This window comes from Haemaphysalis longicornis, unplaced genomic scaffold, assembly GCF_048455015.1.
Source record: "Haemaphysalis longicornis isolate Haplotype H1 unplaced genomic scaffold, Haemaphysalis longicornis Haplotype H1 scaffold_10, whole genome shotgun sequence".
Taxonomy (NCBI): Eukaryota; Metazoa; Arthropoda; class Arachnida; order Ixodida; family Ixodidae; genus Haemaphysalis; species Haemaphysalis longicornis.
This window is the reverse complement of record NW_027526204.1, coordinates 141,041,703-141,113,791: the sequence shown is the minus strand read 5'-3', so window position 1 is coordinate 141,113,791 and position 72,089 is coordinate 141,041,703. Positions and strand designations below refer to the sequence as shown.

The 72,089-nt window shown below is 48.1% G+C and overlaps 1 protein-coding gene across 1 annotated transcript; it reads right to left on the bottom strand.

Moving 5' to 3' along the window:
* Window positions 1–35,588: 35,588 nt before the first annotated feature.
* Window positions 35,589–71,279, bottom strand: LOC144160132 (chitin deacetylase 8-like). The gene is made up of 11 exons (XM_077691735.1): window positions 71,075–71,279; window positions 69,449–69,821; window positions 67,267–67,479; window positions 61,153–61,395; window positions 59,958–60,196; window positions 44,344–44,444; window positions 44,100–44,261; window positions 41,156–41,245; window positions 38,683–38,763; window positions 37,087–37,264; window positions 35,589–35,638 (listed from the first exon to the last, which is right to left on the bottom strand). The coding sequence occupies exons 2-11, from the start codon at window positions 69,814–69,816 to the stop codon at window positions 35,589–35,591; spliced, it is 1,725 nt and encodes a 574-aa protein (XP_077547861.1). The 5' UTR covers window positions 69,817–69,821; window positions 71,075–71,279.
* Between the last annotated feature and the right edge of the window lie 810 nt (window positions 71,280–72,089).

The window sequence follows — 72,089 nt, the reverse complement described above, 5'->3', positions numbered from 1 at the left end:
TGTGGTCAGCCTCGCATGTCCAGGAGGCCATGAGCCTGCGCAGAATCCAGGGCTCATTGCTCTAGAGCGTCTTGAAACACTAGTGGTAGTGGACTGGTCAGTACAGGCTACCATGGCTCAAGGGATGGGTTGTTAATAGGGATGAGTTTATGTGGGAAGTATGGGTAGTGTAGTGAGAATAGGGAAATGGTGTGATTGTGTGATTGTAAAATGCTTCCGTTTGCATTGTTCGGAGTATGTGTGCTCGGCAATTTGCTGGTCAGTTGTATGGAGCAGGACATATTCTGCTAACGGGTGTTGTGTGAGTGTATTGAGTTGTAAGTGGGGTCTAAAGGTGCTGAATTGCTGGCTGAAGGTTCCATGCCACACGTAGTGTCCTGTGCACAGAATAAATTCAACCAAAGGAAGCCTAAGCTGCCGCAGGCCCACAGCCTCACAAGGATTGCCGTCAGGATGGCGATATACTTTCGGAAGAGTGGCAACAATGCTTTTCGCGAAAGAGCACTTAAGGAGGTTCCACTTAACTGAGAGAAAACATGTCTCATTTCGTGCAATCGTAAATTTCCTGGCGCTGTCACGTGATCACCGAGGCTAGCTCGGATAAACAGACCGCCTTAACGCGAAGGAAACGACGCTGAAGGCCAACGGCTGCAATGGTGTTTAACTGACTTCGCTGAGCGCTCGACTCAAGACAGTTCGAATGAAAGGCCTTATGCATCCCGCTGGACCCTCACCGCGGTAGCACCACGCTGCGGGTTTACCCACCTTCGAGAAACACGTTGGCCAAAAGCTGGAAGGCGTTGTTTATGAATCTGGGCAGGAACTTCAGGCGGGCCCCCGGGGCAAGCGACAGGATTAGCGCCAGCGAAACGAAGCTTGTCAGCAGGACCACCCACACCTGAAGAGGTGAGCAGCGAAAAAAAGCGCGTCTAGCACAATCAAAAATCAAGCTTTTGAAGAGTGACAGTATTTCTTAGGATGCCCAAAGTATTGTTCACTAAAATAAAATAAGGGCAACTGCAGGTTAAGGTGCATGTGGAACTATACGCACTTCATACAGTGCGAAAGGACTTCACCCAAATGTTACTTTTTAAATCGTCCTGTGTGGCAATGATGAAGACATCACATAAATCTTCCTACCAAGAGCCACAGTGTGTCCTGCATGATTAAAATTTTATGTTTACTTTTATGATTCAAATTAAAATTTAATGGGCTAATATGCAGAACTAACAACTATAATTTGGAAATAAAAACAATTGGGTGCAGAAAAAGCGCATAATCAGATATGATAATTGGTATAAGAAAGGTCATCAAGCGCAGAATATTTCACTCCGCAAATCCCACTAGTGTATCTCATCGGCTGTTGCGATCGTCTATTCCAAAGTTTCCCACCGACCTTTCTCCGATTGGCTTCTTACCGACGTTTGCAGTAAATTCACCCACCACAATTGTGAACTGTGTTGTTCCCTTCTACACAGCTGATTCCACGTCCTCGTAGAACATGTCTACGGCTTCATCGTCGTAACGGCGCATAAGCCTGTACTATAATTTTACTATAATAATCTGCGGTTGATGAACACATTCTCCTACAAACAAAAGAATAGGAAATGGACATGCAGTAGTCCTGATGGTACAACAAAAAACGAAATTGACTTCATCTTCAGCGACAGCCCAGGTATCGTGCAGGACGTAGAGGTTCTAAGTAAGGTTCGAATCAGCGATCATAGGACGGTTGGATGCCTAATACCTTGCCAATGAGTTAAGAACTTTTATGATCACAACCATTTTAAAATTTTCGTAGAAAAAGCTCTGGTGATTTAGGCTTTCTCGTGCATTGAAAGGGTTCCCCGTGTAAAAGTCAGACCAATTCCTGAACGTGCCACTGCAGTCTCTGACTTTGGGACCCCCTGCTATATATCAACACTGTATTTTTACTTCTGGGAACAATACAACACCATTGAATTGAAACGGAATTAAACAGAAATCAATAAAATACCGACAACTTTGACAATAATAATTTTCTCTTAGCGTCGTTTCTTCTCTGTTACTGTGACTCCAAGCTTTCGCCAATCGCCATTGTTGTGCTTATATCTACGCCAAACAATAGGTAGCCGCAAGCAGAGTCTTACGACGTGCTGCAGACAACATCGGAATCATTGCACGTCAAGCAGCGGGTATAGAAAGAGAGAAATAAATACATAACATGTCTGTTTGAGCTGTAAATGCATTGCAATGGATCCTTGTTTCAGCAAGCGGTAAGTCGACCGCACCGTCGTATCCCCTGAGATGCCTCTTAGACCCCACTCGCACAAAAACAAAACAGGTCATCGACCCACAACCATCATACGAAAATTCCCGGGTACCAATCAGGAACTAATAAATATATTTGCTGCTTATACATTCCCGCGACAGACGCTCAAACTTCCACCACATCAGTCATCACCCAATGACCTAGATGCCGCCATCCCGTGGAGACGGAAGTGCGCAGCGCTATTCTGGCTATCAGCACAGGCTCGGCACAGGGCTAGACGGAGTGACCAACAAAATGCTGCGCAACCTTGATGATCCCTCACTCTGGGCTCTCACGCAATAATTCAGTTATTTTTGGGAATGCCGGACACTTCCTTTCGCATAAGAGCATGCCAAGGTTACGCTCTTCCCGAAACCTGGAAAGCCCGTTACTATTGATCATCTCCGACCCATATTTTTAACCTCATGCGTCGGTAAGGTCCTGGAACACGTCATGTCCGCCCGCCTTACACATGCACCTTAATTCTACCAGCGCCCTTGCACAATCGATGACTGGCTTCGGCCCTGGCCTGGCCTTTCTACTCAGGACATCCTTCTGCAACTACCCCGTGAGGTAATCACCTTCCAGTCCGACTCGATACTGCTGCAATTCTGGCGCTGGATCTCACCAGAGCGTCTGACTGAGTCACCCACGGCGCCATCTTGCGCGGCGTGGAATAAATATCCCCTGGAGAGCGTGTGTACAACTACGTGCGTAACTTTTTAACGGCGCCTACACCGTTCCTTCAATAGGTGAGCTTAAATCTGACGTGCTAACTCCCCCTTTCATAGGGACTTCAGAAGGGGCCCTACTATAACCCCTATTGTTTAATTTGGATCTCCTCACTATCCTGAAGAATCTTGAAACAATTTCGCACCTCAACTTTAGCGTGTACGCGGATGATATCACGCTATGGGCCACTGGTATTAGTGACACATTCATTGAAAACACATTACTGCAAAGTGCGTGTGTCGTGAATGAGGAAGCACAGTTTGCGGTGCTGGAGTGCTCTCCAGCAAAATCGGAGCTTCTCATCTTACCATCCAAACCGACCTCTCAAAATTCTCCGGATGTCAAAATTTACCTGAATGAACATTCGATCCCAGAGGTGCGCACACTCAAGGTCCTTGGTCTTGTCATTCAGCGTACTGTCGCAGCAACACAAAATTTATCTCTCCGGTAGGCTAACACGTTAACCTGACAATTGGACTCACCTGACAAATTACCGGATGACCCCATGGTCTCAAGGAGACGGAGAAAATTAGCTTGTCTACGCTTCTATCATTTGTCGCATAACATATTCGCTCCCCTACCTTCGTGTTTCAAAATCGGAAATGAACAAAATTAATTGTATCATCAGAAAGGCCTACAAACCTGCGCTACAAATTCCTCTGAGTGAATTTATCGCCAGACTTGAGCGCCTCTGGGTTCATAATATTACCGAGGAACTGGTCGAGGCAAATCATATTAATCAGCCCCGTCACCTCCCAACTATGCCCACAGGACATCATATACATGGTCCGCCTTGGTATCGGGGCCCTAGTCTATTCTGAATTAGCTATCCCCATCCCCCGAACTATCTATGGTTGCATCCGCATCCGCAGCGGGAGCAGGCGCTCACCAAAAAAATCACCACCAACCTGACAGTCTATACTTGGATGCGGCAGAATACCGCCATGACGATGCCTTTGCCCCCTTAGTGATTAATAGCCTGAATGGGCCCTCTATTAACTGTCTAACCGTCCGCACCAGCACCCCTACAGCGGCAGGGGAGGGGCCAATAGCGCTTGCACTAACAACTCGGCCGTCACACGCAATTTAAATCACCGATTCGAAAACGGCTATCGCGAACTTCTCCCGCGGGTACATATCGTCCGTGGCGTCCAAAATTCTTGTTAAATATACGACTACTTCCCTGGCAGATATCGTCTGCGCCCGGCGCACACTGGTTTGGGGGACAATGAGGCAGCGCACAACGCAGCACGAGGACTCACTATCCAGGCCGTGGCCGGCCTCGTCCCCTACGACGGCACCAGGTCAGCCCGGGATCAGTTAATCACCTACCATGATATCACTGCGCATCACCACCTCGCTAGCCTTTGATACCCACCTGCCCACCCTGAGCTAACCAACCATCCAAAGCGCTTATAATGGATTCATGCAGACAAATTAGTTGCCATGTCGAGCAATACTGCACCGCATTCACCCGCCGCAATTCACATCGCCAAATTGTCCAGTCTGTGCGGACCTCGTCTCACTGGTCCACTCTATATGGGCCTGTCCTGAAGATTCCTTCAACTCCGTAGCTTATGCAGGGTAGTGGGCGGGACCACTGGGCAGCTCAGTCCCAGAGGTCCAGATACTTCCGGTCACCCGCGCTGACCACGTCGCCGCCGGGCCTCGAACCGATGCCCACGCCACTTCCATAGACCCGCTTAAGGCGTAATAAAGTAATCTCTCTCTCTCTCTCTCTCTCTCTCTCTCTCTCTCTCTCTCTCTCTCTCTCTCTCTCTCTCTCTCTCACTGTGTATCTGTCTCTTCAGGTTTCCGATGACCGCTGTGTAACAGCATCTCCCGCTTTTCAGGGGAAGGAGAATTTGGAAGGGGTGGTAGGTCGGGGTTTTCAATGCAGTCCACAATGATGTGCGCGGAACGCGCCTAATTGATTACAGAATTGTACCAGTTCAGGACGCGAAGGCTCAAAGCGCAACTTCAGGCTGGCACATACCCCACATACACGTTGCGCGCGCGCCATCTGGTGGGGCAGGGCTTGAAGATAACTGGTTTAGAGGATGCTGCACGATTACTCTACTAACGTCAAGTCGACACATACCCGCATTGGCATCGCCAAGCAAAGAGGACATTTGACAGGAACGTATCTTGACACTCGGCTGATAGCTGCTTCTGTAATTAGTATGCACAATTGACTTAATTAGACCTCAGGAGATGTCTCTAAGGCGATTTTTAGATGAGAAGTATCTCTTGCTCGGGGGTGTGTCCCACGTCAGTGCCCCGTCCGCAGCGCCTCTGATGATAATTGTGGCAGAATTGCCCTAGGGATTTACCAACCAAAGAATCTATCACGAGATAGCTTCGCGTTCAACCACCGTCGTCACCTTCCCTTAGGGGAACCGCTCAAGAAAAAGAAGAAGAAGAATACAAAGTTGCGAAGAGGAGGGCGTGTACGTTGCTCTCACCCCGTCTGCAGCGCCTCTGATAGTGATTGTGGCAGGATGCCCCTAGGGGTTGACCAACCAAAGAATCCATCATGAGATAGCTTCGCGTTCAACCACCATCATCATCTTCCCGTAGGGGAACCGCCGAAGAAGAAGAAGGAGAAGACAAAGCGGTGAAGAGGAGGGCGTGTACATTGCTCTCAGCCGGTGCACCAACGTCAACAACCTTTACCTCACCAACGCTGATGGAGACTACGGATTCTACCACAGAGACGACAACATCGACAAGAACATGATGGACGAGTTTCGGCGCCTCGAGAACCACCGCCTACTCACCGTAACACAACAGTACTTGCGTGCCTTTGCCACCGGTGTGGACCCGGACGCGGAATTCCCTCTGGCGCTACTAAACACCAGATCACTCATCATAACGGCAACACAATGGAACCACACGGAACCCCCATGATGTTTCGCGTCCTTATCAGGGTTCCCCACGGGAAGATGGTGTAATTTTTTTGCGTCGAAATCAAGCACCCGGCAAGTACTCCCAAATATTGAAAAGCAAGCTGCCTCTATCACTCAATAGAATATACTACCAATTCGGGCTGCCGGTGATGTAGCGCAAACACGGCGCTTTCTAAACAACTGGAAAGCAAACTTAGGCCGGCTCAACGGGCCATGGAACAAGAAATGATAGGAGTAACCCTTACGGACAGGAGACGAGCCTCCTGGATCAGGGAACAAACTCGAGTATAAGAGATAATTGTTCAAATAAACAAAAAGAAATGGACTTGGGCTGGCCATGTCGTGAGAAGAAGTGATAACAGGTGGGCCACCGGGGTAACGTGGTGGATACGGTGAGACGGGTCTAGGAGGAGGGGAAGGCCAATAACCCGATGGAGGGAAAGCATAAGGAAATTCGGGGGCAAAGAGTGGACTCGAGCGGCGGGTGACCGAAGCGGCTGGAGGTCAATTGGAGAGGCCTTCGTCCTGCATTGGACCTGAGTGCGATGATGATGATGATGATAAACACTGCACTCACTATAGGTACACCGTTAGTCAGCTAGAGCAATGCAGTCGAACTTGCGTTGAAGATGCGTGTTCGCCTCGAATTCTGTGGGCCATAGGTTAAATGTCCATTCAGATCCAAAGTTATTGAATTGCTTTTACACTTAAATATTTTACTGTTATTCTTTTTGCGCTGTCGGTCATTCCGTCTACGACGACGCCGGAAGTTCGGCGTACCGAGCTAACTCATGCTTTGATGTTATAAACCGGCGAAGTGAACTTTTGCATTGTTGCCGGTGCACAAGTAAACCTGATTCTTTACAGCGAATTGCACTGTTTACTTGGAACATGCGGATATAATGTGCATTTAAAGACATCGCGTGGAGTACGCTTCGCAGGAATTATGAATTAGGTTTAAGCGCCGAGCGCAACTTTAGGGGAAAAAGATTTTGATAGGACAGAGGCGCCTCCGTCCTATCAAAATCCTTTTTTTTTTCTTGAAGTTGTGCTTAACGCTTAAAGTTAATTCATATGATGGCACGCCAACCAGCTCGCATCGACATATTAATTCGCTTCTCAGGCAGCCTGATAATGTGCAGTGTGCAACAGTCGCGCAGGACACGAGCGCTTTCTGAGCCCCGTTTAAGTCGCATACCTCCCAGTCGAACGGGCTCAGAGAGGCAGCGATGCTGGTCTCGTGCGCGACGTCGCTGCTGAAGCCTCCCAAGATGGCGCCATCGTCGATCAGCAAGTGCTCCACTGGCGTCCCGATTTGGTTTCTCGGGTTTGATTGGTAGAAGAGCGAATAGGCCACGTCAGACTCCTGGGCAGTTGATAACAATTAGGGCTACAACTTCCGAGCATGGTCTGATAGCTTGCAAACAGTAGTGGCCAGAAAGGGACTTCATAGTAACTTCGTTGGCCAAAAGGGCAGACGAGGGAACTCGCGTGCGAAATGTCATACGTCGGGATGCTGCACAGCCACAACCGTATTGCACAACGGGTATAAAACTAATAGTCGGCAAAGCTAGTACATACATTACATATGCTTTGATATTGACGGCGCACAGGTGATTGGCTAGCACAAAGAATCCTCCTAAGGCCTTTCACATACGAGGAACTCGGGAAGGGCTGAGTAGATCTCCAGGTGCCCTTTCCGCCATTTACGCCTACGGCCTCCCGCACGCAAGAGCGAGAAACGAGTAAAAGAAAAAAAAACGAGCTACCTTATATAACTGCTTCTTGTGGTAGAAGACAGTCACCCCTGATGAAGAGAACCGAACAGGCATCGAATAGTTGTACCGCATTCAATAAACACCCTTGTTTCGTGTATTTGCCTCTTACTCAAGTTTTACCTAACCAGACAGAGTTCTGTCGAAGAGTTACACAGTAAATATGTTACTTCGGTGCGACGTCACATGTAGTAAAGGTTCCACTAGGTAAAGCACTTATAGTTAAAGAAGGGTTTGAAAGCGAAGTCCAAAGAACTCAGGCACTAAAATCTTCAGACTCTCCACCTTTCTTGCTCGTTTCATCTCTGTTTTTATGTTAGTGTCATTTTCTTGTTTCTTTATTCAAGCACATTACACATTTTCTTTATTTGCGAGTGCTATGCTCACCCCATTTCAGGCGAACACCTCATTTCATTGCCACAATTTCGGAACGCTGTCGAGTTTGTTGTCCCTCCAATATTGTTTTCGCTCTTACATCCAGCAGCGACACTTTGGCGCAACTCCAACTCCCATCGACAAGACAGATCTTGCAAACATTTTCTTTGAATTTGAAGGACGTTAATTTCAGAAAATAAAGCAGGTAGAGTATATTTTGTGGTAACATACATGAAGTTCTCATTCTTAAAATACAGAAGCACGCATGCAATCTCCTGAACCTTCCGCAGTTTCTGTACAGTAAAAATCTCCTTACGTTTCTCTGAAGTTCCCCCAGGAGGCCAGTCCAGGTCCCGTTGGGCATTCTCATGCCAAAGTCGGGGGTGGCTGGGTGAATTCTTGTCACTATCCTGCATCGTGAGGCACGCTCCTCGTAAATCACGCCCAGTACTGGATACACAAAAACATTTCAAAACCTTCACAAAACCTAGACGACCAGTGTAGTGCGTCTCGCAGGCTCAAAAGAGAAACAGTCAGCAGCTGCTCTTCGATTGGAAGCCATCCTCTGCAAAGGGATTGACATATCCTAATGAAATAGCACTTGTTCCTGAACATGCTGGAGACCCTGCCGCTATCAACTACCTTGTCTTCCCCCTGTTTCACCGGAAATCCTCAGCAAGTGTTGCTATATTCAAGCACCCTGAAAAATAATGGCGCACAATCTCGCTTCGAGATGTCCGTGGCAGCATTAAGACTCACTGCATGCACCCTCATCATCAGCTGAGAACCTAAACAAGCGAGAAGCTAAGAGGATGCTCGGGATCGTGGTAAGATATCAGAGAATGACATCGATCTCGTGCAAGAAGACGGACCTGATCCTGTCTTCTAGTGCGTAGCATTCTTCGCAGAGTACCCCACAGCCCAGACCATATAACGCCCTGCATTTCCACAAATATGCGAATTGGCGGAAGTTTCACTTTTAATCGTTATAATAGCGTAATTTGAGAAAATTGGTGGGGTGAGAATTTCGAAAAGTCAAAATATAATGAAAATAGAAAGAAATAGCTACAATGGCGAAACGTGTTCCTTCATTTACACAAAAATACAGATTTGGGGAGAGTCTACCTGTAATCATTATAATGCGTTAATGGAAGAGAAAATCCCACCTGTAATCGTTATAATGCGTAAATCGAAATGATTGATAGAATAGAATTGTTCAAAACCAAAAAATAAGCAAAGAAAATAGCAATAATGGCGAACCGTTGAACGCCCGTCCGTTACACAAAAATGCAGATTTCGCGGAAGTTCCGTTTTCAATCGTTATAATTGGGTAATTGGAGATAATAGTGGGACAGATTTTTTAAAAACCAGGAAATAAAAAAAAATGCGAAAACGGCGAATAGTGTAACGCCCTTCATTCAGACAAAAATGCAGATTTGGCGGAAGAGTCCCACCTGTAATAGTTTAATAGCGTAAGTGAATATAAATAGTGGGACACAATATTTAAAAACCAAGGAATAGGAAGTAAATTACGAAAATGGCGATCCGTGTGACGCCGTTCATTTACACAAAAATGCCGATGTCGCGGAAGATCCACCTGTAATCACTATAATTGCGAAATTGGAGACAAATGGTAGGGCAGAATATTGAAAAGCCAATAAATAAGAAAAATGGGCAGAAATAGCGGCAATGGCAAACCGCGTAACGCCCTTCGCTTACACAAAAATGCAGATTTGAAGGAAGTTCCAGCTGTAATCGTTATAATGAGTAAACGGAAATAATTGGGGGAACAGAATCTTTAAAACAAAAAAAAAATAAGCAAAGAAAATAGCAATAATGGCGAACCCTGGAACGTCCTTAATTTGCACAAAAATGCAGATTTGGCGCAAGTAACAACTGTAATCGTTATAATAGCGTGAATGAAGATAATAAGCCGGGTAGAATTTTGAAAAACCAAGAAAATTTGGCTGAAAGAACTCACACCCTAGACAAGCGGAATAAGAATGCTACGCATTATTAGACAATTCTCTGAATTTCTGCAGATTTTTTTTTCTATATTCAGTGCCGGAGATGTCCAACTGGGTATATTTTATGTCGTGTATTCCTCGGACGTGACTGCACAAAGGGAAGATAATGCGGGGTAAACACTTACGTTGTGTTGTCGTCTCGCGCCAAGTCGTAGAGCATCAAGAGGACACGTCCCGCAAACCACGTGGGTATCGGAGTCCCGTTCCGATAAAACTCCACATGGGGAGGGTGCTGTCAAAGAACGCATGGCAGGGAAGAGCAAAATGGAGCTGCTTACACCCCCTTGCGCCTACTTCTAAAGGGGTCGTGAAGACAAAATGCAACTTTGTTTAACTTGAAACAACTGGCCATCGGTGGCTGACTCAACTCCATTTTAGCCAAGAAAGACGTCTTTAACAGGAACAAAAACAGGAAATATTAAAAAAAAAAACTGTGGTTGGTTCCTCTGTCATAGGAATCGATAAAACATAAAGGTGAAATGTGCAACGAAATCTGCAGCTGAGCATGATTTGCGGTTCAACGGCTGTCTTGTGGGTGTGCTTGGAGAGCGACGTCCTTGTGGCGCGTCGATTCGGCAAAGGTGCGCTGGCGTCATTTCCGTGACGGATATGACGTCAGTGAAATCTTGGTGTATTCCGGCATAAAACACGGTCGTGTTAAAATATGAAACTCGAGGACGAACAACCCTAAGAGTAACGTACTCTTAAAGGGACCCAGAAAAGCTTTGTGAAGGTGGCAATCAAATGCATTCAGGTGGTAGGACACATAACGGGGGATTTTTGAGCCAAGTGTGAGCCCCATACGTTGTATGGATAATTTGTAAACAATTTTTGAAGATCGCCTTTCTCAGCCGATGAGCGCGCCGCCGCAGCGAGCCGACCGCGGCTGACGCAACGCCGACCGCGGCTGACGCAACGGCGATCGCGGCTAACGCAACGGCGAGGCGCCCCCCTGATTCGGCCGATCGTCGGTCGCCGGCAACGTCACTGCTAATGGCTTCCGGTTGCTCGTCCTCCTTCCTGCGCGATCCCGAGGAGCCACCATACCCGAGGCAAAGGCGGGTCTGCAGCGATTGACGCGTGCCTAGGCGCAGGAATGTAGCTAGCGGAGAACGGAAGTCGAGCGTCGCGATGTCACATGGCTATTCCCAGTGTTTCCAGCTGCTTTGAAAGAAGCAGAGAGGGAGGAGGAATCGATCGGCAAGGGGGGAGAGGTGCACTTAATTGCTTCTGGCGCAGCTAATACTGAATGTAGATCAATAATTCCAACGGCATTGCATCGCTATATTGGTACTACGTGACAATAAATGCCTTTTGTAACTTTTACAAAAGGCTTTTCTGGGTCCCTTTAAGTATTAAAGGTTCCTTCCCCGCCAGAAGATCCTGTGCGCAGGGGTGCACCCTTTACAGGCCGCTTGCTTCGTTGTATTAGCGTCATTTCCGTGACGGATATGACGTCACTGAAATCTTGGTGTATCCTGGAATAACACACATTCGTGTTAAAACTTTCATCCTTTAGCTACAGCGACGTGATATGATCAGGGGGACTAATATAGACCAGCACGGTAATCAGTGTGCTACCTGGACATTACCACTCAAGTGATACGATCAGGTGGAACTAGAGCCTCGCTACAATCACGGGGTAATGTTTTTGTTGGTTGTGGCTTAAGTCAGCGACCGCCAATCGCACAAAGAAGATTCTGCGACGTCATAGAGACATCACCGAAAGTGGAAAGAGAGTCGCCCCTGCTGCATATGTTAACATGAATGTGTTTTATGCCCGGGTACACAAAGATCTAACTGACGTCATATCCGTCATGGAAGTAACATCGCCAGAATGAATGTCATTGACGCGGCGGCGCCCGGATTCCATCCCATGAACTCTCTCGCCACGACGGCAGGTATGTGGCGCTCTTCCGACTGCCCTATGAACAGAGACGTGACCAGCTCTACCAACGCACCTTATTTCCTTCCATATGACTCATTCAGATGGTGCTGCCGTCTAGGAGAGGCGAAGCGAAGTAGGGCATCATGACGCTAAAGTGCGCCGACAATTGGCACCTCAATCGTCGAATTGTCATACCAAAGCACTTGTCTGCATATATTTATTGTTTCTACGGTTCCTTGATAATAATACCCGCTCTGTGTTTTCTTCTTTTCTATGCCTCTTTTCTTCTCAACCTCTGTTTCTTTGTTGGTTAATTCATACTTGGTTATGGTACAAAAAACTATGTACGATTGTACTATGCCGTACTGCTGTGTTCAGTGATTATGTGTTCTTTATTATTCTGATATTTTTTTGTTTCAAACGTCAAAAGTTGTGACAGTGATGCTCACCCCTGTAATAATCCCCATGGGGGATTGACAGTATTCTGTAAATAAATAAATAAATAAATAAATAAATAAATAAATAAATAAATAAAATAAATACCAGCGTCTTCGTGTACGGGGGACGCGCGTGAATTGAGACACCTTCCGATGCCGCGTTGCTCCCATTACCGTTATGCGTTTCTTGGGTGGCCTTTGGCCCCCGGGTGTTATGTGTTTCACGAAGCCCTCCCCCACGGCGCGCCTCATCTCCTGCGTTGCGTCGGCGCGTTAAACCCTTCAATCAATCAATGAAGGAACCTTTACTTTCGTGTTTTACCGATTCCTATGAAAGAGGGATCAACCACATTTTTTTCTTAAGTATCTCGATAACTTGTTCGAACAGGGAAAACTGGGATCTGTGTTATCGTGACAAAGCTGCCTTTTTAATAAACCAAACGTGTATTTTGTCTTCATGGCCCCTTTAACGCGTGCAATTCAGCATCGTAAAACAAATTTTGCATCGTATATTTTTCGCGCCTCGGTCTGTGGTTGACCCCCTCATTAACAGCCTCTTCAGTGTGTGCGGCAAGCCCCGGGTCAACATGTTTGATTGCGGCTGTCTTATTTAAGCGTTCCGATAAGGGCTACAGACATTCACATGGAAGTTTTAACGCGAAAGCCTCAAGATCCCTCTTCGGCGAGAAAGCGCCGCTGCTGTTGTTGCTGGGGTTGTTGTCGGGTCAGGAGAATAGCCGCCGCAATAAGTAGTAAAAAAAACATAATAGAACACGTGTGATGCCCTGAAATTATAGAAAGCAGTGTACAGCCACGGTCCAGATCTAGACCGTGGCTGTACACTGCTCCCCATAATGTGCTTTCTTTTCCTTCCATGGTATTTAATTCAAATGTAAATAAACATTGATACATGGGCTGTTTACAAACTATGGCGCTAAATATACAAAACAAATCGGCTATTCTGGAATTCGGCGAGCAATACATTGAGAAATCCCACTAGTAAGGGGTCAATGATACACACCGGTGCAAAACAGGGTACAAATCAGGTCTAAAATCACTATGGCTATGGTAGCCTTTTAAATTAGCTATTGTTTATCTAAAATACAACTTGGAAGGTACCATCGGCTCGGCGTCTCTGCCTAACATGCGCGTTTTCCATAAACTGTGTAGAGCCACCATAAGAAACAGGCCATAAGGCACATCATCGCAGGGAACATCAATGGAAAGCACACTGCGGGGTGTTCATTTAAAATACGTTTGGAGTATTCGTTGAAGCACATCCCATAACAATAGAGCGTTGTATCAGTTAATGAAACCCTGCTCAATTGTTTCTGGGGCATCACAAAGTCGGCAGTTACAAGGAGACACAAAAATGCTCCTGTTACGCAGCCATGTTTTAATGTGCAAGGTTTCCGTTTGTAGCTTGCTGCCAGAGTAGAACAAAAGTTGTTGTCGTTGTCGTTCTTTTCTTCGGGGCACGTGCGCTCTTGAGAGACTGGCCAGGTATCGGGAAGTGGGCTCATTGCCCGCTTCACAAAGGTCACAAAACTATAAGTTTAGAACGTAAAGGTTGTAGGCTAATGCGTGCCTCGTGACACGTGAACGTAATGACACATGAGTAGGACAGGTGCACGCCAGTCGCGAGAATTTAGGGAAGCTGTTGTTTGTTCCAGTCCGCCTGTTGATGCAGTTCGCGCCGTAAGACGAAGAAACGAAAGCGAAGAAAGAGACGCATAACCGGTGTAGCAGAAAAGAAGGCGGCTGAAGTAATTAAAGCCAAAAAAAAAAATGAACGAAGCTCACAGTAACACGTAAGACTTGAAGGTAGCGAAGCTGTGCGCAACCTTCACGAGCATCACGACAATTTAAGTCCACGATTGCGGCCGATTTGTTTCTTTTTCGCAGCCGCAAACAACCTTTACTCCATCATTGTTGCTATAAGTGCGAGCTTCCTTCATTTTTTTGAAGTTATAATCATTGGACATCACCTTGGAGAGGCGTACGCTATGACATATCTTTCTCGTTCCCAGCAAGTGTTGCCCCGATTACGGCAAACGCTGGAGATTTTTTTCTGACAATCTTGACCATTCTCCCTAAGCGGGTATGCTTGGCTTGACAAACGTGCGCCGGGGACGCTGGGCGGGCTCCGTGAATCACGCACACGAGCGCTAGGCATTATCTTGGTTTTTGTAACTGCCGGGGGTCGCCGAAATCTTGGCCCTTCTTCCTAAGGGGGTATGCTTGGCTTGACGAACGTGCGCAGGGGACGCTGAGCCCTCGTCGCGAGGCAGGCACCTGCGAGCGCTCGGGAATTTCTTGGTATTTTTAACTGCGAACACGAAAAATTACGATTTGCTAAGCAGCTTCGCTGTTAAAAGACAACAAAAGGAAAGTAGTAGTTGTTGTAATAATAGTAACAGCAGTGTAGTAGTAGACTATTAGTAGTAGCAGTAATAGTATTAGTAGTGGTGGTAGTAGTAGCAGAAGCAAAAGTAGTAGTAGTGTTAGTAGTGCTAGATATAACGAGGGCTTACCCAGCGATGCTGTTCCTCGTTAACCGGGCTGCGAACATGCAAGAAACATTAAGTACGAGTATTCCTAAGCACTTCTCGCGGGTTCATGCGAAAGCATGAATGTCCAGTTGAACGTCCGAGACGCCTTGCTTGCGTCTCGCGTTGTCGAAGGGCCTTGTTATCCTGCCGCTTGAGACGCTTTGATTTTTGACCCGCCTTAAAGCTCTCTAATGGCTTCGATTTGTCTCCTACGCGCTGCGCCGCTGCCCGTTCCTGCTTAATGGCAGAGTTGAGGGCGACGGGGAAGAGTCCGTGCTTGCCTGTTGGCGAGTTTGGCTGCGTTTGCCCACTTCTCTTCAGCGAGAGGGGTACGGCCACCTCTCGCCACAGTCGAGTTTAAGTTCAGCCAATGCAATACCTTGTGCCTTACCTAAAACCTTCTCGAAGCGCCCTCTCTCCCTGCCCCTATTTCTCTACTCGGACTTTTTCTGCTGAAGTACCCTCTTGCTAATGCACGCTGGACATGCCTGCCGGGGCTGAAGGTAAAAAGCTTGGCTGGGAAATTGAGTCTTCGGATCCTCTGCCCAACAAGGGCGCAAGTGAGCACGTAATGAACATACAAGAAAACGACCGGTTCAGAGACAACGCGCGAGGAAGCGAGACAGCAAGAGATAATAAAACGGTAGAGTAAGCGAAGCTGTGTGCGAAAGCGTTCACAGGGGAGCTTAAAGCAATGTGAGAGTGAATGGGCGTATAGGAGGAGTCGGTCGGGAATGCGCGAGTAGATGCCGAGATGTGTGTGCTTCCATGGCAATGTTGATGCGCTTTGTCCCGGATTGCTAGGCGTGCCGCCAGCATTCTGAATAGGAATGACGCTTAGTGCTTGTTGAATATTCCTACTACAAGGAAACATACTTGGGTCCCCGACGCGCGAGCACTCTTGGCGTGCGAGTAAGCCCTGGACAATTGTTTCCCGGCCACAGATTCCCTCAGCGAGGCTATCTCCCAACGAACATAAATTCGAACATAAATAAAACCCTGGGCTTCGCAGCATCTGCCTACACGACATTCGCGTAAAATACACCATTTGAAACTCTAAATAAGAGATGGAATCGTGGTGTAATGGTACCATTCTGAATTTTCATGATAGACCAGGCATGGATTCCTAGAATTGGCGACTATTATGGCCTTAGCTTTCAGCATCCACGCTTAAATTTCCACTCGCGCAGGGGGAAAGCTTCCAAGATGGGTTATGCTGAAAGCGTTTCACGTCTAATTGGCTTAGAAGGTCCACACCATCCCCTCTACTTCTTAAATAACTAAACACAACACAACTATACTCGTAAAGGGGCAACCAAAGGAGCTCACGTTGAATCCCGAGACCCGCAAGATATTACCGCCCGCGTTCGACATGTTGGAGTCTGGTTCCACTCGAGGTCGACTAGACATCGTACGAGCGTAGCAGATGGACCGAGCTATGTGGGTCACACCCTTCACTCGGCTGAGCTGATTAATTGATGAAGTCGGCTATACTTCCTCCGCTATCTACAGAACCAATTTTTATTAAGTCGAAGGATACAGCTCCGTCACAAAAGGGCCACTAGAAAACATCGTGTGCACGTTCAAGGATCTCTTCACGGAAAGCAAATATATGTTCATGCAACGTATGGCTTCGTGGTTTGCCAGAAGCTACACACGCAAAGCAGGAACCGAGGGTCGAGATTATATCAACTCTAAGGTCGCTTAAGCGGTAAATAAAGTCGCGTTTGTAGATTTAAGTCTGACTGATCTCCTGCCAGGCGTCTAATTAGAAGAGGTAAAATCGCACATCACAATACAACTCCGCCGTGAAAAATTGTTGGAGCTTGTTTACACATCCGACACCTTCCCGTCGCAACGATCAAGCTTCCGTATTTACACATAATAGGACCTCTTTATTGCAGTCCTGTCAATTTGGGTTTAAGCTACAAAAATAACTACAAGCAGTACTGAATTATTGATGGTCGGTGCACCTCGACAGGTGGCAAGCTCCACAAAATAGGCTGCCCTTGCTCTGGGGATTCTCTGAACTGTGGAAGCCACGGGGCCTTTTATTGATGGCGTGATATGACATGACGCAGAGGCGGATCGGTGAGTGCGTCGTTGGGGAGGGGGGAGGGCAGTTTTGGCAGTGTTGATGATTTGATGCAGTTTTGGCCAGTCTCTCTAAGTGGGTATGTTGGTGTGACAAACGTTCGGCTCGGTTTTAACTGCCATGCGCGCGCTCACGGGTGGTGTTCTTGGTTTAGTTAACTTCCGGGCGGTCGCCGCGAGGCCCGCGCTCACGTGCGCTCGCTCGGGAATTTCTGGGCATTTTTAACTGTGGACACCAAAAATTACGATTTGCTAAAGAGCTTCGCTATTAAAAAATCGGGCACTCTTTAGATGCTTCCACCGTGTGCCTCACTTCTGGAATGTTACAAGCGATTACAGCCGCGTACAGCCGCGTACAAACGATTGCAATGTGCCTTCGCTTGTTACAAGCGAATGTTGCAAGCGAATACGCAATACGGCACCAACGACTGTAATGTTCGCTTCTCTTACCTAAAAAAAGGAGGAATCAGAACTTAGGAGCCCTCCTACTAACGCATTCGAAGCCTGATTGCCTAACCAGCGAGTACCGGTTTATCAAATGCTGCCCAACCTGTGACGGAAATATTTCAGCAAGCGAGTATTTGAGGAGCAGGAGCCCAGGCGTGAAACACCGCCCAGCAGCGCATTACCCAGCCATACTCGAGTAGCCAGGTTGTAGCACCAAACGTCAGTAGTGACGTTAGGTTGCAGCCGAATTACCGTAAAGTTCGGAGGTTGAAAGGCTTTCCTATCAGCGCAACTTGCACTAATCTGGGGGCTGATTCATGACCAGAGCGTGGCAACTGGGATAGCGCGAACGCTAAGCTGCCTACATTCGCAACTATTGCAGACATTTATTACTGGTGACACCCGATAATGTAACATCATTCCCTCAGGAGCACTCCTACTAACGAATTCGAAGTCCGGTAGCCTAACCAGCGAGTGCCGGTTCATCAATCGCTGCTTAACTCTTGTCCTCACTGTGGTGCAAGTATTTCAGCGAGGCAGTAATTGAAGAGCAGAAACAGCTGAATTTACGACACTCTAGCGGCCAGCGCAAACGCAGTTGCTAATAACCTACTGTGTGAAATTCCAATTTAAATGAAACGCGAATATTGTAGAGGAGAGTCAGAGTTGAGGAGCACTCCTACCAGGGCCGTAGCCAGAAATGTTTTTCGGGGGGAGGGGGGGGGGATATGGATTTTGGGAATGGGGTAGTTTCGCTGAAAGCAACAGTAAGTATTGCTTACGTGCTGCCTGGAAAAGATTTCGGGAAGGGTTCGAACCCCAAAACCCCTCCTCTGGGTACGACCCTGACTCCTACTTACTCATTCTAAGAGCGATAGCCCAGCCCGTGAGTAGCGGTTTATCAAACGTTGCCTACGTTTCGTCCTCACTGTGACACAAATATTTCAGCAAGCCAGTATCTCGAGAGCAGCAACAGGTGACTGTTACGACAAGCTAACGGCCGGCGCACTTATTGCACGTCGTTCCTCCTAACGTACTTTGTTCTGTTTGGAAAGTAACAAATGCTGCAACAAATGCGACGCATTGGAATACGCTGATTTATGCAGGTACTTCAGTATTCCATTAATAAAAGTAGCAGGAAACAATTTCCAGATTAATTTTTCTCTTACAAGAGCGACGGCTTCGGAGAGGGTGTCGTGCAGGTGTTATAAATCTTCCTTTGTTGTCTTATTCTAATTTTTAAATTTGCTTTCTGTTTTGTTCTTATTTTCTCTTTAGAATTATATACCACGGTCCGGTCTTTTTCTTTCAATTCCCGTTTCCTACTCCCGACTCTTAGGGTAGCCAGCCAGGCAGTTCCTTGATTAACCTCCCTGCCTTTCTTCCTTCCTTCTTTGTTTAAAATATTTGTGTGTTTACATTTTCCGTGTTACTGCTAAGAAAAGCGCAGGTATATTCCGGGAACTCTATGGTAGCTCAGTGACTAAGGTATTGGGCTACCCAACCTTATAATGCGGACTCAGTCACTACCGCGGCGGCAGATTTTCACTTTTAGATGCGAAGCATCTAATGCTCGGGGCTGTGTCCCTCCGTCCCTCGTTGTCGGTGTCGTTGTCCGCCGTCCGCATTCTACTGCGCATGCGCGTCTCCTCAGCCCCGTCAGCGTTTGGGCTGACATCAGCGCAGTCTACTATAAAGAGAAATAGTTAGGCGGCGCCCGGTTTCGATCCCACGACTCTCTGGCCGCAACGGGAGGTACGTGGCGCTCTTCCCACTGCGCTACAAACCGAGACGGGCGCATGTGCTACGAACGCGCCTTAAAGGAGCCATGAAGAGAAAATACAACTTTGTTTAATTTGAAACAACTTGGATTCAGTATCTCACTCAGCTCCATTGGAGCCACAAAAAATGTTTTTAACGAAAAAAAAGCAAGAACTATTCAACAACTTTCAAATTTTGCGCCACAGTGACGTGTTATGAGCAAGAATGACGTCATACGGGCCAACAATAAAACATAATTTTCAGTGCGTTAACTGCACGTTAGCATTCAAGTGATGCGGTCAAATGGAAGTAGAGGCCCCATTACAGACGTCCAGTCATGTGTCGTCGCGACAGGCCAGTTAGGCGGCCGCCAATCGCATAAACAAGGTTCCGTGACGTCATAGAAAAGTTGCGGGAAATTAGCTAGGGGGTCGCCACGGCTTCACACGTTTTCTTTCATATCTTTGTTATTTGTTCGAGGATTGCGATGATATTGGTATCATTGTTATCGGGACTAAGCAGTCTTTCTAATAAACCCAACTTGTATTTTGTCTTCATGGCTCCTTTAAGTCCTTCACTCATTCAAACTACGTCAAGAAGCTACTGATACAACGAAGGCACGCGAAGCTGAAGGTCAACGGAAATGACGAGCTGAAAACTAATGGGAACTTCAGTCGACCCCCTGCGCATGCCTGGCCAGGCACCGCTGATGACGATTGTGGCAGGATGCCCCTAAGAGTTGGCCAACCAAAGAATCCATCACGAGGTAGCTTCGCGTTCAACCACCGTCGTCATCTTCCCGTATGGGAACCCCGAGTAGTATGCGAGGCATTCCTCCTCTCCTCTCCGACGCTCCTCTCCTCTCCGGCATTAGTCCTCTCCACTCCGAAGCTCCTCTCCTCTCCGGGATTGCACAACGAATGGCAACACATGCGGCTCCACACGCGATAATGCGAAGAAGCGTAGGGTTACAGACGCGACGGTAGCCGCTGCATACTCCGCTGGGGGCGCCACTGTAGCTTTGCGGTATAAATGACGCACCCGCTCGCTCCGCTTCCCTCATTCTCCTCCCGCAATGCCACGATCGAACTGAAAACTAATAGGAACTTGAGTCGACCCCATGGCTGCCTCGCATATTACTCAGGGTTCCCCTACGGGAAGATGGCGAATTTTTTTTTTTTTTTTTTGCCCGATAAAGGAAATATCCAGTGTTTTGAGGTTTTGGTCCACAACAAAGGTTCATAGCCGATTCATAAATATTCGTGTTCCTTTGCCGTGGTACGCCTTTTACGCAGTAGCTTAACATCAATGCAAAAAGTCTCAAAATTCTAAATCTTCGACTACCCTAGTACCGTATGTCAAACAAGTAGAATACAGATTCCACATGTATAAGATACGCATCGTCTTCACCCAGAGCTTGCTATTTACCATTGAAGAGACCACTGTTCTAGGCGCATGAGCTTGAGGTAGCGTTGACGAAAGTTCAGTTGTCTTGAAACTTTGGCTGTTAAGTACATGATCGAAGAGAAGAAAACCGAAGCAAAACTGAATGGTGGGCTAGTTGGTAAAGCATGTCTTAGGAAAAATACAGCGCGCAAAAGGACCGGAAGAAAGAAGGGTGCACAACACAAGTGCTACTTCTCAAGTGAAGGTTTATTTGAAGGAAGAATCTATACAATAAATGTACATATGCGTATGCGCACTGACAACGAATGATGGCGCACAAAGAAAACATTGGGCGAAAAAAAAAACATACGAAGAAAGGACATGTGCGCATATAGGCCGGCAGATCATTCCAATCTGGAGCTGATTATACGCGCTTTCTTTTCTACTTCACTCACCATCTTGAAGCAAGATATTTGTATGCACCTGGGCGTGTCGCCGATTTTTTTAGGGGCTTCTGTTAAGACGAACAAATTATCATGGTGCCTTTGAGTTCATCTTATCAGTATTTTACTTTTTTTTTGTTCACATGCAATGTTCCTAAATTATCTCTCGCAAATTATCTCCATTCACACCAATAAAACTATTAACTGGCTTAACTCACACCATTTCTGTTAATGCAGGGTGCTGTACGTTTGGTCTGTTTTCACAGCTTTTTTATTCGAGTTCTGTGAGTTCTACTTCGAATTTTTTTTATTTTTGTCGGCTTTGTGGGGCGGTCTACAATATACATAATTGTTTTTAAGTGTCTTGTGTCCCGCGCGGGTCACGAGACAGGGCCACGAAGACAAAAATTATGTTTGGTTTGTTTGTGCAACATGGGTCTATTGCTTAAAAAATTCCCGCCCTATTTATTTAACGCGCCGTAGTGAAGGGCTCCGGTTTATTTGACCACATGGGGATCTTTACCGGGCGCCGAAATCACGCACACACAGGCTTTTTTGCTTTTCGCTTTCATTAATTCCCCGCCCTATGATTGGGCGGTATGATGGACAGGTCTCAAGTAATTTGTTTTTTTTTTTATTTTACCAGGCTTACACTTCAGCCAGCAACAGACCTTACAAAACACGCACAGCATTCAAGGGATGGAACTTGACAAAAGTCTTCCGTTTTCGATACAACTGCAATGCAACTTGCACAGACAGCAACACCCCCTTCCCCTAGGCAAGAAATAAAACACAGGGCACAACCCATCGTATGAATGTCTCTTTACGTGCACATCGTGTGACAATCATGCTCTTCAGGTGGGAACATGATGTGCTTTGTAAAACATGTACAGCACTTGATGACGGTATGACGGTTGCATTTGCTTTGTTAATGACATCCTCCACAATGGATATCACGAGCAGTGCCCTATGGTACAGGATGTTCACAATTCGATCACGATGAGGACCTAAAGAAATCTACGGGCATATTCAGAACATTTTACTAAGATAGGTGGGCTGTTAGGGAAGTATATAAACTATGCATGCAAACCAGTAAGATGTATGCATGCAAACCAGTAACTCAGTAAGAAAAAGACGATTTCGTTGAACAATAATGCAAATTCTTTGAAGCACTTTTGGCACTATGCACATCCTACGGGAGAATGAATGTCAGGCAGTTTCAGTGACGCAACAATTGTACCGAAACTGGGAGCCATTAAAAAAACATCCTAATTTTCGACATCTCGAACACATTGTAGCTTAGCCAATAATGCCCTCTGCAGGTGAAACAAATTTTGTTAAAAAGTTGCGAGGGCGTTGCCTTAGGCCTGACCTTTCTTCTATAATCGGAAAAAGAGGGCCTTGCGGAGCGTTAAACACCTCGCAGGGCCACGGTACAGCACGGATTGCACCTAAAGGGCCATGTCAACGTTTTTAGAGGGTGTTTGAAGGTGTGTGGGCTTCGCCTGTTAAGCATGGGATCGGACCGGAACAAAACGTTACTTCCTTGCGGAGGAAGTAGTGGTGAAGGCTGGCTTAGGAGGTGGGCCATAGAAGAACGGCCTTTCTTGTGCGAGCTCCTGTTCCTGAGAGCCACCGAACTGTGATGTGTTGTCTGGCTTGTTCAGAGGCAAGCTCGGAGGCGAAGGCATTTTGTGTCTTGAGGAAGGCATGACCATGGGCTGCAGCAAGGTTTGGGAGAGAAATGACGTCGTTACAGTGGGTACAGATACTTCGAGCTGCACTTCAACAAGGAACAGTGAACCTTTGAACCCAATTGTGAAGGCTTCAAAGAGTTAATGAGCATTTAACAAGCTCTAAAGGGAACTGTAAAGAGAACTCTAAAGGGAACTAAAAGCCTCGGGACAGCACAACGGTTTCAGATAGGTGGCGATGCAGTGGAAGTAGGTAGGCGATTATATCTACTTAGGCCAAGTAGTGACCCCGGATCCCAACCATGCAGAGATAACTAGGAAAATAAGAATTGGGTGGAGTGCATGCGGCACTCTCAGATAAAGAAATTGGCAGCCTCCAATTGTCCCTGAAGAGAAAAGTGTACGACAGCTGCATCTTACCGGTACTCGCCAACGGGGAAGAAACTTGGAGGCTCACTAAGAGGGTTCAACTTAAGGACGACTCATCGGGACGACTCAGCAAGGACGACTCAGCGAGCAATGGAACGGAAGATGATAGGTATAACATTCAGGGACAACTAGTGGAGTGGGTCAGGGAACCAACGCGTGTTAAGGACATATTAGTAGAAATTAAGAAGAAATGGGCGTGGGCAGGGCATGTAATGCGAAGGCAAGATAATAGTTGGTCATTAAGGGTAACAGAGTGGACCCCTAGAGAAGGCAAGCGTGGCAGGTGTCGGCAGAAAGTTAGATGGGCAGATGAGATCAAGTTTGGGGGGATAAATTGGTCGCAGTTAAGCCAGGACAGGGATAATTGGAGATCTCTATGGGAGAGGCCTTTGCTCTGCAGTGGTCGCAGACAGGCTGATGATGATGATAAAAGGGAACTGTGTGCGACGCCAACTAAATATTGCACGTGCCGCAAAGTAATGAGTGGGTGAGGGGACAGACTGCCAGATAACATGGCGATTATGCATATCCCTCTCTGTCAACGTACAGCATAAAATACTTTTGCGGAAGGGTAGAGGAAGAACCAGATAGCGAGATCTCTTCTACCACCAGTTAGCCGTATAGGAAGGAACATCATTTCCCAAGACGTCGGAAGATCAAGAAGCACTCCCTGTATTGAGGACTGGGGCCTGCATGTGTGAGAAAACTAAGTTTACAGGCAAAAACGTGGCCCCAAAGACCGTTTCCCTTTCATCTCAAGAGACTCATTTTCACGAGTTTAACTTACACACTGTCCGTAGCACTTGGGGTGGGATAGTACCTGGTCGTTGGCCCCCGGGTAAAGGGGTGGCTGCATGAGCGCTACGCAGATTCTCGAGGGCGTGGCCATGGATAGGTCAGAACAGGGTCCAGGTTTGGCGCCTGCAACCTGATGGTGGAGCCCCGCTTCATTGACGTTTAGTGCCACTTCCTGGACGCGAGCCTCGACAACTCCTTGTGGGGCACTGTCCGTGGGAGGCTGCGGCAGCGGCGGCACTTCGGCAGCGGAAACAGGATGGTGGCCTGAATTTCCACACAAATGAACAGTGAGGCATTTTTCCTCTACTCGTGAGGCTGAGGAGGTTTTCGCTTTAGGATTTTGTGAGACGCCAGAGCACTCCTTATGCCATAGTGTATACTGAATCAGCGTCGGAATGCAAAACCCGTACTTATTATCATGGTTTCCTCATCATCTCTATTTAAAGCGAAGCCATCATGGTTTCCTTAGCATCTCTATTTAAAAGTGAAGCCTTCTACGCCTCACTGAAGGCGACCGTCCCATTACAAAAACGCACTGCAGGAAAGTCAACTTTACACGGTTGCTTTTAAAAAACGATGGCGATGATAAGCGAGGGAACGTCAAGCGCCTCAAGAAGCAAACCGCGCTTCCCCAGGTCGGAATAGAACCTGGGTCGTTCGCGTTGTGAAGCCGATGTATATCCTATTGCGCTATTACGACATGGTCGAAGCAGTTCGCATATTGAATTTTGGTGTTGACTCAGTTTGCATGAGCGAAAGTTTCGCGTTTAAACCATCTTTTAACAGCGGAGCTGTTGTTACTGGCCGTAAGTTCGGTGTTCGTCTGCGCCGAAACCTCCCCCAGAGGAACGTTATCGGGGTGTCGTTGCGCAGCTGTCGCATTACCCCATGTATTACCCACTCCACAACGGAAAGACACGTGATAGCGGCGGCCGCCGGAACGCTCGAGAGGAGCGTGCGCATGCGCTCAGTATCGTTCAAGAGACCTTGCGAGCAAAGTCTTTGCAGTTCAGGGCATGGCCTGGCGCGCGTAGTTCGCATGGCAGAGCAAGAGGCCGCGAACCGAAAGGCAGGGCGTGCTACTGAAACTATGTGTCCGTCAATGCTCACCCACAACAGCTTCGCGATTCAAGTCTTGCGCCTGAGTGCAAGCTTCCCTTTTTTTTCGTTTTATGAAAGGGGCTTTGAATTTTTTCTCTTCGTTACTACAACGGAGAGCCTTGGCCAATCTCCCTTGTCAGCTCTATTAAAGTCGCAAAGCGACAATGCGTACTGGAAAGTTTTTAAAGGCCAAGTAATGACGAACCCATTCTACGCCAAACTGTGGGTCTCGGTTAAAGACGTTATAGCTCGGAGAGTGACACAAGGCCTAACATTGCGATGGTCCACGCACTTGATACTTGGGTACCGCCTGTTCGGGACTAGCCGCACTCCCGCATGTTTCAGTGGATGCTGTACTGTCATGCACCATAGTTGCCCGCCGAGCAAGCAGGGCATTTTGCTACTTCTTGTGCTACTCCTACGATTGGCGTGCTTAATGTACTCAGTTCTTATACGTCTCAATTTACACCCTAACGCAGGTTTCTTAGTCGAAAGGGTGGTCACCGCGAGCATCCCCTGCTAGCGCCGGGGCTCTAGCAAAAAATTAACTGACGAAAACAGTGGGCAGCGCCTCGCGTTGCCTAGACACCAACAACGCCACCGCTGGCGCAATACCTGCTCTACGGAACCTCGACGCGACTCCAGGAACGCCGCGCACTCGTCGTACGCTTATGTGCCGCCGCTGCGCCCCACCTTTCGGCAAGAGCTACAGCGCATGCAATTCTTGGCATGAGGAACACGGCAATATATCGATGAAGGTGACGATGACTACTGCTAGCACAGTGCAATGCGACGACGGGACATGTAAATAAACAATTTCAAACTTGTACAAATGCGCAGTGATGTGTCTTTCAGTGCTTACGTATAAATAAACCCATCAGCTTCGCTGTGGTACAACCCTTGCGTGACTTAGTGTAAGCTTCGCCAGTAGGGGCTGAGGATGACTTTCCGTCCACCACTCGCCGCGAAGAAGACGACGAGCACTTCGATGCACATGAAGATGATTATTAGCTCCCCAACTATGCAAATAAACTATGATACTATAACGTTGCTATTTGTCCGGAAATGCATGCTCCCCTACAACAGCTTCGCCATTCAAGTCTTGCGCGTGAGTGCAATCTTCCCTGAATTCTTTTCAGTCAAAACACATTTTAAAGGTGTGTGCCATGGGGCAAAAATTTTACACCCCTTTCGGCAAGAAAGTACCTAAAAATTTTAGTTCGTACTCACCAGATTAAGGTAGCACATTTTGCTAGGTTATGTATGACCAGTAAGTAAAAGCGTGTAGATGGAGTTTTATTTACTAGGGCATTCCTGCTAAGGCAGTGGTGATTGTTACCTGCTTCAGTTAGTAAACCTTACTTGTGGTACCTTTACTACCCCAGTTACTAAGTGCCTAGTGGATGCTGCGAAGAGTAATTAGTTAGTGCTCCGTTACTAAATGCTACCACCTCTTTTTAAGAGTGGGGGGCCATTCCCACCCGGAACGAAGCTCACGCAATTTTGTTTTCAACTCAATTACTTCAGTTCGTTTATGAGAGCCTCTCTGAGAGATTCGGTGTTTGTACGAGCTTTTCTTAGACCTGTTTTTGTGCCAATTGTGTGCCGTCTCTTGGCCACAAAGATGCTGAAATTTAGACCTGCCGAAATAACTGAAGCTTCTGGGGCAATAATAAATTTGGCCGGTCTGTACCAATGGCCTTTTTGGTAGTGGCGGTGTGTTGATGGAAAAGCAGTGGGAAAGTAATGAGATTAGCGTACATCCCCCGCACAAAAATCCATGTAAAAGTAATCACCATTTTGTGGCACACCTTGATGCGTCTGTGGCTGTTCGGGCTTCTGCTGAGACCCTTTCTGCCTTCGGGACCGCCTCGATCGCTGGCGCCGCTTGCGTTTGTGTGGCTGTTCCAATTGCTGTGGCTGGCTCTGTAATAGCGGAATATGCTGCAGCCTGTCTGCCAGGCGACCTCCGGGTTGTCGGTGAATGGGCTGCCTGGTTCGCGTTCTTGTCTGCGCTGCGCCTGGTTCTCGTTGTTGCGGCTGATTTTGTGCGAGTGCCTTCTTCGCGACGTAGCTGTAGGCGATTCCAGCGGTGGTTTCACTCGTGTCGGGATTCCTACAATGCAGGGCACAGACAAATAGGCACCACGGCCAGATGCGTATCCTGCACGTAGTGGGCAAATCTAGTGCCCTGGCTGTGTCCCAGATTACAATCGGAGTAAATACACCGAAGAAATATAGCATGCGCTGTCACAGAATGGCTGCACATTATAAGACTCGGGCAAGTCATCTCGTTTCCGCATCCATTCGTTTTATCTCATGTTAAGACCAAAACGTCTCTGGCAAAGGCAAGGTGGGATGTACAAGACAGCATGGTGTGGAGGTGTGCAGCTTAGTAAGGATAATGTGTGAGCCATGGTTCCACATGCTTACGCTACATTGGGATAAAAAAAACACACAAGGACAAGTAAGGGACATTGCTGCGTTTGTCCCTTACTTGTCCTTGTGTGTGTTTTTATTGCGCTGTAGCTTAAGCATGTATAGCTTTTATGCGTGCCTTGTAAGAACAGTAAATATGGCGTGGCAAAATATTTGTACTAGAGAGGTTACGGAAAGAAGGGACGGGGTTGCCGTGCCAGCTAAGGTGTTTGTGTAAACTTGTCTGCCCCGATATTAACCATGCACCTTGAACATGTAGACAGACATGAAATTCTGGTGCGAACTCGTTAGCAATTCATACGAAGCACGACTTTAACGTGCGTCTCGCTTTATCGAAACGTTGAGAATGAAAGTCTTTTGTTTAAGGCATACTAAAAGGAATTTCCGAAACCGCGGTCTGTGACGTCACAGTGCAGTTTGACTTGTGAAATCACTTCATTTGATTGTGCTGCACGAGTTCGTTACTTCGGTTCATTTTTAAAGCTTGAAAGAAAAGAAAGGAGAAATGACCAGGTGTCTCCCCGGCCGTTAACTATCGGGTTCTATACTAGCTCAGTTTTAAACAGCAATGGCAAATTACCATCGGACCGTGATTTCCTCATTTTGCAAATTTTGACCCTTTGCATGTATAGCCTGATGAATTGATAGTGGCCAGCCCACAGCCTTGCAAGCATGATGTCACCAAACCGTGCAATAAAGAGGGTAAAAGAATTAGACGGTGCTGTAATATTACCGGCGACGTAGTGATGAAATGAAATTCACAAGTCTTCTGTAAACCTAGCTTTGGGATCGCTATGGTCAAGATGAGCAGTTTTAAGGGGAACCCTTGTCTTAGAAACTGTTATTTTGCTTTCCAACCAATTTTGATAAAACATTATGAGCTTGCTCAGCTTTTTTAGCTGATTTCAAATATTTAACTAGTTTTGATTTAAGGTAATTATTCTTAACATAATGAAAACCTTTTTATTGTTCTTGAGAACAATTGAAACGGTATTTCACAAGAACTGCCACCACGGCTTAGGTAAATACTAGAAGTTGCGGAGAATGAAAGGTTGGAAGTAGTTTCCTTTGTGTGGCTATCATATGCATGTTTACATGAATTCTAACTTCTAGGTTTAAATTACGTTCAAACAATTTTAAATAACTCTAGTTACTCGAACATGAAATTCAAAATCTGTTTCTAACAACGCATGGGTTAATCCTTTGTCGTTACACTGCAAAAAAGAACACTCTTTCTAACTGCACCACATGCTTTGGGGTACCGATCAAAAATTTTCTATAACTGACACCGGCCATGGCAAAGAAGTGGGGAGTTACAGAAAATTTTAATTTTTGCTGATATCGGGCCTCTACTGTTTTTATAAGTAACTGGCTCTGTTCAAGTGGCGAATTTTGGGAGGAAGAATGGTGTAAACCAGGAACACCAATACCTAAAACGCCTTTTTGGGCAATTTTTCGATCCCAACTACCCATGTGCACCCTTAAGCAAACAGTAACGGTAAAAGGGCAGGTTGCGTGCTTTTACAGCAAAGCTGTGTACCTCAACACCCCAACCGTTTTATCGTGGGGGGCAGAAACGATGTCGTGGGCAATAACGACAAGGCGCCAAGGCCCAAGCTGCCGAGTGCATGTCAGACTAAACAGACATACAGCATACAGGTCAGAATTCATTTATGAAAACCGCAAAACAAGCTTCAAAGCAGCATTAGCGGTGATAATGCCCCTGTGAACAATGGGATCCCCCCATGTATCCCTGTAAAGATTATGTTTGCAGTTTACCTTTGAAGGTTAGTCAGGACTGGTGTCACTAAACCGAGCAGTTCTTGCCCAAGACGCCGGACGCATGTGTAATTCTAGGCAGGACCCAACATTGGCCGCCAAAGAAGCCGAGTGTAGTGTCAGTAGCTAAGGTATTAGACTACCGCCACTGAGACACCAAGTCAGCAACGGCGGCCATTTTGTCGTCCATCAGTGTTGTGAGATTGCCGCATCTACGGCCACGCCGTTAGCCTGGACCGGGTCGTTTGTAAACAACGCTACCGAAGATGCTGCAAAACGGCGTTTTGGACACACTTCTGCAGATGAAATGCTGTTAAACCCGTTATGTTTGACTCGCATTCAGAACGACGTCAGACGCTTCAGCCGCAGAGCAGGGATGACAAGCTAAGCCTACCAGAGTTCACTGACATCAACGCATAAACAACAAAAAGGCGGCGCCCATAAGCCCTCGCAGTGTACACAATGTCACGTAATGCGAAATGACCAATTATCATGGCGGCCGTAGGGAACAATGGAAGAAAAGATTGATTGATTGATTGATTGATTGATTGATTGATTGATTGATTGATTGATTGATTGATTGATTGATTGATTGATTGATTAATTGATTGATTGATTGATTGTAGGATTTAACGTGCCGACGCAACGCAGACGATAAGGCGCGCCGTAGTGGAGGGCTCCGGATTAATTTTGACCACCTGGGGATCTTTATCGTGCGCCGAAATCTCGTACACACGGGCGTTTTTGCTTTTAGCCTCCATCCAGTGGAAGAAAAGAGGGCCGATACTGTGTACTCTATTCTAGTGACTACTAGCCGAGCGCAAGCTACAAGGCCACCGAGACGACGAGAAACATTTCATACCTTCCCCCGTCACCATTTGTAGTGGTCTACAACAGCTTCGCTAGACATCCCCTTTCGCAGGGCCGGATGGCGACCAATTTTTCACCTCTCCTCTCCTCTTGCAGCAGGCCTGTAGAACGAACCTCCCTCCCACTGTATATGCATTGCCGGCTGCCTGGACGTTTGGTGCGTACCTGTCTTCACACTCTTCAGGGCTGGAGGACCATGGCTGCGGGCATTCCTCGACGTGGTGGCCACTCTGGTCCCGCTGGTCGCAGCTTCCATCGCCCGGCGGTTTTTTATCATTCAGTTCCACCGAGTTGGGAGAAGCGCTCTGTAAGCGCCCAGCAGGCCTCATTTAGGTGCGTTAAAATATACGGCTGATTTCTCGTCACGTAAAACCAATAGAATCCCATATGTCAGCACGGAACAAAGTTTAAGAGCATCAAAAGTGTCTTGTCTGTAATCTTCAAAGCTGCACTCATGTAAGCGTACGTGTACAGGTGGGAGCCACTAAATACAGTGGTTCGCCATTTCTTTGCCCGGCCTTCGTCAAAGGATAGAAATTTTAGTTCATTTCTAGAGAACCTATAATCATTTCAGCAGGCAAGAGAAGTAAAGTGATGGCATGCCTCGGCTTTAAATAAGATAATTTATTCATAACAGGTTCGGAATGTGGGCTAGTTAATGTTGATTCATCTTGAAGACAGGCGCGGAAAGACGACTAGCAACTGGCAACATTTATTAAGAAACAGAAATAAATAGGGCAACCAACCGACATAACCCAACTGATTAAGGCTTATACAGAGATTTTCAATAAAAATTACCGCAGACATTAAAAAATACAACCTATAATGAGCTATCACCGCACGTGTCGTCCCAGAAACGCCAACTCTGCGTCTTGCAGACTGACTGAAGGATGACTCACGCACAACGACCCCTCCCGGCTGATATTCCAAGCTTCCATAATCGCCGTTTGTGTCCTGCCCCTGTGCCTAAACAACACGGTTTTTTTTTTCGAAAATGGGTTTACACCCCTGTACCTGGCACTCTTTACAGAACGAAGCCAGGTGCGTGTAAGGCCTGCCCACCAGCGAACTGTGATGTTCCCGTAACCGTATGTTCAGGCATTTTCCTGTTTTCCCGATGTAGGCCTTGCCACAAGCTAGTGGCAATCGATACACCACTGATGTGCAAGCAACGAACTGCTTTCCGTGTTTCACGTGGCAGCCTGCTCGTCGTCCTGTGTATCTCCTTCTTCGTCAACGTCTTTACGCGCCTGTTTTCATGATCATTTATTCATGCAGACTAGTTTTTGTGAACGCCGTTCATAAGGAGTCTACTATACCATGACACCTCGTTGCACGAAGTAGCAAAATAAGGAAAAGGAAAGAAAGCAGTACAGATTAATTTACGTCCAAGCTTGGACGGAAATTACAGCCTCAAAAGGCCAGTATAGTTTAACTACACTACATTCAACACCGCTTCAGTGAAGTTTAACTCAATGAAGACTTCTCCGATTCCATAAGCTACCATAAGAAGTGCTGCAGTAAAGACTTGATTGGCAAATAACCGAAGCATTGCATATCAAACGTCCTGGCCATACGCGTACAAAGAGCAACCCAGAAATTACCTTTGATTGTTAAAGTCACACCCGAGAAACTATTGTCCCTACTGAACGTCAGTGAGTGTTTTCTCTGAAGAAACTTAAGCCCCTTAGCAGCCCCCCCCCCCCCTCCCTCGCGTTATTCTCCGTAAGGCCCATTACATAACAGCGACGTTTCCACGGCAATGATCTTTTCCCCACACCCCACGAATTTTTCTGTAGTGAGAATTGACCTGGTCTTGAGGCCGCTTATGTTCCTTTGACCCCATGCACAAAGAACGTTTACATTCAGGCAACATACTTGGTCTTTTAAAGCGAAGTTGCTAAACAATAAATTTTCTGCAGCACTTTTTACTTTGCAGTCTACATGTTCCCAGGAAAGATTCTTGCAAAATATTTTAGTCCTAGAAGGCTTCCAAAGTCTAAAGGCCTTGAAATGTCCACTGTCACCTTTCTTCCTCGATGACTATCCCCATTTTCTCAGAACTGGCCTAGTTACCATGACATTAAGTTTTCTAACAATATTTCTGGGGGGGGGGGGGGGAAGGTTTGCGTAGTTCTTGTAGTATGTAAAAGTGAATCCGCTAGTGTAGAACAACTGCAAAAATGTGACATCTTTTTTATGCAAACATGCAGTTTATCGAATTTAAATACAGCTAATTAATGGTTGATACTTAACATGTTCGCGATTTTTGAAAAATCAAGGCTAAAATTATCTGTTATACCTGCACTCCGCCTACCATTAGGCACAACTACGTGCAATGCGAGCCAGTATTTCTTTGTCGTGCCACCTAAGGAGTGAGCAAACATATTTTTCTTCGGTTACCGGCAACAGAAAAAATTTAGAGTGCATGGGTTAAAAACACTAACCACCGAAAACCAACATAGACACCATAATTAGCTGGGTGAAAAATACTAAAGCATTTTTTTTGCTTGCTATTTAAGGGGGCCACCTAGACAAAATGCAGGTTTCTTTACCTGTAAAGACTGCTTTATCCCAATAACGGTGATACCAATCATCAAACTTCAAACAAATAATGGAGGTGGGGAACCCACATTTCTGTTGTTCCGTCCAGTCGTGTCACTTGAACGCTAACGTGCAGTTACATCACAGATAACTCGTTTCAATGATAGTCCATATGACGCTTTTCCTGCCCATATTACGTGGCTGTAGAACGAAATTCAAAGTTAATATTTCTTGCGTTTTTTTTTTGGTTAAAGATGTCTTTCGTGGCTTGAATGGAGCTGAGTAAGTTGGTAAAGGCAAGTCCTTTAAATTGAACAAAGTCGTATTTTGTTCATTGCCCCTTAAAAATGCTAAAATTTATTAATCGGCGCTAAAACAGGGACGAGAGGAACACGTAACTCACAACACGGTGCCGAACTTCCAACTAGAATTTATTGAAAAAGATGCTGCTTATATACACAAAACTAAAAAACTAAAAACGAGAAGCAATTGTCACGTCTAAATGCATCACGTGTTTAAAAAAGCCACTTCTTTATCAATCAGCGATAAAGACGGAGTACTCACGCAGTTATCCCCTGCCTGTCTAATAAAAAGAGCTTCCATAATTTCAAGTTCAAGCCTTCCTCGTGCTTTCCGCAAGAACTTTGTCCTATCTAGCAGGGGGCTACACTTGCATCGTTTGCAGTGATCAGATAGGTGGCCACCAGCTTTATTTTCAACTGCCCAATTGTGCTCCCTTGCCCTCTCATTGAAGCATCTCCCAGTTTGCCCAATATACACTCTTTTGCAGCTCAGGGGAATTTCATAAACTACACCCATCCTGAAGAAGCAAAAACAGCTTCTTCCCTTCAATAGTGCGCACTCAAAACTAGTAAAAGGGGGTGTAGCGATGACGTGTATTCAAGAAGCCTTGAAAAAATCGTGCGTTCACAAAGTGGAAGCTAGTTTCCACGATCAGATTTTGAGGCTAAGCCGGGCCCATTTCCCTTCTTCGCTGATTTCGAGCGTGTGTGAGGCTCTTTTACAGAAGGTGAGGCGAAAAGATAGCCCTGACGAACTAGAGAGGCTGGCAAAAAGAAAAAAGGTGCACGTCATACCGTATTTACACAGGGTCTCGCATAATGTAAAGAAAATGGCGCAAAGGTACGGGGTAAATGTCGTTTTCAGCGCCCCGGAAAAGTTGTCAAAAGTTTGCCCAATGATGAGCAAAAATCCGAAGAAAGAATCTGAACCCTGTGCAAAAAACCACGCTGTTCGCTACACCGACTGCAGGATGGGTGTAGTTTATGAAATTCCCCTGAGCTGCAAAAGAGTGTATATTGGGCAAACTGGGAGATGCTTCAATGAGAGGGCAAGGGAGCACAATTGGGCAGTTGAAAATAAAGCTGGTGGCCACCTATCTGATCACTGCAAACGATGCAAGTGTAGCCCCCTGCTAGATAGGACAAAGTTCTTGCGGAAAGCACGAGGAAGGCTTGAACGTGAAATTATGGAAGCTCTTTTTATTAGACAGGCAGGGGATAACTGCGTGAGTACTCCGTCCTTATCGCTGACTGATAAAGAAGTGGCTTTTTTAAACACGTGATGCATTTAGACGTGACAATTGCTTCTCGTTTTTAGTTTTTTAGTTTTGTGTATATAAGCAGCATCTTTTTCAATAAATTCTAGTTGGAAGTTCGGCACCGTGTTGTGAGTTACGTGTTCCTCTCGTCCCTGTTTTAGCGCCGATTAATAATTTTTAGCAGTATGTACCAACTCGCCCACATCAAGCTTTTGTTCCTTAAAAATGCTCTGGGAAACCTTTTTCAAGCATATATTAAAAATTTATGGACCAAATACTGCCTTTAATTGTTTCTTTACGCAAATGGGTGCAACAATATCACATCGCTGTCTTGAATTCTCGTGCTTGTAAATTCTAGCTTTATCATTGCAGCAGCTGCCACAATAGTTTAAAATATACCATAAGTAGCATATTTTGAAGTCTTTGCGCTGACACAAGCAGAGAGTAGGATGGCAGGCTTACAGTGTCCGCGGGGAAAGAACCGAGAAGCTCGTGTGTTGGCGTTCCAAGCAGATTCTTGGAATTTGTCGCAAGTTCGTCGCTGAGTGCCTTCGTCATGGCTACTTTCACTGAAAGAAGTGTAAGAGGACAGTTGAAGTTGCAGTTCAACGTATTTGCTGTCATGTGTGTTGCTGTCGCAACATCTGGACGACAAAGAAAAGAATTCGCGCTGGCTGTATCCAGCGTAGCCAGTGTAAACGATTTGGCACAACGACTTTATAAAGGGAGTGTTCTACGGAATCCGTTTGTGAAGCCACTACGTGTGCTGGAAAAACGGAGAGCATTTACCTTTTCGAATGAGTGTTCTGCCGAGGTTGTGGTCCAGCTTGAAAGGATCTGTAAATTGTGAACCAAACTTTATCCACTAAAGCTATAGGGCTGCAGGGCACTCGATGTTTTATTCAACAAAAGCGCTATAATTTTGAAAACGTCACATTACAAAATGAATTAAAATTTGAGAGGTATTCTAGTTCGGTATTCGTTTCATTGCATATAACTACCTTGGGCGAATTGTGGGTGCCAGTCCAAACCACGAGCGAGAAATCAGCCATTGGATTACTAAAAGCTTGTGAGCGCTCGGAAAACACTCTATGGCAATACACGGTGCCCCATCTCTTCCTCCACTAAAAGGAAAGGTATAAAACAAATGCATGCCATGGGCGAGGACTTAGGATACAGGATACAACCAGTGGACCAGGAGGGTAACGGGATCGCCTCCGAGATATGGGTGCTAGGAGTGAGAGAAGACCGATAACTTCATGGGGTGATTGAGATAGCGAGATCTGGTGGCAGAGAATTGACTCGGACTGCGCAGGAAAGGAGCGGGTGGAGGTCAGTAAAAGGGGCTTCCATCTTGTAATGGACACAGAAATAAGAGATTGATGATGGCGATAATGAATATTCTTGTTATTTTAATCTAGAACTTGTTAGGTTGCAGCCAAGTATGTAGATGATATGCTTGAGCAGTTCCTCTTGCGTGGTGCATTGCTGCTCTGCACACGGGAATTAGCTTTTCTTTTTGCATGACAACTTGGAATAGCAAGCCCAGGAGTGTATTTGATGAGATCTGGGGCAAGGAGGTGTTGATTTCCAGGTATGATCCCAGGGGTACAGTAAACTCTGGTTACGGTGAAATCGCTTCATTTTAAATCCAGGCGCATTCAGAGCATCTGGTGTGCTCCCAACTGTGGTGCATTGACGCAACCCGCTTTTAACGAAGTATCACTTTCAGAAAAATGTTTTGTGTCCAGAAGATCCTGTCATCATAAGGGTCATGTTTGCACGCACGAGACTTCGAATTTTGTACGTTCGTACTGCAAAGTTGGGACTAGTTTTCGGCGAAATGTAAACAAAATAACTCGAAATGCTCATATAATAAAGTGCTCCAATGGGAGATGCTTAAAAATTGCAGTCTGGGAGCTGAAAAATATAAAGAGCAAAACTGAGGAAACCGCAATTGAGTAAACAGTGAAAGGGGGGGTCTTCATTAGCTTTAACTTGGCCTTTCCTAGGATTGTCCCTTTCTTAAGAGAAAGATGGTTAAAGGGGAACCTTTGTCCTTGCAAATTGAGTTATATCAGAGTCTATAATCTACCCTCCTGAAGTCTAAAATACAAACTGCCAAAGTCCAAAGCCAAAGTCCACTTCGACACAGCCAAGGTCTGGAGCCTACGTCGGCGCTACGAACCCACATGAAATGCTGTGCGCCCCGAATGCGGTGATAGTGTAATCGGATAGACCCGGGTTCAGCAACGCCATAGACACAGGTTTGATATCGACCACGGAAAGCATACTTTTTCTTTCCAATAAGCTGCGCATATTGTTACTGAACACTGCAAACAATCCGGGAGGTCACAGGTTCAATTCCCGGGACCTCCCTAACCACATTTTGTTTATTAAGGTGAGCACTCAACACCTTCTCATGGGCTTCTTGCCTCCTCGCCGCTTTCTGTCACATTTCCTGGGCTAGAATTTCCCCCTCTCCACTTCACCGAGCAGAATATCCAGAATGCATTCGCGCGGATAGAAGACAGCTTAAACAGCTGTGCTCTTAAAAGCTAAACAGAAACATAGAGGCAATTCTTACTAGAGGTTACATCTGACACCCGCCTTATGAAGGCGCTAAGTATTGGAAACCTCGTACCGTCACTATAGGATGCATCTTTTTCGGCCTGGCACTTCAAAAAGTTACCATTTTTAGGACGTGTGGTTCTGTGAGAATTTCAAAAAATCAAAGTAGGTGGGAGTGACTGACCCTCGATTGCGACGCAGCGGCTGTTCCACTCCTTCTCGAGCCTGGTGAGTGGGGCCTTCTGGCGGATGCACACCACGAGCCTCTTGAAGCTGAACTCGCGAGTGTAGAACCGCAGCATGCCGAGCCATAGCTGCCCAACCGACTGCTTGTTCTGGCCAAAGTCGCTCCATACTTGTTCCTGCAATGGGCTCGAAAGAGCGGGGAGAGTTTCGATTCCCACGAAGAATCGCGTACAAGCAAGGGGGCACCTTAAAGGGGCACTGACACAAAAAATTTGCATCTTTTTTTTTTTGCGGTAAGTAGCTAGTGACCTACTTATCACCTCTAGAAACCTCATTTGCTTCAGCGTGCGACGGTTGTTTAATTATAGGCATTTTCAATGCGGCCAGTCGCAGTTTCGGTTTCAGCGGGTGCCGCGAAACTTTGTGTGCCCAAAGCTGACAACGTGACCGTCAGAGGGATATCACAGAGCAGAGCGGCCGTAGCACTGTCGAATTCACGTCGCCGACAGTTTTTGCGAATGCCCCCACGTACTGGTCTCGTGAGCCGCTTAATTAAAAAGCGACCTTGGAGGTGACGCAGGCGCTGCGAGTGCAAATGCTGCCGCAGCTGGAGAACGACCCGCGCTGGGAGCAGCCGGTCGGTCTGCCAACAGGTCCGCCTGCAGATGTGTTCGGCTTAGCACTGCGGCGGATATGCTATTGCCGCTCTCGTAAGAGGTGCAGATGACAAGTTTTAATGCAGTCCGCCATCGCATCATTAACTCCTTTCTCATATAAGCTGCCATGGTTGGGACCTGGGTCCAATTTTGTGCAGCCGTAACAAGCTATCACTCGAGCTACCTGCGCCGGCCTGCGCCACTTCGCGGCCGTGGCCTCAGTATGCAGTGACCGTGCGGCTCGCTCAGTGAGCCCTCCGTGTCTCCTGCGCGTTTTCGCATCCAATGTAAATAAAAAGTAATAAATATAGGGTGCCTGGAATCACTGTAGAACTTTGGTCGCGGCGAGCTGCCCGATGAGCCGACGAAATCACGGCGCCTCCGCAGCCAACGATCGGGTCGTTCGTCCTCGAGAGCAGGAGCTCCGCCCTCCGATTGGAGCTGCGAGCCGGCGGAAAACGCCGGCAGTGCGGAAGCGGCAAACACAAACTCGTGACGTGTTTAGATGTTGTTTATTTACAAAATATCCAGGGATGTCGATTGCGCGAGGTCCTGTGCTGGCTGCTTGGTTGCATTTCGCACACTTTAAAATTGGTTTTAAATATGTTCTAGGCTATAGTCGCCGCTGATATTTTGCAGATGATGTATGTGTGTTCACACCAATCTACCTCCGAAGTTATCTCGCCTTCAAAATTTTGAGTCAGTACCCCTTTAATCTGTTATCAGCGCTATTGGTCTCCATTGAAATTCTAACAGGATTTCCGTTTGTCCTATCGACAGAGCTATTTTTTTCAACCGAGACCTCAGACGCTCGCGAAAAATGTCCTGAGCTTGACGGAACCTAGGTCATTTGATTGTCCGCCGTGTACCATGTACAATTAAATGGCATTAGACCTCCGCTCGTGATGTTTCCCCTCCCAAGCTATGCAAGTGCTTACCAGGTGGTCGATGTCATCGAAGAACCACGTATTCCAGCCATCGATCATCACTTCTGGCTTTGGCGCCCCTTCAGGGTACAACTGCAATGCATGAAATGCAGCCATTAGGCTGTCAGTGTTATGGGGGCCTTCGCGCACTTAAATTATGACTAATACCGGTGCTACACGAGCGTTTCCAATGCCTTTGAGTCGAATGTCATTTGACTCAAATGACACCTTTGAGCTGCTACAGGACGTGTTTCAAAGGACTTTGGTTGAAATGCCTTTTGAGTCAGAGGAGCACCACCAACCAACATCGAGGTTCTCAAAGGCCTTTGAAATGCGAACGGTCGTACTCCCGGGCGCAGTTTCTACATGCCGTAATTACAGAAACAATTATTTACGAGGAATAATTGGGGTTTAAAGTGCACAATCTTCATAACTCCTCACTTGTTTCTGTTTTCTATCACTCGCTCTACGGTCACAAGGTAACTTTAAAACTCTCAACACCTGCGCTGCGGAAAAACAAAAACTGGCTGTCAGCGCATGTTTTGTGCGAAATTGTAGATCGTTAACAATCTGATCGCTAATAACTGTATTTTTGCTCATTTTAACTCTAAAATTAATTTTTTTGTCAATAACAAAGCAGAGAGGCAGCGGCGACAGCAAAAATTGGCGGGAGTATGCAGAAACTTGCAACTGCTTTTTGAGAATTGGTAGATCGGCGGAACTCCTCCCAGTTCGAATGGCATTTGAAATTTCGAAGTTCATTCAATTGAAATGTCCTTTCAAACGCTCGTGTAACACAGGTATAAGTCACCTAAAAAAACAGCTGCAGTGCGTGGTTTGCAGTGCGCACTGCAAACCACGCAGATGGTCACAACTTTTATAAGAACATAGTAGTAACAAGTAAGAGGGACGTGGCTCGCAAGATTCAATGCGCAGTTTCAAATGCAGGGTTCACACTCCCAAGCCTCTAGCGCGTTATGCCTGGAATAGTTAAATAATATAGGTCCATAAAATATTCAGTATTCAATTCCATATTCAAGGTAAGTTTTCTTCTCTCCCAACTTTTCCGCTGAATTCCTGTAGAAAATTCTGCTACGTATGGCATTTCAGAGATTGGCGCACAGCTTACCTCTTGCAGCACAGGGACGACAGGGGGTCGGCACTGCTGCAGATAGTAGATCGCCATGAGCACGAACGCGTAGGAAGAAAGGCCACCCCTTGAGGCATTGGCAATGCCTTTCGTCTGGAATGTCATCCGGTTTTCGTAAGCGATTCTTCCTCGCATTGCGACATGTACCTTCTCAGCAGCGATCACGTTACAAGACCGGTTCTCAGTTGAGAAAATGCCAGACAGTGTGCATTCATCGCTAATATATCTAACTGTGGTGCAGTTACACAACGTTGTACAATATTAAAGGAGAGACAACATGGCTGTGTGTTCCCGCAAAGGAATGCATCTCTCCCCCTCCCCCCCCCCCCTTCTCCAACGATGTAAAACCACCTGGCGAATTATCAATGATGCGGCGGAGATCAGTCAGGTGAGGGGGCAGAGCATCACGCGTCGACCGTTTTGCGGCACGCCGTGCATTGATGCCCGCTTTCGCTTCTCTCTCTCTCTCTCTCTCTCTCTCTCTCTCTCTCTCTCTCTCTCTCTCTCTCTCTCTCTCTCTCTCTCTCTCTCTCTCTCTCTCTCTCTCTCTCGGCGACGTGTTTGACGGCGTTCTAGATACCATACTAGATACCACCCCAGATGTCGTCCCGAGGCTTCGGCCTCGCATATTTACAAGAAAAATGGCTGCGGCTCAGCTCGGCTTACCTTGGATAGGCAAAGCAAAAGCTCGGCTTTGTCTAGTGGAGTCTTCGTTTCGCTTGATTAACCTTTGATGTAGCTGTATTGCCGATCACGGCTCAAAGCCGTTCGGTCCCGCGCAACGCTTACAGATGGAGGCCCGGCTAACGCGGCGTTGACATGATGTAAAAATAGCGCGGTAGGACGAAATACACGAGGAAAGAAACCAGAGAGGACGAGCGCTGAACGCGGCGTTCATTAACGGCGAACGCGCCGTTTCTTTTCGCTGGGTGCGAGACGAGTCAAGTAGCCCGAGACGGTCAAGTGGCGCATGCGTGGGAGGCTACGGGGGTGGTCGGCTGCCGATCAGCTGATCGGCTGCTACCGCGACGGCGGCCGCCGCTGATATGTGCAGAACGACTGAAAACGGGGCCTTGTGCACAGCGGCCTGTTGAATCCCACAATTCGCTTCGAGGGGTGTGTCGCCGGGGGTGTGTATCCGGTCAAAAGGTTAACTTGCGCATCCCCCGCGGAACCGCTGGACGATAGTAGTAAGGCTTTGCTTTAAAAACTGCGCAAGTATGTTTTGTTAGACGCTGACCAACAGTTATCCCCAGCATGCTTTGATACCACCAACTATTGCATTTGTTGCACTGACAATTAGCACTTCGACAGCCGTATCACGCAGATACCCACTTTGGCAAGATGCTTGAGTGCGTAGCCCAGTTCCTGGACCCTGATGTCGATGAGGCTGTAGGTTTTCAGCAGCCTTGTGTTATGGTGCACCTGGAAATGAGGAGCGGAAAAAAGAGTCAATCGTCCAGTTTTTATGCATCGTTTCACGCACACATACACAGAAAAAAAAACTGCAAGAACGAGCAAAAAGGTATTTTTAAAGCGAAGGTTTCTTCGGCTCTTCAGCCGAGTCTGTAAGGGGCTGCTGCTGCTTCTGCCTTAAGGCATCGTGTACCGCTGGGTTTTATCTTGTACACCCAGGAACGCATTATCGCAACCGCGGGGCTTGGATGACCGATCTACACAACCGATCAAGTCCGCTGGCCGACGGGTCACGGGATGCGCGGTCCATCCTGGTGCGTACGGTCTGCTCCTGCGCGCGGAGGAAGGAGGAGGGGGTGGGGGGCTTGGGCAGTGACTTGCGCGCTTGTTGCCGGTGGCGTTTATTACAGGCTGGTTTTACAGACGTCTAATCCTATAAAACCAAGCGGCGATAATTCCAAAAAAAATTCTGCGATTAAAATGGCAGTTATCGATTCAGTAAGCCACATCTCCGCCCGGGGAACGCCCCAAGGATCAGTAATCTCCCCTTTGCTATTCAACATCTCCGTATTAGGCCTTCCGGAACAACTTGCACAGATACCTGACCTACATCACGCTCTATATGCTGACGATCTTACGCTCTGGACTAACACAGGCTCCGCAGGTTACCAGCAAGACAATTTACAGCAAGCAGTCGACGTCATCTCGCATTACCTCCGTACGTGCGGTCTCTCATCTGCCTGATCTAAATCTGCCCTTCTCGTTCTCCGAAACACGACCCGAGGACGACCACCGAACCCGACACCCGACCCCACAATATACATCGGCAGCCAACTGATCCCCACTGTCAAGACCCTGCGGATTCTGGGGGTTCACTACCACCACGACGGCTCCGGAGCTACATATCTCCCCAGACTACAAACTACTGTGTCACAACTAACGCATCTGATTCGACGAACCTGTTCGAGTAGACACGGTCTCAGAGAAGCCGACACCTGCCGCATTCTCCAAGCAATACTAACCAGTCGGATCACATACGGAGCTCCATACCTTCTCAAACCGCGAGAACAAGCCAAAATTGACATTCTAATTCGGGAATCCTACAAGACAGCGCTTGGCTTGCCCGTGTACACTTTGACAGAACGGCTACTGCAACTCGGTCTCTATAATACTCTCACCGAATTGATGGAGGCCCACATAAACAACCAGTTGCAACGACTGCAGCTCACCCCAACGGGCCGACACCTGCTGCATAAGCTCGGTCGACATGTAGAGCAGACTCCCGATACCCCCCAACGAATACCCACTGCTCAACGCACGAACATACGCGTGCTTCCCATCCCACACCATATGCACCCCCCGTACAACATTGGACGACGACAGCATAGGACCCGCCTCCTTCTTCGAAAGTACGGCAGTGATTCAACTGCCCTTTACACCGACGCCACTTCCTACCCCCGACAACGAGCACACGTAGCTGCCGTAGTGCGCTCCGACGCCACCACCCTCGTTGCTTCCAGCCTGCAGACAGCATCAACGAGCACGGCAGAAGAAGCCGCTATAGCCCTCGCCATCGCTCACGCTACGACTCCAACTGTCACGGTGCTCACGGACTCTCAAGCTGCCTGCCGCCGCTACGCTCAAGGCAGAGTTTCCACCCTGGCACTCCACATCCTGTCCCAACGCCGCACTCTACCGTTAACCCGCATGTGGCTCACGCCACGGCCCGCGATCTTCTTACCCGGGCCCTCCCAGACGAGGCCTGCCGCCCCAACCCAGACCATGGTCCCCCTGCTCTGACCCCTCTCCAACAAACTTACATCGACATCCTGTACCACTACAGGGCCTCCCGACGCACTTATCCCCCTCCTCACCCTTCACTCTCCGTTCCCGACGCCCGCATCTGGTGAAGACTTCAAACTCACACATACCACAACCACGTCGCCCTCCACCGCATCTCCCCCACCTGCTATGCACCCAACTGCTCACGCTGTGACACTCTCAACACGACCCTGCACCTTGTCTGGATGTGCACACTGAACCCCCAACCACCCGATCCCCCTTCTGTAGAGCGATGGGAGAGCGCGTTGCGCAGTTGCCAGCTCGAGGACCAGGAAGCCCTGATCTCTCGGGCGAAGGCGACGGCGACCCTGCGCGGCCTACCGGAATAGGATGGCCACCCACCGCTCCTTACTCTTTCTCTCCCCCTCCCCTCTCACTTTTTCTGAATAAACGTTTTCCAACAACAACAATTAAAATAGCACTGATGTAAACTTGTCAAACTCCCAACTAGAAGTGCGTGGTGTGTGTAATACTTGATTAAACTATTTAATAAATAAACCTGGGGCTGTAGAGTTCATTCCTAAATCTCAAGAAAGATTCGCCAGGATCATTTTCAGTCTGCCTTGACGCTGCCGCGAAATTATACTGGCTTGCAATGTCATCTGGGACAATTACAATGTCTTAAATATTTACTGATTTGAAGTTTCTTTAGATAGACTTTCAAAACGAATACCATGCTCGTAATCCGCCCAACACCCGCCAGCTTGTCAGCACTGTCGGCATTACAAACTCAGTGAACGACACAAGGAGGGAAGCAACCCTTGTGGCCGCACTTTTTGCGCCTGAATGTTTCTGGTAGAGCCATAAGTCGCGCACATGAAACTTTGATCAGATTATGCATCAATGTTTGCAACTTATTTATGTACTTCAAGGAAAGCCTTCGCTTGTAGTATAAGTTGGTTATGTCTAGCAGTTTTATTGCACTGAGTACACGACACCCAGCTCTGAGACAAGTTACTGGTGCGCACTGTTCTAAAGTGCGCCTGGGCGCAATACGAGGAAGCCTTCGAGCTTTGCATACCAGCTTGTTGTACAAGCAGATGTTCACCTCCAGGCCACTCGGAGCGTGCAAAAACTGGACTATGGGCACCTTGGCTCCAGTGATGGGAATGACATTCTCCAGTTCTTGGTATCTGCGCAACTTGTATGCAAGCGCCTTGATCATTTTCTTGTGGTTGATGTCCTGGGAGGAAACGCCATCTTCTTGCGACGGTCCCTCCTATGCGCATACTAGAGTAAGGAACTAGGTATTCCTGCCTACTTACCTTCCCATCTTGACTCCTGTCAAACGTGAGACAAACATCGAGGTCGCTCCGTCTGAAGCCAAATCCGTTACACGATGAGCCGTAAAGGGTCAGCTTGGCGTCTGCATATGCAGAGAGATCGCGCCATGCTTCACGAAGCACTCTGTGGTGCATGTCATCAGTGTATTCCTGAACGCAAAGTTAACTCATAGTGCTATTGTAGGGTTTAGACGTTCAAGAAGAATCTTATCGTTTTTTAAAGGAAGAACAACACGAACTCAGTTCCCGCAGGAGGGTACTGCGGAGTAAGCTTGCGGAAAAAACATTTGGTCCTGCGTTAGACATATTCCCTTCGGTGGCATCGTTCTTGACAACACGATCCCTCTTGCTCAAGTCATCAAACCTTTCTTTTGTGTTCTAAAAATAGATACAACGGCCACCAGACAGCTGTTAATGTTTTAAGTGTCTTTGTGAGATGCACACAAGTCCTGTAAAAAAACTCTGGAAACTTATGGTTTCACCGTTGCAACCCCTCCCAATTCCATAACATTTACCTCCATGCTTATTAAAGCGGAGCTTTGTATGGCTAGTCGAAAAAAAAAATCACACATCTCCACGCCGTGAACGATGCCGAGGGTGCGAAGCACTGGGACGCAAGTTGTGTATTACCTGTGTGATGAGCGTCACCATCCGTGCGTGCTGATGCACTCTGAGTTTTAAATTATTTTGAGGTGCAGTAAATGCACTGTGAATGACAAGCGCCACAAGAAAGACAATTCGTGTCACAGTACTTCGCACCCTTGGCACCGTTCACAGCGTGGAGATGTGTGATTTTTTGTGCGTTTTGTATCCTTCACATCAGTACCTACTTTATATTCAAATTTCCGTCTGGCTGAAATGTGAGTTGGACTATTTGTTGTTTGCAGACAGCCTACAGCCAGGAAACCACACACACAGTATTAAAGAGGAAAATACACAACTCGAGACGCTTGAAACAGGAAGATATATTCGGTAATACGGGCCCCGGATGTAAGATTGTGGTTACGCGAAACGCCCACGAAACGCGCTCTCGGAGATGAAAAGCAATACGCAGCGATGAACAATATAGTGGCAATTTCCTACGCTGGTGCTGTCACTCGAGATAAACAGAAGATTGAACGTGCATTTGTGGAGCACTATATACATGTCCTGGGCCAACGTTAGCCATATAAAAATGGATTTAAGGAGCGGTTTTTACCACACGTGCCGAAGCTGGACGAAGAAGTTAAAGCTCCTATTAAATTTGGAGGCTCCTATCAGTATTCGGGAAATAGAATAGGCCATAGATGAGCTAAGTCGAGGAAAAGCGCCTGGGCTTAATGGCCTCAGCGCTGCTTTTTACAAACAGTTTAAATGTGACCTTGCAGAGACCCTTTGCAACGTTATATGGTTCGCGTATAAGGAAAAGACGTTGCCCCGTCCTTCCGTAGAACACATGTAATCCTTATCCCCAAAACAGATGATTAAACAAAATTGTTATTTGTCGAAGCATATAGACCAACTACGCTTGCAAACGTATATTATCAGGTATTTATGGAAGTTCTGGCAAAACGTTTCTAATGTGTTATAGAGTCTCTTGTTTGCGAACACCAACCCTGCGGCATAAAAGGTCGGACAATCACGACACACCTCCATGTGTTTCGGAGTCTTTTAGAAACCGTTGATTCATTGGGAGAACGTGTTGCTAACTTGCAGTAAGTTCTAAATAAGGCCTTTGATTGTGTAACATATGATATTCTGTTTGCAGTACTCGAGCAGGTGAATGTCGGCTCGATTATTTTAGAGAGGGTTAAGATGAGTTACATAAATAGTTTCACGAGCCTGACAGCAATTAAAAAAGTTAGCGAGAGCTTTGAGGTTGTGTCGGGCGTGAAGCAGGGATGTCCTTTAAGTACCCTGCTGTTTGTTATTTACCTGGAACCATTTTGTCTGAAATTGTTAAATAGTAATCAGATAAGAGGTTTTACGTTGCACGAAAGTGAGGTAAATGTTCTTTGCTATGCTGGCCATGTCGCGGTCGTGTGCTGTGACAAAGAGAGCGTCAGTAGAGCGGTCCGGATAGCGACGGAATTTTGCGAGCCGACAGGAAACGCTCTCAATGAGAGCAAGTGCATAGGCACTTGGCATGGAGACTGGGAGGGCACGCCAGAGGAATATGCAAATGCCAACTGGAACACTTCCCCACTAGATACCTTGTTGTGCCATTGCAATGGTACTTGCTAAAATATGGTATGTTCTTCAGGTGTTGTCCATGCAAGGGTGAATGTGCAAAAAAAATCACAGGGTTTTTGCTGTGTTTATTTGGCGCTCAGGATGGGAGCGCATGAGTCGTACGAATCTCTTCATTTCCATTAATAAAGGAGGCCTCAGACTGGTGCACATATTTCTTGTGCAGGTTGTATCTATAGGTTTATTTTCCTGAGAGACCAGACAGACACTTTTCTACGAACAATTGTGCAGACGATGTTGGTGAATTATTTGCCAGATATTGTTGTGTCTTCCAGTGCACTAAAACCAAGAGCCCCTCGAGGCTACTTGAAGGAGGTGGTTATGGCCTTTTAGTTTCTGAAGGCCAGGTTTTCCTACGAATACCTTGCTCTGGTACCTAGAAAGAAACTGTACACGGATGTGATGGATGTGGCATTACCGGTAGCTGTTTATCACTCTTTATACTATACAGGGTCGGGGAAAGACGTGTTAAGGAGAGTTAAACAAATGCCTGTGAAGTCAACAGTCAAAATCTTCTTCTTTCAATTACATACAGGAACGCTACCCGTAAGTCCTTAGAAATATATGTAGCGGGGTCAGTGAATCGTCGACATTGCGGTAAACTGGAGACCATAGCGCACATTTTTTTTGGACTGTTCTGACGCAGTGCTCCACTGGGAAATTCTCCAGCGCACACTAAAGAAAGAACTGCCGGTATCTCCGTACGGAATACGTTTCCTTCCAACACGTAATGATGGAGGCATGCCCCTTGAGATGTTGATGGCCTTGAGCCTGCACAGTCTCTGGAAACCTCGTATAGCCGTGCGACATGCAAACCCGTATGCACGACCGGCAAGGGAATACTTTATTGAAAGCATTGCTTATATCAGAGATGTAATGAATATGTAAGACGAGCAACCTGACTGGGCTAACATCTTGGATGAACTAGTTAACCTGAAACGCTTTTAACACGCGCCACCGGTAGCAGTGAGAGGGGTTTTTATCATTATGTTTTGTTGAGGCATGTGTCATTGTTTTTTTTTTTTTTTTGTTCACTGTACCAAGCCGGTAATAAAGAAAAAAAAGCGCCTTAGTCTAGTGGTAGCGTATTGGATACCTTGAGTGTTGTTGCGGGAGTCGGTGGTTCGGATCTCGCCGGTGCTGGTTTTTTTTTTTTTTTTTTCTGCGACTCCCTTTGAGCCGTTCGTCCATAATTCTGTGTGCACGGACGCCAGCGGGTGGACATTGCGAGGTCCTAAGGTGCTTCGCACCTAAAATACAGCCGTCCCGCGCACGTAGAAAAGCTCCTCAACGCAACCCCATACACGTGCGCAATCACCGGCCACACGTTACGTCCAAATGGGAGGGCCACGCCACGCACGTGAATCATCAACAGCACGTTACAGCATCGCTAGTGGACAATTTGTTCGGGGTTCATGTGTGCATTTTTAGTCTCTTTTTTAGCTGTCGTGAACTTTCAGCTGGAATACTTACTCAGAACCGCGATACCGATTGTGGCTTTAAGGCAGGAAAGAACGAAGCGTGTGCTTGTTTAGCAGGTCTGTCCTCACCTTCGTATAGAGGAAGGATTAACGACTCCAGTTCAAAAAGCAGTTGCTGGCGATATGCCTCTTCCTGCGGCCGGGGCGAGCAGCTGTCTGTAAAGACAGGGCGAAGAAGTCAGTGGGTGCCCTTTTCAAAAATGGTTCACCAGGATACTAAAAGCCGTCTAATGCGGGAGCGCGACAGAGATCCACAGAATTAACAACTTGCTTCATTCGCGTCATGTACTTCACGAGTTGCGCATTTTTGGTTCTCGCACTAGGCAGAAATTTTGTCCCACAATGAAGTGAACAGGCGCTCTCAACGTTGTTTTTTTTTTTCTCAGAAGACCTCCACAGAAGGACAACGAAGTTGTTCATTTTAATGCAGTTTAAACAATTAAGCTATAGCGTACTTGATACCGATAACATGATAAGAAAAACATGACGGAGGGATTATTGACCAGCCACAATCTTTTGCTGCCAGTGTAACAAGCTTGGTGGCTTCCTACAAAAGCTGCTGCAAATGAACATGACTGCGCAGTTATAATGGTGTCCAAGGATCCATATCATCGCACCACTCAATGCTGGAACTTTTGCTACTTTCCTAACGGCGGCACTGTGTAGCGGGAAATTTGATAGTCTGCCGATATTTGTGATCCCCCTCACAAGAATGACGTCTTTTGGTTTGGGGGGGGGGGGTGAAATGGAGCGGAGTGAGTTATTAAAGTATCGTTTTTTTTAAATAAATTGAACATGCGTGTTGTCTTCCACGTGCCCATACAACTTTTCACATTCAAGTGGTACTTTTAAAATCGCCAATAAGTACAGCGGAATGAACACTTTATTTTTCGAACTTCCGCCAGTTAGAAAAGGAATAACAGAACACGAACGCGATTGGTTTAAGTTTGACGGTAACTTCTGTCTCCGAACCACAATTATTTCCGTGACCACCTGAGGGTCTTAAATGTGCGCCGACATTTCGACACACACACTTTTTCTCTTTTCGCCTCCATCAGAATAGCAGCCTCCGCGGCCGGGGCCAAACTCGCGTCCCTAGGCCCAGCAGGCGCAACGCCTTGGCCACTGAGCCATCGAGGCGGCTGTCATTGCAACTCGCTGCCCCGAAAACGTTTCTTGTTTATTTGACCGACATAACGCACACGATTTCAGCTACAATGACCAAGCTGTCTTACACCTTCACCCTCTGTGCTTTCTAAGCATAAAGATGCTGATGTGGCACTGCAGGTTTCGACAATGAAAATAGTACTTAACGAAGCAATTGCGTCATCACCTTTGATTTGGCGGATGAGCGAGTCCAATTCATGAAACGTGTCCTGATGATCGGACTCCTTTTGCAGCTGTGGCGAGCAGGATTCTGTAAAAATAGAGCAAAATTTCGGCATCAGCGAATGCGTCACACGAACACACAGGCGCTGAAACTGCGAAATCAGGCGTGGGTAAATTCAGTGAGAGAAACAACTTCCAAATGTCCCGCATGGTGCGTTCCTATTGCATTGCGTGAGCGATTACGTCCTTTTTATTGCACGATCTAGGCATTTTTGTTCTACCCTCCAAGCTCCTGTAATACTATTAGATAGTGGCTTGATCATACGAACTTTCCATGCAGTTTTTGGCGCAAGCCATCCGGTCGCGAAGTCCCGGGGTCTTTGTACTGACAATGGCTGAATTTTGAAGGTGAAGTGCCCCATTCTGCGAAAAACCGTCGTCGTCGTCGTTGTCCGGTCAAGAAAATGGCCGCCGTTGTGAAGAGCAGTTAAAAACGTATGTTTGGTCTTATGGGATTTGACCCCGGGTATCCAAAAAAAAAAAAACAGCCAGTGTGCTACCACTAATTAATCACCACATGTTGCCAGCGGTAGAACAAAAGTTGTTGCTTCATTGACGGCACATACCCACGTGGGGGATTAGACCAAACGAGGTTTTGATATTTTGGGCTGCTGCTGCTGCTGGTGGTGGTGGTGATGAAACATTTATTCAAGAGGTTCGCGCTTGAAAGTGGGAGAAGCCTCAGTCCAGGGCCCCTGCGGTGGCTGCGGTCCTGCGTGCCCGGTCCACCAACTGTCGCTGGTCCTCGGGGTCCGAACTGCACAGCGTGGCCTCCCACTGCTCGAGGTTGGGGTGCGAATAATGGGGGCTGCTGGTGTGTTCTGGCAAGCCCACGTGGTGTGGTACAATGTTGCATGTTCGCTGCAGTGTGGGCATGTTGGTGGATATATTGTGAGGTGTATGATGTGCAGGAAGCTAAGGTTGGGGTATGTGTTGGTCTGTAGTTGCCGCCAGGCTACAGCCTCCTCTCGGGTGCACGTGAGCTTCTGGTGTGGTGGTGGGTAGGCACATCTGGCAAGGCGGTGTGGCTGCAGAAGTGCACGGTACTGCTGCTGGATAGACTCTGGGTCTCGGTGCTACCGGTGCGGTGCCCGGAGGGTGCATGCTTGGGCTGCAACGTGTGCTCGCTCGTTTCCGTCGAGCCCTGCGTGACCTGGCGTCCATATCAGTATAGTAGGGTTCAGGGTATCCTTGTGCTTTTTTACAGCAAAGCTGTAAATGTCTAGGATCCAGCAGATCGTCTCCGGTCCCAGAGCGATGTAGACAGGAATCGCTAGCGAGCGTAGCGCCACGTTTCGGAGCCCACTCAAATCCCCGGAATCGTAAAACTGCGCGCCACACCCCCGGGGCATAAAAAAATCATACAAAATTAAAAAGACCCTAGGGCCTTCTTAAAGCATGTGCCGTGATTACCATACCCGCGCTATAATAAATTTCTAGCCACGGTTCCTGTGTGTTTTGTAGGTTGAGCAGTTTCGCGTGTGCCGTGAAGGGCCGTTCTGCGCAAGCGCGAGGGGCAATGGATTGAATTCGATAGTATTGAATTCGCTTGGCTTGGATTTGATTTGGATTAGATTAAATTAAAGTGGATTGTGTTGGATTGTGTTGCGTCATAGCCGTGGAAGACGGACTGGCGCCGGCGCGTGCCCAGGTGTGCGCCTCATTTGCGCAGTAGCCAAGTCTGACGCTGCGTCGGAGCCGCTTGATAGCCGTTTCACGTGGCTCGGGAAGAGCCGTGCTGAGCATGCGCGAGGAGCAGTGACTGGACAGGACTGGACTTTCAGTTAATAACCAGGAACAATGCTCAATTGCTAATTACAAACAAACGTGTTTTGCTTCATGCACCCCTGGGACTACGACCCAGTCAAGCCTCACGTTGAAGCTCGGCACCACAGCTTTGTTGGCCATCCCTCTTCACGGAGTGGAAGGGCTCTGAATTTTTTTAGTAATCGGAGGGCGGGTATTGAGATGCGACTGTTGCCGTAGTTTCTGCATGCCTGTTGGCAGTCGGTAATTACATGAAGTGGTTTATTCGAAGTTGGAGACGTCATTGCCAGTGTGATGGCCGCTTCCTCGGCTTCAACAATGTTTTTGGTTTTTACGGTCGCAGTGCGAACGACATCGCCTGAGCCGTCGATGACGCTTATTGCTGTGGCTGGATGGGACGCGTATATAGGGGGCCGCGTCCGTGAATCGCACATGGGGGTGGTCAGAGTACTTCCCTTGTAAGAATTTTACTCGTGCTTTCCTGTGCTTCACGTGATGCTCAGGGTGCATGTTTCGCGGGAGCGGAGCGACCCTGATGAGCGTACGGATGTCCTGTGACACAGTTTCCATTCAAGGGTGGCCGGCGTCCGCTATCTGTTAGCCTAGTCGTCTCAGCACCGTGCGGCTGGTCGAAGTTTGCCTGAGCCGCTGTAGTTGGCTGACAAGGTGAGCATCAATGATCTCCCGCACCTTGTTGTGCACCCCGAGCGCTTCGAGCTTACTAGTAGCGGTGTGAGGAGGGAGGCCTAGCGCTTGCTTGCACGCCTTCCGCAGTATACACACTAAACTTTTTTACACCCTTTTGGGCCGAAAAGGGTGTAAAAATCTTGTCCCATGGCTAACGCCCTTAAAAGGTGTTTTGGCAAAAAAAGGGTGTATGGATGAAAAAAGGGTGTTGAGCTTAACACCTTTAAAAAAGGGTGTTGAGGATGTTCAACACCCCAAAAAAAGGGTGTGGAGTCTCACACCCTTTTTTTTTTAGGTGATGGCATGCGCAGAGGCAATGTCAAACGGCGGAGCGCGCAGCATTTAACACAAACAGCCAATATGTACAAGTTACAGTTTGAACACGGGATGCAAGCGGTACAGGGAGTGCATACTTACTTAGCAATACATGTGCTGTTCTTGCTTTTATACCCAGCAGAGGAAAGCCCCCAGATGGAGTCGGTGGGCTTGTCGCAAACAACTGATATTTTAGCGCTAATTTTGGAAGTATGGATTTTACTACGAGAATATACAAATTAACACGTGGATTTGCAAAAACTTTTTAATTACGCGATAGTTTTTCTGATCTGTTACTTAAAGAATTTTATTAAATATCATACAAATCTTCCCTGCCACCTCAACACCCTTCAAAAAGGGTGTTCATTATTTCAACACCCTCTTTCCCAGGAGGGTGTAAAGCTACAAATTAGGGTGTTCGAAACTAATAAACATGGCGTAAAGAAAAAAAGGGTGTGAGAAAAGACCGCCAACGAAGAAAAAATTTCCCCGCATTTCCCCGAGGGGAAGAATGTGAAAGTGCGAATGCAGGAGTTGAATTTGCGCGGTTCGGTAATGTTCGCGAAAGAGAGATCACACACACACACAACTACAAAGAAAGAAAGATGCATTTATTCACAGACACCTATTTGTGTTGTCGTTGTACTTGATTGCTAGAGCGGATCTCAGCTTTGAAATTTCGTGTCAGTACTCCTTTAAGCGGGTGCATTAGCCCTTCTCACGCCCGATTCCTGGCCAATCCCCCACGTGGGTATGTGCCATGCACGGACACCTATTTGTGTTGTCGTTGTACTTGATTGCTAGAGCGGATCTCAGCTTTGAAATTTCGTGTCAGTACTCCTTTAAGCGGGTGCATTAGCCCTTCTCACGCCCGATTCCTGGCCAATCCCCCACGTGGGTATGTGCCATGTCAGCGGCCAGGCAGCGCGCGCCCATCTCCCCCCGTTGCCAAGGAAGACGAGGAGATTCCTGGCCAATCCCCCACGTGGGTATGTGCCATGTCAGCGGCCAGGCAGCGCGCGCCCATCTCCCCCCGTTGCCAAGGAAGACGAGGAGCGCGCGCACCCGCAGCTGTTGCTATGTGGACGGACGGCGGTCACCGGAATTCAGGGTCGCTTATAAAGTGCATTCGCACTTAAAAAGGTTTAGAGACCTCCAATTTTGGAGGCATTTTGTACCTGTTTACACGGGTGGACTGAACATTCTCTACAAGCGGGCGGGGAGGGGGGGGGGTGTTGTGCCTCACGATGTTTACAGCAATATGAATTGGCATAATTTATTACCAGTGAAGCTCTTTAAGCTTCAGGAGGTAGTTTCGGCAGCATTAGCAAAAACATACAAAGAAAAAACTGGGGCGCCCGTAAAGGGTGCACCACCGCAGATAGGGTATTATGACAGTGAAGTCGGCTTTCGAGCTTGTTAGAGTGTGAGCACAAGGGGCGTATGCGTATCCGCACCTCTTACTGTACCATTTCAAAGGCACTAGTCTTTTTTGGATTCTAAAAGGTAAAAAAATTCGGGCAGCTTGCAATAGTGGTGCAAGACTGGAGAAACAGCAACGCTGGGGGCCGACCTACCTTGTTTCCCTCTTGGATCTCCTGGAAATGGGGAGGGGGGGGGGGAAGGCGGGCACACTGGAACAGCCTTGTAAAATCTGGTTAAATTTGGCCTCATCCCTGAGCGGTCATCCTGGCTTAGCAAGAACATTGTAAACCTTAGCAAACATAACAAAACCTAGCAACACCGGAAGAAACTAGGTCGACCCCCAGCTCCGCTGTTCTTTTTTTGCAACTGAACACCTATTTCACACCGTTTCAACAACCTACAGAAAGCCAAGCGTGTTGCAGTTCGTAAACATCCTTTTCGCCACACGACTACAGTCTTCTTAATTTTGAAGGTTCAAATTGGTGTTTCACGTGCCAAAGCTAAACTGGGGGATGAGGTGCACCCAATAAGGAAACGATCGATCATTGCATAAGAGCAATTATTTTTTTTTTTTGCGTTTGGAAATTTCTTGCGAGTAGAGGAGTATATGAGGGGATGCCTTCTTCTTTACAGTGCTATTATGCATCCGAACATGGCCTTATTCAATGAACAGCTGAACACCTTTTCCACGCCCTTTCAACACCCTAAGAAAAACCAGAGGTGTTGAAGTTGATCAACACCCTTATTTTTAAACAAAAAGGGCGTAGAGCTAGAAAAAGGGTGTTGAGACTCAAGAAAAAGGGTGTAAAGGCCTCCCAACACCCTTTTTCCACCTATGCTACGCCCTTTTTGGTTAAAAGGGTGTAAAAAAGTTTAGTGTGTATAGTATGTCAGGTTGGTCCATTTACCTCGGTTTCAGCGGGAGGTAAGGCGTGGAGTACACCACGCGGCTGACAAACAGTGCTTGCACCAACTTGATGACATCATCCTCCTTCATACCCTGGTGCCGGTTTGTGACTCGACTCACCATACGCATGATTTGCGAGGTATATGTGTGGTTGAGGCGCTAGGTGGTTAGCGTTCCTCCTCCGTCTTGCTGGATGTAAAGTCCCTGTATGCGGATGGTTGGGACTACGGGGATCTCGCTACATTGGAGATTTATTTGTATTGTGGTGGGTTCCAGTGGCTTGCACGTGGCTTTCGCCTCAGAATAAAGAGCTCGGACTTCTCCGGGGAGCACTGAAGGCCGCGCACACTGGCGTACTGTTGGACTGCGTCAGCGGCTTTCTAGAGCGCATCCTGCATGTCATCTTCTGACCCACCAGTAGTCCAAATCGTGAAATCATCTGCATAGAGCGCATGTTTAATCTCCGGGATTATGTTAAGTTTTTGTGGTAGCTTCATACCTATGTTAAATAATGATTGATTGTAGGGTTTAACGCGCCGACGCAACGCAGGCGATAAGGCGTGCCGTAGTGGAGGTCTCCGAATTAATTTGGACCACCTGGGGATCTTTAACGTGCGCCGAAATCTCGTACACACAGGCGTGTTTGCTTTTCGCCTCCATTAGAACAGCGTCCGCCGCGGCCGGGAACCGAACCCGCGACCTCGTGCACAACAGCGCAACGCCTTATGCACTGAACCGCCGCGGCGGGTGTTAAATAATGTTGGAGAAAGCACCGCTCCTTGTGGCATTACTCTGTTGGGCATTGTTTGAAGGTCCGTTCGTAGTGGTCCGATGCCCACAGTCGCCGTGCGATCGGGGAGGAATGCCTGAATATACTGGAACATTCGTTTTCCACAGTTAGTGTCACTTAGGTTTTCGAGGATCGCGTCGTGCCTCGCATTGTCGAACGCTCCTTTCAAATCAAGAGCGAGGATAGCCCTGCTGGAGTGAGGAGAAATGAACGCTAAGACGTCTTCCTTTAGTTGAAGGAGGATGTCATGAGGTGACAGGTGGGCCGGAAGCCGAACATTGTGTGCGGATAATTGTCTTGGGCTTCTATGGATGGTTGAAGGCGGGCGAGGATCAACGCTCAAAAAGCTTCCCTCCTACGCACGACGTTAACGACATGGGGCGCAATGTGTCCAACTTCGTAGGCTTGCCTGGCTTCGGAATAAGCACCATTTTAACGTGTTTCCATTTAGCCTGTATTGTGCCCCGTTCCCAGGGCTCATTGAAGTACCCCGTTAAGGCTTAGATGCTTCTGTCGTCGAGGTTCCTGAGTAGCTTGTTAGTGACCTTGTCTTTACCCGGAGTGGTGTAGCGGGTCAGGCCTTGAAGTGCCTGCCAGACCTCCTGTGTCGTTAATGGCTTGTCCAGCTCCGGGTCTTCCAGTGTCTTCCAGTGCGGGGCGCTGTACTGAGTTGCACTCCACGAGGGCGGATGACGGCGCGTCTTCACCTGCTCCTGCTAGTCTAGATGGCGCTCCACTCTTAAAGGCGAAGCTAAAGAAGCCCACAAGTTTTACTGCCAAGCTATTGGTCTATCGTTGGTCGGTAGTTATCGTGGCGTCCCTGCGCAGTAAAGATGCCGATGCCAATGAACGCGACAAAGCGGCTTACGACCCCCTGGAGAGCAATACAATAAAAAATATAAGCCAATCAACTTGGTGAAGGTGGATGACCAGCGAAGCTTTTAGATGCGACGCTGAGAGCATCTCTTGTCGGCGGCCAGCTCCTTCCTGCGTGCGTCCGTCGTCGTCGTCGTCGGCGTCCGCACTCTCCTCCGCTCTCCCCCTCTCCTCTCCGATAGCGAACACTCTCTCGCGAGGGGCATTGGATTGGATTCGATTGGCTTGGCTTGGCTTGGATTTGGATTGGATTGGATTAAAGTGGATCGTGTTGTATTGTGTTGCGTCATAGCCGCGGCAGACGCACTGGCGCCGGCGGCCCAGCGCGCTCTCACTCCGCCGGTGGGCGGCGCTGCGCACGTTGCTGCGCATGTGCAGTACTCTCTCTCTCCGCGGTCTCCTCTCCTTCGGGCGCGCTGCGCATATATCCGGTGTGCCGCTCTCCGGCGGCCTTTCGGTCGACGGTTGCTCTCCGCTTGCACTTGAACCCCCCTCAGCGTCGCACCACACCAGGGTTCCCGCGAGGGGAGGTGGGCGTAATTTTTTTACCACATGACATGAACGTGACAAAATTTAGTTGAAAGGCAGAAGCAAATTTTATTTCACTTGAGCGTTGATGGGGGTCAAGCCAAAGACGCTTACATTACCTTTCCTCATTTGAATTCATTCACTTCTTCTGCAAGTTATGTGAGCGGAACTTAATCTCGTTTATGCAGGAGTACAGACTCATCACTGGTTTGCATTTAATTGAGAGGGATGGTTAGCACTTCGCCCGTTACTTAATTTCCTAGACGATATAGAACATCTCGACCGGGCGGCAGAACAAGAGAGCTGACCCATGGTTGAAGGTGAATGATGTATTTAGAATGCGGCCATGACAGACCGAACAAAGCTTCGTGCCGAAACACTGCTTCTTCGTTGTAGGTGTACGAGCCACTATACACTTTTTTTATTCTCATATGAAAGACGCCACGTGACAATGCGAAGATGAGGCGTTAAAATGAAGACATATTTACAAAATCGAAATAGCAGATGGCGGACTAGATGCCAGATTGATGGCACGCAGCTCGCCCAGTCGATCTGCAAGCGTCCTCTTCCTTGCAATGCCTTCTTCGTTTTTCGGCTTTCCAAGCGTCATGACACGTGCCCACAGCGGGAGAGATTGGCCGTAGCGGATCAAACTACCGAACGTTCATGACATTAACTCCGCTGCGGCAGAAGCACCTCTTATGGCGGACCAGGCGTCGGTGGATTCAGCGTGCGGGAAGGCTTCAGGCGGGTGACATGAACAGGCGCGGCCACCGCTAAAAGTAACACGGAGTGCGTGGCCGCGTTCAGCAGAGCGCCATGATGGGCGCTGCGGGAATCTTGCCGCACATGCGCAATAAGTTCCAGGGACAGAGATAGCTGCGCGTCATCCTCCACCGGTCCTCCCACTTCGTCGCGCGCGCATAAGGTACACAAACAATCCATCTACTGTGCTGTAACAAAACATATTCGTAAATCCATGCTTCAGATTTATTAGAAGAGTAAGGAGACCTACATGAGTTTCTAGAAGGCATAAAACAAGAATGCATGGATAGGATAATCCTCCGCAAGCAAAGCGATAAATTCCCGATCCCAGAGGGAGTAAGACAGGGGGATACCATTTCACCAAAACTATTCACAGCATGTCTGGAGCTGTTATTATGAAGCTTGAGGGGGAAAACACAGTATTAGAGATAAAAGCGGCATACTTGAGCCATTTCTGATTTGCGGACGACATAGTCTTCTTGAGGGAGACTGCAGAGCACCTGCAAAAAATACCCGTGGAACTACAACATCAAAGCATGGCCGTGGGGCTGGGGAATTAATGAGGAATTAACGTCCTCTGCAGCTTAGGAAACCAAACGATAAAATAAATAAAAAAATAAAACAACCTCGCGCGGATGGTTAGTGTTGACCCAAACCACGAGAGAGAAATCCGGCGCAGAACAGGTATGGGTTAGAGAACACTCGGCAAGCACTCCCAAATAATGAAAAGTAAGTTACCTCTGTCACTCAAAAGAAAAATTTACAACCAGTGCATACTGCCGGTGATGACATACGGAGCTAAAACTCACCGCCTTACTAAACAACTGGAAAACGAACTTACGTCTGCTCAACGGGCCATAAAAGGATTAATGTTAGAACTAACACTCAGGGACCGGAAACGAGCTACCTGGATCAGAGAACAAACTAGAGTAGAAGATATCATAGTCCAAATAAAGAAAGAAATTGACTGGCCTTGTAATGGCTGCCCATGTAATGAGACGAACCTAGAACCGGTGGACTATTATAGAAATAGAATGGATAGCAAGGGATGGGTCTAGAAAAAAGGGGGAGGCGATTAACCCGCTGGAGAGAGAAAGAAATTCAGGGGTAAACATTGGACTGGTACAGTGCAGGACAGGAGCGGCTGGAGGTCAATGGTAGAGGCCTTCACCCTGCAATGTACGCGAGTAGGATGGTGATGATGATGAAATTAGAAAACATTTAAAATTTTTGGGTGCATCTTGCATGCGTTCTTTGACAATTCAGTTCGAATACTTTACCAGAGTTCTGCGTGCCTATGAATTAGACCTTGGGGCAATAAAAGTTTTCTCTCTCTCTCTCTCTTCGCACAACAGCGCCCGCGGCGCAGTGAAAGGAATCGTAGCAGACGAAGAGCAGCTATCTGCGGCGGTGGCAGTGATTGCGCATGTGCCCGAAGATTTCCGCGGCACCCGTCATGGCGCTCAGCCGAGAGTGGCCGCGCCCGAACACGCGCAGTTGTCCGGCGCCCCGACAACGTTGTCGGAGCAGCAGGCATTATTTCCTACGCGAAGGGGGTAACCACACGTTCAACACGATAAGGGCCAGTGATGCGGGAATTGAGCATCTTACAGAGTCCAAGGCAGCGAAAAGGAGTTCACACGAAAGCGTAAGAGCCCGGAGCAAAGCTCGAAAGTGATGACGCTCTTCATACCTGGATTTCTGAGATATCTGCGAGCCTTCGAGCTTCTCCAGGTAACCTGGCAAAGTCAGGTACGTGTCAGTATTATTTGCTGTTCCCTTTAACATCATTCAATTAATCTCGCCAATCGTACCCCAGAGATTGCGTGTTCTTCAACAGGCAGTATGAATGCCTCTCAGAAGAAAACACTGAGGAATTTGATTCGCAACCCTTCAACTTCACCTTCCATTCTGTTTGACTGCTTATTTCACGTCTCTACTGTTAACAGCTTATTTTGGAGCTGAAGTTGACTACGACCATTTTTTAGCACGGTATCACTGTGTCCAACCGGACTGCCGGACAATATCACAAGGGCTTAAGGCTATCGACGTGGAGTTTGGTTGCACGGTTCCTGTTTATAAACACGCATTGGTTCATTTTCTTTATAGGAGCACGCTTGTGAATTCACAGAAACCCTCTAAGCCAGGCTCACTTTACCGCGTAAGCTTAAGCAGTGCCTGTAGCGAAAGAACCGAGTAAATCGTTTCATAAAAAGCAACCGACAAGAGACGAGAACTGAGCCAGATAGGAAGACAAAGCCGGTGCTGAAGTAAAGCTGCTTAAGTGAGGTGAGGCCTGCTGCATTAACCCGCTGTGATTCCTTTGGCGCCACTTCTAGAATCCACGGATATCTTCCGGGACACCGTCTGCAGCTCCTGAGCCAGCGAGTTCCGTAGATTTGAGCTTCTGCGAATTCGCAGGAATGTATCTCCGGACACCGGGTGAACTCTGTCGCTTTGGAGCACTTAGACTGCACGTATTGTTTCAGTGGCTTCGGGTTCTTCATGAAGCGCACGACTTCTTCCACGGTGACGAAGAACACGTCGTCCTTGGTCAGCAGCCAATCGATAAAGGCCAGAAACCCTCTTGCTCGTTCGGGCTCGTGAAGCCATACTTCGTGGATGAAAATCGGAGAGGGAGCTTTGTTGTAGTGGTAATATAGCTCAAAGTTTGACCTGCAAGAGAAAAAAGAAAGTGTATTGACCATTTTGGGACGTAATGTGCAACAGTATGGGCAACTGATAATTTTTAACGGTCAAGCAGATACATTTATGTGAGGAATGATATTTCAGCGACACTTCAAGTGCTCTCAACATTTCAGCAACTCTCATTGAACTTGTTCACATACGTACAGTCCCATAATATGAACCCAATCGAAAAGTATGTTGTACTTAATATGTTATGTTGTCTACCGAGTATCCTTACTGTTATTATCCGTGTTTATTCATGTATACCCACCGGTTCTACTGTTATTGTCTATTATTCGTGTTTATTCATGTATACCCACCTGTTCTGCTGTTATTGTCTATGTCTTTTTATGTATGCCCACTTGCTGTGGTCTCAAAATGGACTGGCAGTATTTCAAAATAAATAAATAAAAAAATAATTTAGACTGTCGAGCGGATACCGCGGCGTAATATGGAACAACGTTTTTAGATCATCAAAAGGGTAAACAGAAAACAGGGCTTCATTTCATTTTTGTTATTACACGCAGATAATGTGCGCGACCCTGAGGGCGCACAACTCTATCGCTACGTCGCTGGCTTACTTCCTCCAGTCACTCACTCTATTTATCCATCCACCTATCTATATACAGCCCCACTCATCCATGTATCCACTTTCATCCACCTATCTATTCACCCATCCATCCATCCACCAATCCATCCACCAACACATCCATCCACCAACCCATCCATCGACCATTCCAGCCGCCCGCCAATCCATCCATTCACCCACCCAATAATCCCCCACCAATCCATCCATCCATTCATCCATCCACACGCCCACCAATCCACCATCCTATCCACCCATTCTGTGATATCCTATCCCATCCCATCAATCCGTCCACCATCTATATATCACAAGCTACCTATTCCCGCGCTCTTGCGATGTAGCCAAGCATATCTCTCACCTCAGATGACCGAAAGTTTCAGTCTGTGTAAGTGGCTGCGGGTCACACGAGTCTGCCATAGCGCAGGGGCTCTGAACCAGGGATCCCGGGTCGTCCTGAACCGTCCGGTAGTACCCGTTCAGAGGCACCGTCCACAGTCCCTTGTAGGTGCCTTCTAGACACGGCGTGATGACGCACAAAGTCTGCAAACCATGATCCAGTGTGTACGGGTAGACGCGGAGCTTGTCGAGCTCTTCCATGTAACTGCGAAACCAGACAGAAGCGGTCGCCATAGAAGGGTGGTAAGCAAAACTTTCGGACATACGCATCTGCGGGAGTCACATCTGTCATTCCTGGAATACCGATGTGCATTGAAAGAATTGCCGAAAAACGCTGGTTGGCATTGTGTTATGTATTTGGTTGCAGCGATGAACAAGTCGCACTATTCGCAATATTCTGAAATAAATTTTTACATCTTATAAAGGCGATCGAATGCGGAATACCTTACCCGTGCTGAGTCACTCTTCATCGCGTCCGTCCACTATGAAAGCAGCGGGGACGGAAGCAGCAAACTCTGCTCGCTTTCCTCTCTACTCATGGAGCGATCCTGCGAACGCCCACGCTTGCAACCACAGAATGATGGCTTCGTAGCAGGCACCGTGGTACGGATTCAAAACTTCAACTTCGCAAGCATTTTGTGTCCTTTTAATTTGGTGTGAATATATGTCCATAGCGGCGAGAACAAACAGACGTACGCACAAATTTTGGGAGATTAGTTCCTGTAGAAGTTTTAAATCATGGCATGTACAGTGCGCGTCAGGCTTGTCTAGGGCAAGCGAGCGCGCGGTCTCCGAGCATGCTGGCGACATCTGCTGATAGTGGCTGGGTTGGAGATAGCTTGCCATTGCGCGTGCGTGGATCTCGGACAGGCTCGGGTCGGTTGTCTTATAGCATGGGCCTCTCCACGGCCGTACTGGAGGAGCGGCGAGCGCGCACTTTCATGAAAGTGCGCGCCCGCCGCTGCTCTAGCCCGGCCGTGGCCTCTCAAACTTAGAGACGCCACGCCCCACAAGGGGCGCTTTTATTCTGAAGTGCCAATCGTAGGTGGTGACACGGGGTAAGCGCGTAATTTGACGCCATGCATTATCAGTGCAGCCGTTACTTGATCGCACAAAAGTTTTGACAGAAAGCGCTGCAGTGCGTTCTTGTTGCGTGCTTTTCGTTTGCTAAACGCGAGATTCAGAAGATTAGCGGAGGTCGTTTTCTAGCATTGCGTAACCGCCTGATGGGTACCGCGTCGAACGACGCGTCTATCTGGCCTGTCAACGCTCCCGGCTGCCACTGTGAAAGACAATCGCCCCTCGAGGGTGGTGGCGTCTGCAAATTCGAGCGGCACATGCGAAACGAAGACCGGCCTGACCCTGTCCGAGATCGGCGCACGCGCAATGGCAAGTTATCTCTAACCCAGCGGCTATCAGCAGATGTCGCCCGCACGCTCCCAAGCCGCGCGCTCGCTTGCCCTAGACAAGCCTGACGCCTACTGTACAGGTCGGCTAGCCGTTATGGAAGCAAGTCGCGTAACGTATGCAGTGCAACGTAGCAACTGTCCCGACCGCGTTTTAAATGCAGAGCATTTCAGTAACTCACGATGTCACCCGCGTTGGCGTCCGTAGTCCGCACGCTCACTGCGCATGCGCGTCGAGTCGAGGCGATAGCGAACACTCTCTCACGAGTGGCATTGGATTGGATTAGAACACTCTCTCCCGAGGGGCATTGGATTGGATTCGATTGGATTGGCTTGGATTGGATTGGATTGGCTTAGCTTAGATTGGATTGGATTTGGATTGGATTGGATTGCGTTGCGTCATAGCCGCGGCACGTTGCGTATAGCCGCGGCAGACGCGCTGGGGCCGGCGCATGTGCAGTACTCTCTCTTCCGCGGTTTCCTCTCCTTCGGGCGCGCTGCGCATATAACCACTGTGCCGTTCTCCGGCGAAGCAACATCCGCACTTGGCTAAAACACCTAGAGTCCACGCCGCTTTACAAGTACGCCAACGTCGTCGACTGGGACCGGCTTACGCAGTCCCCTCAACGTATATAAGCGGCGGAGCGCGCGTTCGGAATTCAGTCAAGGGCGTCTTTGCTTGGCTTTCGCTTGACGTGACGCTTTGCTTGACTCGAGTAGATGCGACGCATTTACTCGAGTTTCCCCCGTGGGAAGATGCGGGCGGCTTTTAAATGCAGAGCATTTCAGTAACTCACGATGTCACCCGCGTTGGCGTCCGTAGTCCGCACGCTCACTGCGCATGCGCGTCGAGTCGAGGGGATAGCGAACACTCTCTCGCGAGTGGCATTGGATTGGATTCGAACACTCTCTCCCGAGGGGCATTGGATTGGATTCGACTGGATTGGCTTGGATTGGATTGGCTTAGCTTAGATTGGATTGGATTTGGATTGGATTGGATTAAAGTGGATTGTGTTGGATTGCGTTGCGTCATAGCCGCGGCACGTTGCGTATAGCCGCGGCAGACGCGCTGGGGCCGGCGCATGTGCAGTACTCTCTCTTCCGCGGTTTCCTCTCCTTCGGGCGCGCTGCGCATATAACCACTGTGCCGTTCTCCGGCGAAGCAACATCCGCGCTTGGCTAAAACACCTAGAGTCCACGCCGCTTTACAAGTACGCCAACGTCGTCGACTGGGACCGGCTTACGCAGTCCTCTCAACGTATATAAGCGGCGGAGCGCGCGTTCGGAATTCAGTCAAGGGCGTCTTTGCTTGGCTTTCGCTTGACGTGACGCTTTGCTTGACTCGAGTAGATGCGACGCATTTACTCGAGTTTCCCCCGTGGGAAGATGCGGGCGGCTTTTTTCTGGTCAAAGTAAATGCAATCAGCGCTTCGAAGTGAGAAATTTAGGCATATCGCATTATTGCTTAGGACACCACATCACGTTCTTTACACAACATTATTGATTGCACGCGGTTAAAGACAAAGTAGCCGAGCTAGGCCTAATTTCACGATGCTGACTGGGTTGCGTATTCTGGCCTTGTGAAAAAGTCGTCTGTATGCCCGATCGGGTGCTTATTCAGCCAATTTTATTGTATTCTGAAGGAATATCGAGCGCTGAAGCGTCCCGCCATCAATATGTCATGGGTATTTCTTTTTACTACCAGAACACACGCAGCCTACGCACAAAAGCGCAACAGTTTTTTGATAATGTTCTTTACAATCATGACGTGTACTGCATTACCGAGATGTAGTTGGCAGACCATATATCTTGCACAGATTACTTCCGCGACAAGTACGCTGTGGTGGTGGTGGTGGTAAAAACTTTATTCATCCAAAGCTGTTAAGAAAGAGGCGCCGGCTGGGAGCCCCGGCCCACTACAGTCCCCTAGTCGACGGCCAGGAGCCCGTGGGCCCTAGCGGCGAGTTCGGCCAGCTGGATTACACACTCTTGCACTTGTGGGTCGGAGCTGAGCAGCGTAGCTTCCCATTGCTCTAGAGTGGTAAGGGGCAGGAATAGAGTAGCGTGGAGGAGGGGAAGGGGGAGGCGTTTGGAGGGGCATGCGCCCACTATGTGGTGGGGGGAAGGGAAAGGCGCGCCGCACCATGTGCACGTGTGGAAGTATCGCATGGGGAAGTGGAGGTGGCACAATGTGGGATGCGGGAAGGTGTTCGTTTGCAGCCGACGCCACTGAACAGACTGCCTGCGCTTTAAGGTGAGAGCGGTGCCGGGGAAGTGCGTCCGACTAAGGCGGTAGTGCTGCGTGATGTCCCGATACCTAACCAGGTGATCCCTCCCTCCCGCCCGAGGTGGAGAGGCAGCAGAAATCTCGGGCTACCTCGTTAGCCAGCTCGTTACCCGGAAGGGACGAATGGGCTGGTGTCCATATCAGGCGTGGGCAATGTGCAGGCGGATTCGGTGCTGTCTGCAGGATGCTTGTGGTCATGGGGGATACACGACCAGTCGCAAAGTTCCGAAGAGCCGTCTGGGAGTCGGAGATTATTGTGGTGGCCGGGGTAGCTGTAAGGACCAGGGAAATGGCGACTTCTTCGCCAACTTCAGGGTGAGGCGTGGAGACCGAAAACGAAGCACCTCGGGAGTTGACGACTACGGCGACGCAGGCTGCACGGTCGGGATATTCCGCTGCGTCGACGTACAGGGTAGTGGGGTGCGAAGCATGGGCCTTGTGTAAGGCCTTGGCCCGGGCAAGGCGGCGTTCTTGATGGAAGGCAGGGTTTATGTTCCGTGGGATGGGGACCATACTGTAGCGGGATCGGAGAGAGTTGCTCAAACTGACCTTATCTCCGTTCTGCGTAGCAAAGGAGATGCCCAGTTTTGTTATGATGGAGCGGGCCGTCGTTGTAGAGGCCAGGCGGTGGAGTTGGCCAACACGCTGGCTTCAACCAGCTCCTCGAAGGTATTGTATGTCCCGGTGTGAAGAACCTTGTCAGTAGAGGTGTGACGGGGGAGACCCATGACCAGCTTGACCGCCTTGCGGATGATGCATTGAAGGCGTCCAATTTCGGTCTGGGTAAACTTCAGGAAGGAGGTGGCGTATGTGATGCGACGGGTAATTAATGCTTGCACCAAGCGAAGGAGGTTAGCTTCTTTGAGGCCATGGTTGTGGTTGGCTACGCGGGCGATAAGTTTGCCGCTCTGGTCGCTGCACTTTCAAGGGTGCGGATAGTTTCAGGGTTAGCCCCATTTTCTTGAATTCGGAGTCCGAGAATCAGGGGCACAGGCATCACAATGGCGACGCTTCGAGTGATAGAAGAACAGCTCAGGCTTTGGGGATGAGCAGCTGTCTTCCGCCACGACAGAGATTACGAAAGTACGGTGGAGGCCAAAAGTACGGTAGAAGAGCTTCAGTCACACTGCGAAAATCCATGGCTGCGTTTCACCGCGATAACCTAGAATTGGGGAATGAATGCGTTTGGGTCGAAGCCTTTGTTGATAGTTCTGGCGATTTGTCGCCAAACTAGCGACTTTTCTAGACCTGTGGCGGCGGAAATTTCAGTATGGCGACAATTGGCTACTTTCTGGCTCCCCTGAGCATTGGTAATTTTATATATATCCGGGCCCTTGCGAATGCCCACTTTCAACAAAATTGCCTTATATGACGTTTCAGGGAAGTTCAGCCGCCGACACTAACGGAACAAACGGAACAAAACCAAGTTTTAGGCACACGACGGCGATATGGGAAAGTTTAGATGAATCCGCCACTCAAACGCACGCGTACCCCGCTACTTACCGGTACAAATCGAAAATTACCTTGTTCTCTTTAATATCCGCCACGTGATGTCGTATAGATAGCGTCGAATAGTCTTCACCTTCCTTAGCCGCGCACAGAACTCTTCATTATTAACTCAAACACTAGTTCCAATATAAACAGGCGCATGCACACACAATACGTTGACTTCCACTGGTAATGTGTTCGACGGGCGTTCAGGGGGAGTTCTGTGATTTTTAATCAATGCAGTGTAGTCTTGGAACTTGTTTCTCTTCTGTGCCGTAGCAGACGAAGCTTCATCATCATCTTTCATCAGCACCGACCGAGCGGTGGCACGTGCTCGCGCTGCACCCGCAGCCAGTTCCATTAAAGCCCTCATCATAATCTAGAGTGTGGTTTCGGCTCTCTCACGACGGCTTGGCAGCCGAACGACCTCGAGGTCCATCACATGAAATGCATGTGTGTGTGTATGTATGTGTGTGCGTGCGCTCGGGCGCGCTCGTATGTGTTGTGCATACACATCAGTGTTGCTTTATATGTATTTCCCAATATCTGTCTCCCCCAGTAGGATTTGAATGCTTAGATCGGGACTTCATGAAGGTGCCTGTACTTTGTCAGGAACCCTGTTTTCGTGCGTGCTAATGTAACCAACCTTAATTTTAATATCCAACATGTTTAATTTGTGTGTCGGTGTATTTATGTATGTGTGTGTGCGTGTATGTGTGTTGTGATACACGGTACTTTGTTGATTCACTGCACTTCGCAAACAGTATCCATATTTCATTGCTTGTTTCGTCAGTGTGCTGCCTTGTACTGTTAGTGCCCCACCAAAGAGTGCCTAGTGCTGTTGGTGGGCCCTCCAAAATAAATAAATTATGGTTTATACAGTATCTACACTGACTTGACGGTCACAGAGGAGTCGTACAGGAGGCCGTGCTCCTGCATGACGACGTGGCTGTCTCCCGTTCCGGGCTCGAGGAAGGGCGCTCTAGCACCGACCATGTCCTCCTCCGGGATGAGGGCGTAGTCCCGGAGGATGTCGCGTCCGCCCAGCAGCTCCGCCTCCCAGCCCGCGGCGTCCAAAGTTTTCCAGTAGGTGTAATTGTACCGGTGGCTGCGTCAAATACAGTCAGAGTCCCAGTGAAGAGACGCCTGGCAAACATCACGATGAATTTGTTTCTGACAACTTTTGTAAGGAACTTCGTCGCTCTAACTCATCGCTGATGACGTGGCAAAGGGTAAAGAGAACAGATATCGTAACGTAGCAGTGCTACAATACTGGCGCAAAGTTCCCGTACGAAACTTTTGTGATAAGTTAAAGTGACTGACTTCTTTAAACACTCTTTAAACTGTGAGCTGCCCTAAAGGCTCCATTGCAACAGCGAGTGCAATACCTGCCAGTGCAATGACTGCAGTTTAGTGAGTAGAAGGGATTTAGTGAGGTACGTATACGTACATTAGGACACTTTTTTGTTTGCCAAGACAGTTATATCAAGAAATGACTAAAAAGTGCAAAACCCATCCGGTGTGCCACAGTGTCGGCGTCTTGTTAACTTCGTTGCTCACTTGCCCGGTGGCTCATTTCTTCAATCAAATTATTAATTAAATATTTACTTCATGAAATAATTATCATTTGGTCACTCAAACCGTTGATCAATCAGTCAATCGACCGATCAGCCGATCAACCGACATTTTACACAAACTAAGGAAAGACCTATTGGCTAATTTTGGGGTAGTGGAAGGAGCGAAACAGCTTGGTTTTCTGAGTGCCCTGCCAAGACAACAGGAGCAGGAACGTGAACTGCTAGCTCATGGTGCCCCGCTCTTTCGGATCATCACGCACCGACTCCCAATTTGCTCTTCGAAAATTGAACAAGAAATTTCCACGCGCAGAATGGCGTTGCTGATCGAAGTGCTTCATTGATTCAAACACTGCACAAGAAACGATTAGAAATAAGATTGGTTGGGACACCTGGCCATTCCACCAGTGCTGTTGGGACACAACACAAGACGCTGCCTGTAAGTGCCTTCAGTCTCTTGACTTCCCATTCACATATCCTCGCATGATAAGCAACCTTCCGATACCTATCCCAAACAGCGTCGCCGTCCTTACGCCCTGAGCTGAAAGTCTACTCCAGGATGCATTTCTGCTTGGTTTATTATCCCGCATAGCCATACTTTCAATATCGGCTGAAATGTTCACAAAAGCAGTCTATACGCGAACGTGGTCCTGGATGTCCTTATAAAATGGCACTTAATTGCACCACTTCTCCGGCCTTCTCCCCATTTTGTGAGACGAACGCCATTCCGAAATTGGGTGAACTTACTTGCAAGCAGCTTCCATTCTCTAACAGACCTGATACCCTCATTCAGAAATGTACACCATATTCAGAGCAAGATTACGTCGAAGTACTCAGATCGGACGCTGTAACCAACTACGCGATTGCGAGTGGCCGTGTGATGTACTCCGACCAGGTGTATCGGCACTCTTTTCTCCTATTGTTCCGCGCCTCCGCCATGATCATTGGTAAGTTCGCATTACTTGACGTTTGTTTACACTCGATGGTGAAATGGCGCCGTCAGTCCGTGCTTGCGTTTGAGTAAGTCAACTCTGGTAGGCTTAGCTTCTACTCCCTGCTCTGCGGCTGCGCGCGAATGACAATCAAAGATAACGCCTGTAACAGCATTTCAACAGCAGAAGTGTGTCCAGAGATGCGGCAAATGCTGGTTCCAGCCTAGCCCGACACATGCGTTAGGTGTCTTGGGCAAAGAATGCTCTATTTAGTGACGCTTGTCCTGCCTAGCTTTTTTTTTTTTACCAGGAACACATTTGGGGAAGGGGGGTCCAATTGTTCACAGGCGCCTCGGTTTCGATAACTCCGTTTCGATGCTTGCTTTGTGGTTTTCTTAAATGTTGAGCTTTACGGTGTATGCCTGATGAGCCTGACGCATGCGCTTGGTGTCTTAGACCTGGCGTCTTGACGTTTTTGCACACGAAGATCGTTTTCCCCACGGCGATGTAACTGTTTGGGGGGCAGAAGTACTAACCCTTGCTGTAAAATGAATCAACAGCTCCCTCTCACGTGATCGAGTGCAGCGCGATCTCGTTCCCCGTGCTGTGCAGCTCGTGCACGAAGCTGAAGTCCGTGTAGACGGTTGACACGAAGAAGGTGGTGACCATGTTGCACCCGTTTGCCCTGTTCTTCCGTTTACCCGGTGCCAACAGTTGACGGTAGAAGTCCATGTTCTCGGCGTTGACGTGATCATCGAAGGTCAGCATCACGAGCTGGGGCATCTCCTCCACGCTCAGATTTCCTGGAGGCTGCCTGCTCATGCAGAAGCAGTTGTCCTCCGGACGGCACTTGCTCGGATTGCACTTCGCAGCTTCACTGGTGACGGCAGCGAAGCACACTAAGATCAGGTACAGGAGGCCGGCTGGTGCTACAACCATAGTACCTGCAGTCATGGGGCGTATGTTTTGGTTTAGGTATAGGAGACATGATTACATTGATATCTTCTAAGTTAGGCTTTACATCAGTGGTGTGCTAGAGGGGGAGGGGGTACGGTTGTGGGGAGGCGAACGCCGTTACCTTTAGCGCCATTTGAACCAGCGTTGCTCACGCCTGCTACCCGTCATCTCTTCTAACCCTGTTTTAAATACTTCTCCCTCCTCCGTCAGAAGGTAATTTGGATTCTGCTCGACTTGGGCAAGTGGTAACTAGTCAACCGAAGCATCAAAAATAAGCGCCGAGGTCTGGGAGCCTCGGATTCATTTCTCGCTCGCATGTTCTCTGCCTGCAAAAACGCATTATTATTGTCTTTACGTGTTGCGCTATTGAGTGAAAAGGGGTTGTGCTACTGGGCCCACGCACGGCTTCTGCAGGGCAACCTTTTACACATTTACACACGGCTTCTGGATGACAACCGTATACGAGAACAATATCCTTCACGAGAAGCATGAGAAGCTCCATATTGAAAGGACGTCAGACAGAGAGACAGTTATTTACAGCCTTTGAGGAGATTCGGTTGAGAGAAGTCGGGATGCCAGTAAACGAGGAAGAATTCAGCCATTTCATATTTCCGGACGACTGCTGCGACATCCGCTTCGCCTGAAATCGGGCTTCAAACCATGCTCCAAATGCTAAAGTGTAGAATGCCTCAGAGGGCAAAGCCCACGGCGAAAGAGAAAAGGCAGGCAGAGGTGGCGTACATCCTCAAGGTGGCTCACAACTTAAAAAAAAAATGGCGCAGCTTACACTAGAGGTGCAAGGTAGGAAAAGCCACAGAGCTGGTGGCCCCTCTCCCTTCGTCGGAGACCCTGCTGTTGCACCTCATATGAATTTCCAAATTTGCCGCTGAAAGTTCTTCATGACTGGCTGGCCCGGATCGCTTTGACCGCAGGCTTTCGCATATATCTCAAAGTGGACCGTGTTAAAACGCGCTAGAACCCGCGACAATCGACCTCGCGTACTCGGCGTCTGTGGATCCTGCACCATGCGCGAACGCACGTGAACTGGCGAGGAGATCACGCCACCAACGCTGGGCATGGTGTTCTCGAAGGTCGAGACGGCCGACGCCTGGCGCTCCTCACGAAGCGCACGTTCACGTGCGCTCGAATTTTTGTCGGTATTTTCTAAGCGAACACAGACGGACGAACCTCAAGCTTAAACAGCTCTGCTTTTGAAAAGTTGTGAGAAGTTTTGACTTACCTTGGGGTGGTGTTTTCTGCCCCAAAGAAGCTCGCTCAGCTCGGTCTGCACACTCGCGCCAAGGGAAACAGTACACGTGCCAGAAGAAGCATACAAGACCTTGCACGGGCTGCGCACTTGGATGGGTAAATGGGCATCTGCTGAAGCGCCGTAAGGCGTACAGACGCGACTTGGCGCTAACAACAACGCGTGCGTTTCCCAGTAGCGAAATTTACCGTGAGGTGCACGAAAGAAAAACACACGTTTCTAGATTACAAGGTACATGCTGAGAGATTACCGTCAATCATGTAGATAATCATGCGCTTTTTTTAGCAATTCAATCCATAGACGCCTTTCCGACAGCGAAGGAGTCATTCATCGTGTGGATTACGTGGGCGTCGAAACTTTCCCTAGCGCGTGGATCCTCGTAGCTTCTCGACACACGTGTGCGATCAAGTTTCTGTGCGCATGGTGCACGCTTCGCACAGCGGAGGGCAAGATTGCTGCTGGTTCCAGTTTTCTCGGTGCATGCGCCATTCCCGCGTGCGATCGTTCAGGCAGCACTTTGTCTGGCCCGTGTGTGACTTCCCACTGGTAAAACGGAATGTGATAAATACTTCCCCCGATCAGCATTCCAAGAATCGTCTTGCGTGTTCCATAGAGCAGAATTTGGTGGAAGTTTTTTCTAAATACCGTGAATGTACGGTATGACTGCTACGTTATTTCGATCCAAACTGCATGTTGTTTGTCTCTGTTGCGCCTGCGTATTTCTTGGGGTTTGATTGATTGTAGGGTTTAACACGCTGACGCAACGCAGGCGATGAGGCGCGAAGTATTTCTTTGGGGGGTGTCTCAGACAAACTCATCAGCATAGATGCGGGTAGTAGTAGTAGTAGTAATAACTTTATTTTGCCCAAAAGTTGTGGTGATTGCACCACTGAGCTGTTCGCTCAGTCATCTAGACAGCGGGGCTCCCGGTGTTTTGGGAGCTCGGTGTCTTCAGCCAACTGGGCGAGGGCTTCTTGCACGTGGGGAG

Coding starts and splice junctions, on each gene's coding strand:
- LOC144160132 (XM_077691735.1), bottom strand. CDS start 69,816: ATGGTTGTAGCACCAGCCGGCCTCCTGTACCTGATCTTAGTGTGCTTC. Junction 44,445..59,957: donor AGCGACAGAGTTCACCCGGT/GTCCGGAGATAC, acceptor CTGCATATGCAG/ACGCCAAGCTGACCCTTTAC. Junction 41,246..44,099: donor TCTGCTTGTACAACAAGCTG/GTATGCAAAGCT, acceptor CCTCATTTCCAG/GTGCACCATAACACAAGGCT.